The sequence below is a fragment of the Arachis ipaensis genome, chromosome B10 (assembly GCF_059453495.1).
Source record: "Arachis ipaensis isolate K30076 ecotype BB chromosome B10, ASM5945349v1, whole genome shotgun sequence".
Classification (NCBI taxonomy): Eukaryota; Viridiplantae; Streptophyta; class Magnoliopsida; order Fabales; family Fabaceae; genus Arachis; species Arachis ipaensis.
Genome location: NC_142435.1, coordinates 133,673,472 through 133,744,448, shown reverse-complemented (window position 1 = coordinate 133,744,448; position 70,977 = coordinate 133,673,472). Strand labels below are relative to the sequence as shown.

Sequence of the window (70,977 nt, the reverse complement as noted above, 5' to 3'; positions counted from 1 at the left end):
TCTATGCCTGTGTTAGTTATACGATTACCACAATTAGTTACTAGTTACTACCAGTAGTTGTCTCACATAACTTTCTGTGTATAACCAGCAACAAGAAGTTCGCGAGGCAATGCACCGATTTTTATTTTATATTTTTAAGTAAATGTGGTAGAAAGTACAAACTCAAGCAAATAAATTTTGCAATTATCAGCGAGAGAGGCTGTCACTAGTCAAAAGATTTTTTGTCATGCAAATAAGAGCTACACTAGAGTTTCGTATTGTGCTGATAACTTTCATAAATATTTAGCAATTTTTTTTTTCAGTTAACTTTTGGAATTTCATTAAGACTACTCAAATATTTCATGGTATTAAAATTTATTTGTGTTTGTTAGTTGGGTATTATGCAAATATTCTGCAACATACACACTCCAAATAACTATCATAGGTATCAAAAAGTGTATTAAGAAAGATCCATATCTATGGTATTGATAGTTTATAAATATAGGACAATTCTCACCAATTGAGTTAAATCCACTTATCCACTCAATTATATAAGTATCAAAGCCTACCCTCTGGTTTATTGCGAACGAAATAACGAATTGTTGCCATAGGTACAAAAGCACAGCGTGCTTCAATTGGTTAAATCAATTGGAAATTTACATTTATTGTCTAGTTATGCAAAAAATGGTACAAATTTGTAGTACTTAAAACAAGATTGGTAATCCATATATGCCTCTTAATATATTGAATGCGTCAAGTATTGAAAAGGAATCTTTTAGTATTATGTGGGTGAGTGTGTAATGTGGACGTATTGTGATACTTAGAATTGGAGTTTGTCCAATCCATCTGACAGGACAAAAAAAAAAGATTGGTTGCACTCCAAGGCCAGAAGACCTGTTCTAATGGCATCTATGTGCCTTGTGGAAGTGCACCCGAGTACCCAGTTCGAATCTTAGCTGTGACTAGAAAACTCTTATAATAGAATTCATGGAAAGGGGAGGGTTTGTTAAGGGTGTAACTTGACAAAAAAAAATTGATTAAATTTTTTTCTTAAAAAACATGGGATTTCTGATATTTAATTTCTAGAAGTGTTTGTAACACCCCACATTTGATGTCAATTAGGTACATATTTCATTGAGAACTTTTAAAAGATGCAGTGATAAAGATCCAAACAAAGAGGGAGAGAAGTTGGGTTGAGGCCTGAGGGTACAAATACTACAAAACAATATTGTTTATTGCCCGATGCAAAAGTCACTTCGAGAAGCTACTAAGAATGAGTAAGAATGAGTTAACAGTGAACTTGAGTAATATAATTTAAATCCAAAAATATTATTTGTACACCAAAATCAACCAAAAAAATTAGCCACTATATATATAAATATATGTGTTATTTAATTTATTTTCAATGCGTATTTTGTATTTAACATGTATTTTTATACTAGTGGCTCATTTTGTTAGCTGATTTTAGTGTTCACATAGCATGATTGTTTAAATCCTGTGCTCAAACCTCAGTGCCATATAAAGAAATTAGTGTGCATAAATTCTGAGGATCACACGGGGAAAATGGTCATTTACACAAGGGGATGTTATGTACTTTAGAGAGAATGTGTGCTACTGCTTCTTTCATCAGATCTATAAGTGGACACTGGACAGTAATGGCAGCACAAGAAGTTTTCTTTCTAAATCTTCACTGCAATGAGCATGCCTAACCGCAGTGTAACTTCAAGGAGAGAACTTCGAGATCAACTTGTCAACATGGATAATGATATCATCTATTCGTGGACGAACGGTGGCCTGAGGCTGAAGCATCCAAGTCACAAACTGATGCAGCGCCTCTGGATACGGAGGCTTAGGTCCAGCTGGCCATTTCACCTGAGCATTTACAACAGCCAGTTGCAGGCTCCCGCCGGACTCGCCAAGTGCATATTCAAATGGAGATACCCCATACCTGCAAGATATCCCAGCCATTTCATCAAAAAGCCGCAATCAAACTTATAGCACTAGAAAAGAAGATAAAACACAAACCAAGCTAGTGCCATGTTTATAGGGGAGGTCAGGTCAGTGTCACATGTTGCAAAATATATGGATTCCGAGTGTCATGTAACCTATATCTTATGGAGGTTGGTGTATACTTTTATAAACGAAGGGGTGTTCTCCGTGTATAATATTATATAACCTCGTAGTAGAGATTATTTACCATGAACAAAATGACCAAACTAAGGCTATTGCATTGTCACAAATCACAATCTACCTTTATTGAAACGAGGAATGCTAGAGGACCATCAGAATTTATTGTCTTTGGCCATCAATTAGCTATCAATGTTTAAAAGTATGAGATAAAGTATGTTATTGGATTACTAGACTAAAGAAATTGAGTTGATGGCTAAGTGATGGCCAAAAACAATAAATTCTGATGGCCCCTTAGAATTTCTCTATTGAAAATGCACAACATACAAATGAACAGAATCGCCAAAAAAAAAAGGTCTGATCCTCACATAATCGCGTACAGTGTGCATCCAAGTGACCAAATATCAGTCCTCTCGTCAATATCAGCTTGGCTTGGGCAATCCCACAGCTCAGGAGCTCGGTAAGGGGCAGAGCAGTGTTCAGCCGCCCACTCCTACACAGGAAGTAGCAATCAGCAAGACAGAAAGCATGCTAGGACATTAACGTAAAACACAATTAACTTTTGTTGACGGAAAAAAAGGGAAAGAGAAAGAAGCACCTGCAACTGCAAAGCCTCTGATCGGGAGCGAATTTGCTTCCTGGCAGGTCGAGCACTGCCAAAATCCATCAGTATGGCAAGTGGCGGTTGGCCTTTTCTATGTGTTATGAGAACATTGCCTGGTTTGACATCATTATGTGCATATGGAGGATCTAAACCATGCATATGCTTGAGTCCTGCACAAAGCTGTTGGATTGATTTTACAGGGTCAAAAGCATAGTTATTTAACTTGCCCCAGCCATGAAATTGACCAAGGCACTGTGAACCAGTGGGTCACTTGTCAAAGCACTTGAACTAGAGTTAATAAAGTACTCCCTCTGGTCATAATGTCCAGTTATAATTGTGTTCATGCTTGCGGAAATATGATTAGAACATCTTGATTTTAGATAAACTCAACTGATTATACAAAATTAGCTTTATTAACTCTTCTTTAGTACTTATTTTCTCTTTCTACTAATCACACTTTCTCTCTCCTTTCTTTAATAGCATTTGTACCGAAAAGTTATATTAATGTTACCTAGCTTTTATAAATGGACACTTATTTAGACCAAATAAAGTTTTAGAAACAAACAGTTATTTGGGACAGCAGGGAGTAAATATATAAAAATTCAATTTAATAAATACACAAACATAAATAATTGACCCCAACAAAAGAGAAAAAAAAATGGATACTATGCAACAATAACAAGTTTGGCTCAAGTTGTAGTTGTCTATGCCAACTCTGTAAAATGTAATACGTTCAAGTCCACTTAGTGGAACTTCTCAATTTATGCAAAGATTTCTATGGTGCAAGGTTCATGAGTTGCTTCGCTAACTGGTTTAACTTTGACCAGCCGGTTCACACTGGTTTTCACCAGATCTGGCCAAAATTATCCAAGCTGAATGCTTATCTGATCCAAGCCAAGCACCAGACCAGACAAGCCAGAAATTCACTGGTTTCCTGTCCAAACAACTGGTCCAATCCAGGCTTTTTATAAGTGATTAAAAGGATTATAAAGAATTTAAACAGCTGTGGTCAATTAGGAGCAATGATACCTAAAGAACATTAAGAGTAGATATCAAAAGAGGATACAATAGACATCAAACTGAGGCCCCATCTCAGCCATTTAATCACAATATACTCCACAAATCTCCACATCATATTAAAATATAAACAAGTGATCATGAATTGAAAATCTTGGGTTGCAACAAGCAACAATTTATTCACTTAAACTCCACTACTTTCTTTCAGAATAAGGTAATAAGACAATAAAGTGGTTCTCTTTACCTGACTAAATATTTGAAGAACATCTGTGGTAGAATAGAACTCCTTCTTGGCTTTCATTGTATTAGCATTGTCAAACAATGTTCCATCCAAATGAACAGGAAATAGCAAGTAAGCTTCATGGGTCCAAGATGTCTCTTGAGTAGGCTGCCAGCAAAAAGCACATTTACTTAATCCACAACTAAAAGCATAGAGACATGTCAAGGAACAAAATAAACCCAAAAACAGAGAAATGCAGAGAAAAAAGTTACAAATTCCCAAGAAAAGAATATTAATATTAATATTACTATATTTTCTTTTTTACCCAAGCTAGAAAGTATTCTGAAATAATCCCAAAGACTAATATCGTATCTAAATTCCAAAACAATTTCTTCAGGTGGAAACCATGCGATGTGTGATGTGACCTTCACGGGCATCTCTTTACACTCCAAATTTTCGGTCTCTTTTGTAAATCATAATTGCATAAACAATTCACATGTATTGGAAATATCTTCAGCCGACAGAGCACAATTTATACTTGCAGATTGTACATTGACACTAACAAAATTTCATATGTTGGGTTACAACTTATAAGTTACCCAAAAAGTCTTCGTTGGAAAAGCCAGAATCAAGAAATAATACAAGCACATCATTCATCATACGGTCATTCTAGACTTCTAAGGTTACACTCTTGATTCATGTCTCTTAGTGACTTGGAAGTTGGAACCTCTACATTCTTAGCTGATACGCTAAATCTAAATTCTAGGACATGGAAATAAGAGTTAGTAGCAATCACTAGTTACCTTTACTGAAATGACTGCATGGTCAAGAAGTGGAAGCAGATTCGGATGACTGAAAAGAGAAGAAACACGGATCTCTTCCTTCACCAATGCCAATTGCTCACTATTCTGAATAAGAACCTTTTTCATTGCATAAGTTCCATCACCTGTGGAGAAAGAAAGAGCATACATACGATAGAAGATCCTCTTTTCATTATCATCAGAATTAAGATAACATTTCAGATCCAAGCAAGGCAGATAAGCAAAGAGTAAATCGAGTGGGTAAAATTGGAAATCGGCAAACCGGAGAGAAGAGAGGGATTCTTGAGCTTGTTGGCGAGGCCAGTGAGAGAAGAAGAGTCAGCGGGAACTTCTTTGACCAAGTAAACGTAGGCGAATCCACCTTCGCCGAGCTGCCGGACGACGCGGAAGCGATTCTCGTTGATCCAAACGTCGGCTCCGCCGCTAACGGCGTCGTATAAGGCGTTCAGACCAGAGAAGGAGCACCCCATCTCACTCGAATCACTCTTCGCATGCAGTGAGTGTTGTTCTGTTTTTGTTTTAAGATCGTGTTTGGAAGAGGCAAGTGATTTCTGATTCTGATTGCACGTTAATTGAACTCTACGTCTCTACGCAAATCAGAAATCGTGTGTTTGTTAAAACTTAAAACTTAAAAAGGAGAATGGCATTTGTAATAATCTTAAAAGAGTAACGAAAAATTTTCATTTTGTAAGGAAATCGTTTCAGGTATATAAGAATTAAGAATGAAGCCTATTTCAATCTAAGTATTTTGCTACTTGAATTAGAAAACTTTTATCTCCTTCCCTCTCACTTTTTTTATTTGTAAAATATATTGAATATCGTTTTTAACAATTTATTATGATAAAAAAATCTTATTAAATTAAATAAATTTATTATATTTAGTTCAGCTTAACTCATATTTATTAATATATTATTACATGTGAAATGTTGAATTAAGTTTTAAAGTGGTCTCTGAAGTTGCACTTAAACTTTAAAATGATTCTTAAAGTTAATAGTTATTTAATTTTGCCCTTAAACTTGCGCTCCAGGACTCATACTGATTCATAAGGCGCTTTCTGTTCATTGAAACACTAAAAACAACGTCATTTTGTATTTATTAAAAAGAAAAAAGAAAAGAAGAAAAACATGCTCTTCTTCCCCTTCCCCAATTCGAGGTCCTTCCCCTTCTCCTTCTCTTTCTCTAACCTGAGGTCCTTTCCTTTCTCCCTCCCCCTCCTTCTCTCCCTTCCTCTTCCCTTTCTCCTTCTCCAACCTGAGGCCCTTCTCCTTCTCCTTCCCCTTCCCCTCCCCTTCTCTAACCCGAGGCTTCTGCCACCACCTCTCGTCGGCTTCCGTCACGGCGCCACGTTACTCATCCCTTTCCCAATCTAGTCTCTCGTCTCTGTCTTTTCTCTTGTATGGGTTCTTTTTTTTTTCAATTTTTTTTATTGTATGGTTTTTTTCTCTGGCATTTGTTTTTAACCCTATTTTTGTAGTCCCTTTCTTGCTTTACTGGAATCTTTATTTCATTAGTTCACTACATAAAGTCCATGTAATTTGAAAGCATATATAATGTCTCTATGCATTTGTTATTCTGTACGGAGTGTATGAAGAAAAACAAAATAAGGTAATGGAGGAATTAATTTTGGGATTAGGGAGACAGGGGGAGACAGAGAAGAGACGAGAGAAGAAGGAGAGGCAGAAAGAGATAGAGAGGAGACAAGAGTTTAAGAGATTAGGTTGGGAAGGGGGGCATGCGGCGGGCGCGGCGCCGTGACGGAGGCCGGCGAAAAGCGGCAACAGAGAGAAAGGGGAAGAGAAGGGGAAGGGGCTCGGGTTAGGGAAGGAAAAGGGGAGGCTCAGTTTTTTTTTAATAAATATAAAACGACGACGTTTTAATGTTCCGATGAATGGAAAGCACATTAGGGACTAGTATGAGTCTCAGAGTGCAAGTTCAAGGATAAAATTGAGTAACTATTAACTTTAAGGACCACTTTGAGGCTTGAGTACAACTTCAAGGACTAATTTGAGACTTAACTCATGAAATGTCTAATGATACTAAATAATTTTGTTATGTATGTTATTAGTCAATAATACAAAAAATGATAAAAAAAAATTATTACAAATATCTAACAGAATCCGATAATATCTTTTAGAGCTAAGTCTTAAAGTAGTCTCTGAAATTGTACTCGAGGCTCAAAGTGGTTCCTAAAGTTAATAGTTACTTAATTATGTCCTCGAACTTGCACTCCGGGACTCATAGTAATCACTCAGACAGTTTTCGTCAGTTAGGCCCATCAGAAAGCACATATGAGATCGTTGACACGCTTGGGCTATCTGATGTGGAAGAGAAAAGATTTTGGTGGCCATTTGGTCCCTGAATCATTTTGAAAAACTTTAATCTCTAAATTTGGTGAAATTCAGTGACATTGGTCTTTTCTCTTCTCTCCTTCTCTGCCACGATCTGCACCACCATCAAAAACTTCACCTCCACCTCAACCATACGTGCTGCCTTTGGCAAATTTTTCATCCCCAAGTCCCGCATCAGTGCCGCCACCAAAATATTCAATGCATAGTAGATGAAATCTTATAATATGCTTGTTTTCTTGTTGAAGACCAGTATAGCAATTATGTGATTCAGGTTGGTCATGCACTTTAAGGCAATTATAACTTACTCTTGTCCCCTTTAAAATATTTTTTATTTTCTAATTCATCTTTTGATGTTTAATTTATAAAGATAGAACTCTTTCTTTTAATTTTTGGATTAGTTATTTTTCAGCTAATATTGTCTTTCAGCATTGCATTACAGTATGATTTTTTTTCTTCTGTAGCTTATGCTGTATCTGAGGTCTATTACCTTATTAAAATTTTTTCTCATATTTTGGACTCTATATTGTAGACAGGTTTGATTTTTTTTTTTTTTACTCCAATTATGAATCTGTTGATGCACATCTCCAATTTCTGCTTTGATTAGTGTTAGTTATATATTCAAGTCTTGCACCTGAGTGGAGAGATTATTTTTGTTACTAACGCGAGACAATAAATCTCTAGTTATCTGATCCATGTATTCATCCCTTTTGACTTTCTTTTTCTACCTCTATTTAGTGTCTTTCCCTTTTTTTTATTTGAATCAAATGCTTGAATTGAAATTGCAGCATGTTATGGAGAAAGGAACACCACATGAAAGGAGTCAAATTTTAAGTAAGTTTATTGGGAGTATTATGCAACTGGGTAAGCATAAGTATAGATATTAATATTATTGAGAAGTGTTGGGAACATGGTAATGAGATTGAGCGAGATGCTTTGCTTGAAGATTATAGGTTATGTGGCTGAGAATGTTCTAGTCTATTATACGAAGAGATGGGGAGGGGTGAGGAGGAATTTATGGTGTGCAATACTGTAAGCTTGTAAAGTTCCTATGAAGATAGAGAGGACAAGGTTTGCAGAATAGATGCGACGAAAAGAGAAGAGAAGAACTGCATTTATTGAATCAAATTTAGGGATTAGGGTTTTTCAAATTGATTTAGAGACCAAATTGCCTCAAATACCTTTTCTCTTCCACATCAGATAGCCGTTGGGCTTGCCAGTGTGTCAGGACTGATGCCACATGTGCTTTTCGATGGGGCCTAGCTAACGGAAACTGTTCGAGGGATTACTTTGAGTCCCAAAGTGCAAGTTCAAGGATATAATTAAGTAATTATTAATTTCAAAGACCACTTTAAACCTCGAATGCAACTTCAAATACCATTTTGAGGCTTAACTCTACTTTTTATTACAAAGGTATTTTCTAATAGATATTAATTACTTGGTAATTTTTTTGTGTTGAAGTATTTGATAGCATTATTCTTATTTATTTGGCATAGGTATCAACTATGTGATGATGATGATGTAAACTTAGTCAGGAGATGGCATAATTATTTTTCCAGAATTCATGTTTTAGAATTATTTATTTTTTTGGTTGATTTGTGTGAGGAGGATTCTTTAGAAGTTGGTGATGATACCAGTCAGGTGGAACTATGAGAAAGAACATTATAAGATTAATAGTTGATCTAAACATGTCACTTAAGGACAGTAATGATGGGTCAAATCATGAATATCCAAATATATCGCCAAAGGACATATGGCAAGTAGATGTTGAAAGTCACGAGGATCTATAATTAGAAACCCAATTATCGATCCATATCAAGTTAACCCTGTATCCAATTGTTAGAAGGTAGAAACTAAACCAGTTGATATACTTGATGATGATGAGGAGGAGGATGTTGAAATGAACTATTTCACAGACTCACAATTTACACTGATTCAGATTGCTATTTTTCAGCCATATGATCATTCCCATCACTTTACCATGTTGAATCTCGATGCAATAAACTAAGATTTGTCTATTGGTTAGGGAGGCCCCGATGATCCGACCAATGAGTTCATAGTTTGGCAACCGTTTGAGAACAAGGAAGAAGTTCTTATGACAATAAAGACGTATATCATCAGGAGATCCATAGAGTATAAATTATTAGAGAGTTACCATTTGAAATATTTAATTTAGTGCACTCAATTTAAAGTGGGTTGTCAATTGTTCATATGCATTTTCTACTATCAAAGACCCGAAAAATAGGAGTTGAGGAGATATAATAGTCCTCATTCTTGTATACAAACATTAATAGGGTAGGTCATCGAAGGTTGGACTCGAAGGTGATAGCTCAAGCGATCTTTACAATAGTAAAAGCCAATTTGACCATTAGCATAAGGGTTATGCAAGGATCTGTTGAGACCCACTTTGACTACAAAGCATCATATAGAAAGGTTTGACTTGCAAAGCAGAGGATAATTGCTAAAATATACGGAGATTGAAGAAAATCGTACAATAAACTTCTTAGGTAGCTATTTGCAATGCATATGTACTTACCAGATATTTGTCAAGACATTGTCTTTAGTTATATATGCAGTATTAAACAAATTTTTGTTCTAACAGTTGTTATGGTGTAAGCACATGATGTTGCCTTATGTTCTAATAGTTATATATGCCCCGTTTCTCCCCTCGAAGTTGCACATGAGGTAGGTGGTCATCCTCTAGCTTATGCAACTGAGGAGAATCTAGATGATATACAGGAAAATCATGTGGTATATCGGCAATAACTTGATCTTGCGGATCTCCCTCACCAACGAACACTAAATGTGCCCACTAGTAATACCACAGCAAATACTCCTAGAACGGGTGCAAATCGAAGTTGTGATGCAAATGTAATCGATGGTCACCTTGAGCATGCTACATGTCATACTAGCCCTGTAAAAACTCTGGATACCACTCACCTCTTCTCAATGACCATTATGACCGAGCATCTCATCAATGTTCAATGTTGCTGTAGGGATATGCTGATCAGCACCAAACTGCTTGACCACACAGTCCACTTGATGCTACTCGATGATTGGAAAGCATAGTAGAGAGCACACAACATTCTACATACTCTCGCCCTGTAGTATGCTTTCCGGAATGATGTGCTGGAAGAGCGGATCATCATACGGAATCCATTCAACCTGCAAAGAATCCACGTTAGAAAATACATAATAATGCAATTATTCATGAACACTTTTGTACTTAAACACAAATATATGGATTTCATACATCGGTCATCCTAATACTGTTAAGAACTCGTCTCCAAATCCTCAGCCTAGTCTCCTCACGGTCCCTAGTAGACTCGTATCCCAACCACCTACAAATCCCATTAGTTCTCATAAATTAACATTCTTATTAAAAATCTTTGAGAACAATGAAACAAATAAAAAATACCTTTGAGCCAAGAAAAACCTCTTCTCATTAAATCATTTGGGTCAACAAGGAATGATGCGATGATACGCCCAAGATAGGAGTAAACCTCTGCATCCACCCAAGTTTTGCTGCCTGCTATGTGTGGCTCGACACATCTGATGGTAGAAAAAGGCCAACACAACCATATCCCAAGACATCTGTCTATACCAATCAAGATCTTCTAAAAGTGGCAACCACCTCATGTGGACTTGAGAGTCTAATGCATCCGAAAATAGGATACCTCCTATAATCTGCATGATCCCTCCCTCTGGTGCATGTTCCTCTGTGGAGTCTTCATCTAAACCCTGACATACTCTCTTCTGGAACCACGATAGATTCACGACCCACTTACTATGATCCTGTCTGTTAGTGGGCTACGGTACGACTCTTAGCAGCTGTTGTCATAACTCCTCCATGCTACGTCCACCACAGAACAGCTCCCACCTTATCATGCAACCACGAACAGGATCTCTTTCTGTCCGAAGACCCAATTGATAAGCCACGTCCTGCAAAGTGATTGTCATCTCCCAATAGGACAAATGAAAAGTGTGTGACTACAAATGACGCCTCTCAATGAATGCAAACACTAGTGCCCAATCATGGTCCCACTCAAACATGTAAGCTACATGTTCGAAGTTGACTCGTGTGAGGAATGGTCTGGCTAACTCGCTATGTCATGTTAATATATGTCTTCTAGTACATAAGATCTTACCACCCTAAAAAAAATAAAATTATATAAAACTTCGACTGCAAAAATATAAATTTTATATACATTGAATACAATAATTTAAATTTTATATTATGTGCCAAAGTCATTCGATAATATAATCATCCCCATCTAGTCTATACAGGTTTTACTCATATCCTCTTAGCAAATTCTGCTTCATTCGTACGGTCTATATAAAAGTTCAAAAATATAAAAATAATAAGGACAAATTAAAGCTAAAATAAAATTCACATAAAAATTAAATCATATTATACTAATAATAAAGAATATCAACGTACTCTTACTTGGTTTATAATTTATTTCTATATATTTTAATCTAATATGCTACAATCTGTCCTTTCTTCAGCTAATCTAAGTTAGGTGATCGAATCTGTTTATTACAAAGCTAATGTTGATCCAGAACCAAAATTAGGTTATCCTAATAACCACCTCCCCTCCTTTTCGCAGGGTAATTTATTACTATACATAATTAATAATTTATTATCATATTTCACTAATAATAAAGAACACATAATACTAATGCTAATAATATAACTATACTACTCTAAATACACTTTAAATTTAAATTAAAATTATAAACAAATCTATTATAAATATTTATCTTTATATATTGTAATCTACTTTAAAATATTTATTTCTACAATAATTAAAAATTACATTATATATTACTATTATGGAACGCTCTAGGAGGCTTCCAACTACTATCATCGGCTCTAAGTGCGGCCTTGATCACTTGGGATCTATCAGATATAATCAAAAGCCTTTCTTGTGATGTCACATATTGTCTCATCTTGGTAAAGAAGAACAACCACAAATCCATAGTCTTAGACTCGACAATTACAAATACCACAGGAAGGATGTTACTGTTACCGTCTTGTGCCAGTGCAATTAGCAACACACCACCATATTTGTCATGTAGATGCGTACTATTAACGGAGACGAAGGGCTTGCAATGCTTGAAATCCTCCGCACAGGGAGGAAAAGCCTAGAACACCTTATCAAATTAGTTGCAGTCGCGTACCACCAAGTGCCCATCAAGTACGGTACCGCCCTGAAATCACATATTGTTCCGGGACAACAACTCTGCAATGCTTGAAACAACCTCGGAACCTTATTATATGACTCCTCCCAATCACCATATATCTGCACAATTGCCTTTTGCTTTGGCATCTAGACCTTTCTGCATGAGGTTTGAAGTGATAGCTTTGCTTGACTGCACTTTAATTTGTAGAACAGGGATAATAACTGATGGGCTGGACTGTATGAAGGGCAAGATGACGTTACATATTAGGTTGCACTCCAACTATCTATGGTCCTGAGACATGGTGGGGGCTAAACAGGTGTGCAGAATACTAAATTTACGCACCTCCCTGACGAATAAAAATATAATCGGTAGGCATTCAAAACCAAAATAATCATGATAAATAAGAATATACACTACAATATAAAGTAAGGCTTACCAATATTCGAGATTCTGTTGGAGGACAATACAGAGACTTCATGGACATCCTGCTACAAATTTCTTGTAACGCACATGATGGTACTTTAATCGATCCAACTTAACAACTTGGTACTCAGCACTTCTCCGAATGCTGTAATTTTTTACACCTTGCATGATTGCCTTTCTGCTTTTGAATCTTGACCAATGCGAAACTCCACACCACCGCTATGTTGTAATCGTCCCCATCCATATTGGAAAATGGAGTTTTCTCGTGCATCAAGTCCAGATCCAATGTATGATAGTGACTAGGTATAATTGATAACTCCAGAATTGGTTGCGAGACAGGCAAAATATACCAAACTAAAGCACTGACCAGAGTCTCTAGTATTAACTCCTCCTCGTCATCATCCTCAGAAGAACTACTGTCGTTGCTATCGGCAACATACTCCTCATCAGACTCCTCATCATCCATGTCCATGTCTACTACTGGCCTAGCACAGTGTAGCCATGGTGATGCAAGAGGTGGGTCATCCTGGACATAATTCAAGTGGCCAGAACCACCACCACTAATATTACCAGCTTTCGCAGAAAGCTCTATTAGTTGTTTCGCCATGATTCTCCCATGGATATCAATCATGAGGTGCACATGCTCATCACCATCGAGCCAAACTAGACGAAACCGAAATACTCCATTGCTCATCGGTAATAGCAACCTATACCCAACTCTTTCAACCTCTTTTGTCCCGTTAGCACCTAGGTTCATCAATATTAGACTCTTTAGCTCAAACAAAGAGTTTACTCTCCGAGTGCGTAACGAAATAGGATTATTGATAAACCCCTATTTTATGATGTATTTTGTGGTCAATTGAGTGTTTTTATCAATTCTTCACCCACTTATTCATGTAAATTGCATGATTTTACTATTCCTTCCTTATTTTATGATATATGTGAAAACATATTTCCTATGCTTTAAAAATATTAATTTTTATTATCATTTACTACCATTCGATGCCGTGATCTGTGTGTTAAGTAATTTCAAGCTTTATAGGGCGGGAATGGCTTAAAGGACAGAAAGGAAATATACAAAAATGGAAGGAAAGCACAAAAATGAAGTTTTGAAGAAAAGGCAGCGACACGCACGCGTGAACGACGCGGACGCGTGCCTAGTGCAAAATGGCAGCGACGCATACGCGTGGACGACGCGGACGCGTGCTTTGAGCAGAACGCAAGTGACGCGTACGCGTGACCCACGCGCACGCGTGGCGGACGCTACGTGCAGAAATCTGCAGAAAATGCCCTTAGCAATTTCTGGGCCCTTTTTTGGCCCAGATCCAAGCCAAGAAACACAAAATAGAAGCCAGAGAATGGGAGAATCAACAACAACAATTCAGATACAACATTCATTCACATAATTTTAGGTTTAGATGTAGCTTTTAGAGAGAGAGGCTCTCTCCTCTCTCTTAGGATTAGGATTTAGGACTTCTATTATGATTAGGCTACTTCTCTTCAATCACAGGTTCAATGTTCCTTTAATTTATGTTTCTCTATACTTTTATTCTAATGCTTTTACTTGTATTTGACTTATGTTGCTAAATTGGCTTATGAACCTTCTCATATTAGATTTGAATATTCTATTTAATGCATATTGAGGTATTTCAGATTTAAGATTGCTTTCTTCAAATTTATGTTATTAATGCTTTTAATTTAATTTAGATTCATCCCCCTTTGCTTTGGTTAAGTAATTGGTGACACTTGAGTTGTCAAACTCAGCTGTTGATTGAAAATTGGAATTCTTGCTGGTTGATTTAGATCCTTCTAAAGCTAGTCTTTCCATAGGAGTTGACTAGGACTTGAGGAATCAAGTTGATTAGTCCACTTGACTTTCATTTATTTAGTAAGGGTTAACTAAGTGGGAGCAAAAGCCAATTCTCATCACACCTGATAAGGATAACTGGGATAGGGTTTCCAGTTCTTATACCTTGCCAAGAGATTTTATAATTATTAATTTATTTTTCTTGCCATTTAAATTACTTGTTCCCTATTTCAAAAACCCAAAATTCTACCTTTTTCATAACCAATAATAAATGCACTTCCCTGCAATTCCTTGAGAATACAACCCGAGGTTTAAATACTTCGGTTATAAATTTTATTGGGTTTTGTTACTTGTGACAGCCAAACTTTTGTACGAAATGATTCTCTGTTGGTTTAGAAACTATACTTACAACGTGATTCTTCTTATAAAATTCTTTACTAGCAAGAATCAGTTCGTCAAAATGGCGCCGTTGCCGAGGAATTGCAACTGTGTGCCTTATTATTGGTTATTGTAAATATTTTCTTTTACCTGTTTATTTGTTTTTATTTTCGTTTTTTAATTTTTATTAGCTATTATGAGTTCTCACACCCATCGCTTTGAGTTTGGTTCTAATATTGTTGAAAGGAATGGAAGCTATAACAGGAACATGCATCAAGGTCAAAACAATCAGAGATGGACGGAGCCACGATGATCTGATCAACCCTTTAGGCAACAACACCTTCCAAAGTACCATGGACGACGACCATTCAACAATGCATGTCGAGACAATAGTTATGGTGGACCCCTTCATGACAACCATCACTCACCAAATTACTATGGTCAAAAGCCATTCCGAGGTGCGTACCAAGATAATAGATATGGTGGACCCCCTTATGATTACCAACAAGCCCCATCATATACCTATGAACCACCTCCTCAACATAGCTATGAACCACCACACTCACAAGCCCCCTACCACGATTCACATCCATATGACCCTAACTTATATCCACCCCAATTCCAATCCAATTACTCCCAAGAACCACCACTTCCCTATGCACCATGTCCATATCCATCGACCCAAGAATCACAGGAGCGTCTCAAGGAAACAGTGGAAAATTTTCATGCAACCCTTCACCAACTGGAGCAAGCGATCAATCGATTACCTTCCAGACATTCGGACACTCAAGGAACCCCCATGGCTTTATGTGGACAATCTAATGAAGAACGTAGCATGAAGGAGATACTAGAAACTCTGATGGACAGTAAGGAGCATGACTTTGTACTGGAACAAGTGGAAGAAGCCAAAATTATCGAAGAAGAAGAATTGGTTGAAGAAGTAGAGCTTGCAAAACCACTGGAAACACCTATTCCAAGGCCATTACCACCCAATACAAATTTCAAGTAGGTAAAATCCTTAGCCCTTATCTTTACTTTTCCACTTGAATATGGTTTGCTTGAAACAGATGGCCAGCTTCGAGCTCTTTGCAGCTTTAAGAGTAAAAGAGAGATGGTTCATACTCAGAGCTGGTATGCAAGATTCAATGAGGTTCCACGCTTCAATTTGAGGTACAAGGATTGGTCTCGAGTTCAATTGCATGGGTCTCAGAAGATGTTTGGTCATCTTAGTGAGAATACAAATTTCATACCGCCCGGCTGGACCAATGTAAATCGAAACAAAGGCGGATACAAAAATAAGGTTTGGGATCCTGGAATCTATTCTGACATTCAGTACCCCGGGAGCCTGAAAACATGTTTGAACTTACTCAAAGGCTTTACGTGCCTTGTTTGGGACCCCGGAGGCTGTTGGCATTCCAAATGTTGGTGGAGATTTCTGGACGAGTTCAAACACAAGCCACCATAACAATGAGCTCATCAAACGTCCAACTTAAGGACTTTAACTAAAAGTGCTAGGTGGGAGACAACCCACCATGGTATGATCGTTCCTTTTTCAATTTTAATTTTATTTCGTTTTGTTTGTTTTCAAATTTTATTTTATTGAACCTGGAATTATTCATAACATCCATATTAGCACTGCATCTGGCATATTGCATACTGTATATTGCATAAAAAAATGCACCCCACGCGTGCGCATGGGCCACGCATGGGCGTCGAGTCGAAATCGACGTAACAATCCAACACCCAGAAAGTTGGGCTGGAATCGTGCGGCTGGTATGCGTTAGGCACAAATTAGGCCACGCGATCGTGTTGGTGACGCGAACGCGTCACTTTCACTTCACACACACCACGCGACAGTGTGGGCAACGCGTACGCGTCGCATGAATATTATTGCCTCCTAAAATGGAAACAGAGAGTTGCGCCAAAACGACGCTGGAATTGTGCGTTTAGCACAATTCTGAGCGACGCGTACGCGTGCTCCACACGTACGCGTCACTTGCATTTCCATCCATCACGCGATCGTGTCAATGACTCGTTCGCGTCATTACCTTTCTGCCCTAACCACGCGTCCGCGTGGATTTAATTACACTAACCCCCTTCGACGTGGAACCCTAACCATTTCGCGTCCCCAAAACCCCCCTTCCCCTCTGCACTCTCCCTCTTCCCTTCTGCCACCACCACCCCGCCCCACCTCGCCGCACCCCACCACCGCGCCGCCCTCGCAGAACCCTCCTCCTCCCTTCTCTTCTTCTTCCCTCTTTCTCCTCTTTCTCCCCATCTTCCCCTCCACTCCACTGCCTCCCAGCCCCACCACCGAACTACCATCACCGTCGCCGCGCCCCCTACCGGCCACCATGCCCCCAACCCTCCCCTCCTCACCCCTTCTTCTCCTTTCCTCCCCCATAACCCCCTTTCATCCCCAACCACCAAACCGCCACCCTGCCTCCACCGAACCGCCGCCGCGACTGCCTCCCAGCGCCGCCGTGTCACCACCACCACCAACTCTCTGAATCCAAATTCTATACTTCCGCACACCAGGTTCCGCCAAACGCCGATTCTGTTCCCAGTTTTTAGTTAATTCTGCATATTTTCTTTTCGAATTATGTTCAAATTATGATAGTTAGAGATGCATGATCGTAGTGGATTTTAGGTGGTTAGGTAGCTAGGATGTGGTTAGTGAATTTAGGCCTGATAATTGCGCCATTCTTGTTAATTGTTTTATCTGTTTCGTAATTCTGAATTTGCTGTGATGATAATGCTGTTCATATGTTGTTCTTTACTATTCCTTAATACAGATTGAGTTTGTTTATTCTGAATTCATGAGAATTACTATTTGCACTACCTTATTATCATATGAACTGTTTCTGCTGCTGTTTATTACCCGGGAATGTCCAATTTTTAGACAAAATGCTGTCCAATTTTTTTCAGCAAATTGTTTCACTCAACTCCCATTCATGAATTAGTTTTGGAAATTTCAAATTTTGCACTAAATGGTTTTAACCAAGGCAATTCATGAATGCACGGGCTAGCTTTCCTATACTTTCTTATTCCCGTATTCATTAAATAACATTATTGATGATTCTACTTTAATTTTGTAATTTTTTTCTATGATTAATCATAAATAATCTGCAATATTTACTTGACTATGAGTTACTTGTCATTTAAGTTTGTGCAATTTTAGTTAATTGGAAACCACAACACCATGCCACTGACTTTAACTTCATTTTAAATTCTTAACCACTTTTAACTTTCTAACTTTTTAGCTTTCAACTAACCATTTTAAAACCACTTCAAGGCATGATTACTGTTTTTCCTGATTAACAAGAATTCTGCATATCATAGATTTTGGATTGTGATTTTCATTCTCAAACTTTTAACTTGAATATAATCCAAAATTTTACATCCATTTAACTCAATTCATGCTTATATTGCTCTTTTATTCTTCTTTTGCCACTCTATGCTTATATTCATAAAATCCTATTTGCTTACTTATTTTCCTGCTTTAGTTCTTAAACTGTATCCTGAAATTTCTGTTTTTCAGGATGTCTGACCCTAAAAGCAAAGAAAAGGGCAAGGCAACCACAGGAAAAAGAAAAATAGGAGAATCCTCTACTTCTATATTGGATATCCTCCATGATGATTCCTGGTGGGAAAAGAACTTTACCCCACAGGAAAAGGCTGATCAATTGGTGCCTGCCACAGACCCAGTAAAATTTGCCAACAGATACTGTGAGCTAAAGTATCCGGTCTTTGCATCTTTTAGGAACCTATACTTGGAAAAGACCCTGAAAATTCCAGAAGAACTCAAACAATACACCTCAGAACAAATTAAACAGAGAGGCTGGTTCTTCCTGGAAAGGAACTTGACTGAAGTCAACTCATCCTAGGTCAGGAAATTCTACCGCAACTACTTCAAAACGTCCCTGGATGCAGTACAGCTTAGAGGCAAACAGATTCTGGTTACTGAAGAAGTAATTGAAGAAATCCTCCAGCTCCTACCTAAATCAGATAAGCCAGATGGTTACCAGAAGGCTGAAGAGGATATGAGATTCATGAGGTTTGACTGGGACGCAGTGAAGCAGAGAATAGCTATTGATCCCACTGTCCCTGGGTCATGGGTAAGACAATAACAAACCCAAAGGACATAAAGCTTATCTACCTGAACGATGAGGCTCGGCTTTAGCAGCAGATTCTGAGTAACTACGTGATGCCGAGCACTCATGAGACTGAGGTGCCAGCTGCCACGATTACCCTCATCTGGTGTGTGATGGAGGGAAAGGACTTATATCTTCCCCGCTTTATCCGATATTACATGGTCAGAGTCCATGTCAGAGGCACCCTCCCTTTCCTATATTTGATCATTCAGTTGGGCCGTCGAGCTGAGGTGCCCTGGGAGCTCGCAGATGAGAAGCCAACCGCCGCTGACTGCAAGAAGATCATCCCTCATAGCAGGAAGTTTCAGGCTTTGGGCTACAGACCTCTATTTCTCACTGCCTCTGCTAAGGCAGCCACATCTTCTGCTGCCCCTTCAGCACCTACTGGGCCAGCCACCACCACTGCACCCTCCCCTGCTCCCGAGCCCATTTATCACCTCGTACACCGACTCTTCGCACGCCTGGATTGTATGGAGCGTCACAATAAGCGACGCTATGAGTACTTAAAGTTGATGATCCGATCCGACAGTGACATCCCCTCTGAGCCTGACACACCATCGGAGCCATCTGATGCGGAGACAGACGATCATGAGGAGGAGGCAAGTGCAGAGGCTGAGCAGGCAGGACTTGAGCAGGCTGTACCACGTCATGAGGAGCCCCATCAGATACAGCCAGTAGATCCAGAGGTCCCTCTACAGACAGAGCCTCCGCTTCAGCAGGCAAACCCTCCGACACTCATAGAGACTGCAGACCCTCAGGCCACCACCGAGATACCAGCAGCACATCCTTCCAGAGACGACACTTCTTCACACACAGCTTGATTGAGCATCGAGGACGATGCTATTATTTAAGTGTGGGGAGGTCGCCATCTCTAGCGAATCTTTTTGGTGAACCACTTTCAAACTCTTTTTATCCTATTTTGCTTATTTTCTGTATTTTATTTTTATCTTATTTATCCTTCAATACTTGCACATTTTCCTTTTACTGTATTTCTGTTTACTTTATTTTACACTTTGGTTTGTATATATCTTAGATATTTAGTTTAGTTTGCACTTTTAGCTTATTAAGTTGTGATATAGAAAATATGGATTAATTAGCTTAGTTTGCCCTTTTAGCATACGATAACTGTGTTTAATTAAAAATAAAAGAGTAAACTAGAAAGTTTAGTTTAACAGAATCACAACAATCCACACATTAATATATATAGCAATAAATGTTAGTTAATTTGACAATATTTTTTCAAGAAAAATACCTATTTTTATAAAAGCCATTCCAAGATTCACAATGAGTTAAATGAAAACTCTTGATTTCTACTTGCATGACATACATAACTGATATATGGTTTTTGAGCCAAAGAACACACAACCCGTGAGTTTTTGAGCTTAATTGCATGGTTACATTTAACCATAAATTTCATTCCTGTGTGTTTCGCACTTCTTTTCTATGATTGCAATCTTTACTTTGTTTCAATCTATATGTCCAATATAAAATGTAGATACATACCTGCATGTGATTGAGGCCATTAATTATTTTTGCTCACTTATCCCAAATAAGCCTACCCTTTTATGTTACCCTTGTTTGCCCCCTTGAACTTTTTAACCCCCTTTTTTTGTTATATAACCACATCACTAGCCTTAAGCAGAAAAACAAATAAAAAAAATCCCAAATTGAATCTTTGGTTAGCTTAAGATAGAGATTATGCATCAGCTAAGTGTGGGGAAATTTATGGAAACATGGGATGATAGGAAAAGGGTATTAAGTTAATAAAATAATCAGAAATTTGGAAGCATGCTCATGTGAAACCAAAATAATTAAAATACCATGTGCATTGAAAATATTGTGTTTATGTTTCAGATTTAAAAAAATTTCTTTTAATTAAATAAATAAATAAAGGGACAAAATCACCCGAATAATAAGTTTAGTAAAGGAATCAATGCATATGGAGGTAAAATCAAAATAAACTTGGTACATGAGTATGTGACACAAAAGTGGGAAAATTATGGGAAGATTAGGATAATTTTAATAGAGTATGTATATGTTAGTTGAGATCTTAGACTAATCAAGGATTCAATTTATAGCTCACTTAGCCTTATATATATCCTCACCTTTACCTTGGCCCCATTACAACCTTGAAAAAGACCTCATGATATTTTGTATGCATACATTGTATATTTGTTTATTGGTTAGATGAAGAACAAAGTTTTAGAAAGCATGAATAAAAAAGAATATAGTGATTAACCCCAAATACTGAGTGACTAGAGAGTAAACACAAAATCCAGTGAGGGTTCAATAGCTCATCTCCATATATCCAAATTTAATTATTAATTGTCTTGCAAGTTTGTGAATTCCTTTAACTCAACTCAATTGTGAAAGAGCTTTAACATGATTTAGGCTTGGCTATGCATATATGATTCCTTGAAAATATGAATCAAATTAACCACATGTAAGCTCTATATATATAGGTGGACAGTAATTAGAATTGCATGATTCATTTAGGTAGCTTGCATTTAGAATAGATTGCATTGCATAAGATTCCACCATTCTACCTTCATTCTTTTCTCTTGGATTTAGCATGAGGACATGCTATTGTTTAAGTGTGGGGAGGTTGATAAATCCCTATTTTATGATGTATTTTGTGGTCAATTGAGTGTTTTTATCAATTCTTCACCCACTTATTCATGTAAATTGCATGGTTTTACTATTCCTTCCTTATTTTATGATATATGTGAAAACATGTTTCTTATGCTTTAAAAATAATAATTTTTATTATCCTTTATTACCATTCGATACCGTGATCTGTGAGTTAAGTAATTTCAGGCTTTATAGGGCATGAATGGCTTAAAGGACAGAAAGGAAACATACAAAAATAGAAGGAAAGCACAAAATGGAGTTTTGAAGAAAAGGCAGCGACGCGCACGCGTGAACGACGCGGATGCGTGCCTAGCGCAAAATGGCAGCGATGCGTACGTGTGACAAGGAAAAAACTCCAAATCACGCAAACGCGTGACCCACGCGCACGCGTGGCAGACGCTACGTGCAGAAATCTGCAGAAAACACCCTTAGCAATTTCTGGGCCCTTTTTCGGCCCAAATCCAAGCCCAGAAACACAGAATAGAAGCCAGAGAATGGGAAAATCAACAACAACAATTCAGATACAACATTCATTCACATAATTTTAGGTTTAGATGTAGCTTTTAGAGAGAGAGGCTCTCTCCTCTCTCTTAGGATTAGGATTTAGGATTTCTATTGTGATTAGGCTACTTCTCTTCAATCACAGGTTCAATGTTCCTTTAATTTATGTTTCTCTTCTACTTTTATTCTAATGCTTTTACTTGTATTTGACTTATGTTGCCAAATTGGCTTATGAACCTTCTCATGTTAGATTTGAATATTCTATTTAATGCATATTGAGGTATTTCAGATTTAAGATTGCTTTCTTCAAATTTATGTTATTAATGCTTTTAATTTAATTTAGATTTATCCCCCTTTGTTTTGGTTAAGTAATTGGTGACACTTGAGTTGTTAAACTCAGCTGTTGATTGAAAATTAGAATTCTTGCTGGTTGATTTGGATCCCTTTAAAGCTAGTTTTTCCATAGGAGTTGACTAGGACTTGAGGAATCAAGTTGATTAGTCCACTTGACTTTCCTTTATTTAGTAAGGGTTAACTAAGTGGGAGCAAAAGCCAATTCTCATCACACCTGATAAGGATAACTGGGATAGGATTTTCAGTTCTTATACCTTGCCAAGAGATTTTATTATTATTAATTTATTTTTCTTGCCATTTAAATTACTTGTTCCCTATTTCAAAAACCCAAAATTCTACCTTTTTCATAACCAATAATAAATACACTTCCCTGCAATTCCTTGAGAAGACGACCCGATATTTAAATACTTCGGTTATAAATTTTATTGGGTTTTGTTACTTGTGACAACCAAACTTTTGTACGAAAGGATTCTCTGTTGGTTTAGAAACTATACTTACAACGTGATTATTCTTATAAAATTCTTTACTAGCAAGAATTAGTTCGTCAATTATCACACTCAAATATAATTTCAATGTCACTATTTTTCCTATGACAATTGAGATACACATTTACAACAACATATCTACGCACTAAAGATTTTTACTAAATTTATTGAAGAAAGAGAGGAGAAGAATAAGTGAAATATTTGTGGAGAATACAAATGGTTGCAGATATTTTTATAGCTGCTCGAAATTTGTCGTACTTTATCTTGCAGATATGTGTTGATCACTCTACTTCACATAACACGTGTGCACACGTGATACGTGCAATAGAAAACGTGTCTTATCTCCTTTACAATGTAAACGAGATATACACAAACTTATTTCATTTACATTGTAAACGAGGTAAGTTAAGCAACGCAAATCGGTAAATACGCTATAAATTACCTATATTCGTAAATAAATTTTTAATTTATTTAATTAAAAAATCCAAATTTAAAAAATAATAAAATTTGTAGAGAAATCTGAGGGTCAGATTTCATAGTGGACAATAATTTTTTACATTGTGAAGTAAATCAGAAGGTTCGATTTATATATTTAAATTTTTTAATATTAAAATACAAATATGAGGGTCAGAATTGCATGGTTAAAATAAAAAATAAATAAATCTGACCCTCAGATTTGCATGTTTAAAGAAAATTGATAGTCACAAATCTGATCCTCAAATTTGTAATCTTCACATAAAAAAAAGAAGAAGAGTAAACTACCATTTCTACCCACGAAAGTTGAAAACGCTGACAGATCTACCCATAAAAAAAGGAATTATCATTTGTACCCATAAAATGAGTTTTATACAACAAAATTATCCAAACACTAAAAAATCACATAAAAACCCCAAATTACCCTTATCATCATCGTTTTCAACCTTTTATTGAACTCAAAACAGAGTGCTACCACCTAATGCCTCTGCAACAAATCAATTGCCAAACTCAAACAGGCCATGTGGGGATTGAACAAATTGAGCAATCCTCACCGGAGCCAAACTTTGAGAGGCAGGGGTGAGCTTATTCTGTTTCAGCTCTGTTTAGGTGAGAGAAACGCTAGCTACAGCAGTTGCTCTGAAGGTTCGGCGACTGAGAAGCTTATGATGATGGTGACGTGGCTGGCAGCTCGTTGGAGTAGAAGAGAGAGTGAGAACAGGAGCTGAGTTAGGGTTCGGTGGAGGAGGTGCGAGACTGGTGAGTGACTCGCTAGCAGTGGTCTAGATCGAGAGAAAGAACGACTGGGACGGTGACGGTGGCTCGGGTTCGTCGCAGATAGTGGAGATGACGGTGGTTCGCGGCAGTTCTAGTGGCTGAAAATGCGGACGGCGATGATGGCAGGGCTGTGATGGTGATTTGAAGGTCTCTGGTTCTTGAAGAGGAAAGAAGAAGGGGAAGAAGAGGAGAAGGAGAAGTGAATTAAGGTTCGGTGGTTTAAAACAAATGGTGAAAGAGACAAAAAGAGAGAGAGCTCGTCGTGGTTTTGTTTCGCAAAGGGGACCACGGTGGTGGCAGCTAGCGCAGTGGCCCGTCAGCGGCACTGGTTCGGTAATGAAGAGAAGGTAGCCACGGTAGGTGAGGGTGGTCGGTGTTGAAGAGAGGAGAGGCAGGGAACTACGGCTTTAGGGTTGTTGGTGGCGGCGAAGCAGGGGCTGGTGCAAAGGTCCTCTGGTCGGCGAGGGCGAGATAGGAAAGGAGAGAAGGAGGGGTGGCCACGTGGAAGAAGGACGACGGCAGTGGTTGCTAACGCTGGAAGCTATAGGAACGAAAACAGAGGCCACGATATTTGTCACGGAGGAGGAGAGGTGGTTCGCGGCTAAAAAGATTGCTGCTAGGGTTGTTTGAAAATTAATTGAGTATTGGTGAGAGATAGAGGATGGGGTTAGTGGTGGTGGTGGTGGTAAGGTGATGAGCAGATGAGGATGATGGAGTGGTTAGTAGGGAGGAGAAAGATGATGCGGATGATGATAAGGGTAATTTGGGGTTTTTATGTAATTTTTTAGTGTTTGGATAATTTTGTTGTATGGAACTCATATTTTATAAATACAAATGGTAATTTTTTTTATGGTTAGATCTGTCAGCGTTTTCAACTTTCGTGGATAGAAATGGTAGTTTACTCAAAAAAGAAAGAGAAAGTCTAGCGAACCAACTAAGGTACTAACCAACTCTACCAACTACAATTGGGCCGCATCAAAAGGTCCAATAACAAAAAAATCCAATAACATTACCTAAACTTAACTCGAATTTAATTTCTCACTATTACTCACTGTGAAAATAAAAAAAATAATCGCACACCTCACGTTCCCTTCCACTCACGCCATTCACGCTACCGTCTTCCTACTGTGATGCCGCTGCGCCACCGTACCCACCGCGTCGTGCAATCTTCCGTTGCACCAAAGAGTCGTTGCATCTAGCGTCGAAACAAGCACAACCTCCTCTCCTTCCTCTCTCCACTCCCAGCGCCGTTCTTCATCCACTCCTAGCCACCGTCACACCGCTGCGCCGCCATACCCACCGCGCCGTTCAATCTCCCACATCAAGGAGTCATCGTGCCTAGCGTTCAAAATGTCGTTTGCAGCCTTCATGAAGGGAGCTTTAGAGAGAACCTCGAGCAGATGTTCACCGACCACGACCCCTGCGACTTGTGCGCTGTGACAGACACGCAAAACCCCACTCACTGCTGATCACAAAGGGTTCCAGACGCAGCACTAAGTACAGCATCTTTTGTTGCGCGATCGGACCCTCCAAACTTGTCTCCTTGCAAATGGATAACCTTAGAAAGTAAATGTGAGATGTGTCTTTAGTTAAAATTCAGATGTTTCTTTTATTAAACTAACTTTGAAATGTTTCTTTCTATTTAATTTGAGATATTTTTTATTAAATTTGGAATTTTTTTGTTACACTTGGGATGTTTCTTTTGTAAAATTTAGAATGTTTTCTTTTATTAAACTAACCGTAAGATGTTTCTTTTTGTTTAACTTGTAATGTTTCTTTTATTAATTTTGAGATTTTATTTGTTATACTTGAAATGTTTTTTTTTTTAACTTTAGATGTTTTTTTTCATTAACTTGGGATGTTTCTTTTGTTCGATAGAGGTTGGTTTCGCATGACGCACAAAAGAGTTGCGACGGAAGGTACAACGACAACGCGACGAACGGTTGAGAACGAGATACGACGACATGATGAAAGGAGATGAAATGGAGTTTTACATTGATGAAGAAGTTACAAATTTAAAATCTTATTTTTTAAAAATTTAAAAATTTATATTTAAATAATTTTAAAAGTTATTTAAATTGACTGATCCTAGTTAATTACCTACCAAAATAATAAAAAAAAACTATTGTGATAAGGATCACTACATGGATGTAATGAATTTAATAAAGTTGAAAATGTTACCTTCTGTACGCATATAAATAGGAGGCTAAGTCTCAGGCAAAAACATACAGCAATAACAAAAAATTTTTTTCTCTCTCTATACATTACAATAATATAAATTCTCTCTTTTCCTTATATCTCCGTGGGTTTTAAGTTTACAATATATAATATTAGTAAATATATTAATCATCTTTATTATATTGAGATAGTAATTGTGGTGAATATTACTATTAGAATTATCTAATTATACTTTTTTATTACCTCTTCCTTATTTATTTATTTATTTATTTCACAACATGTTATCAGCACGAGACTATAATCAAATTTTAGGAAGACTCGGGTAACAAATTTTTATTATGTCGAAGCTCTCTCATCTTGAATTTAATGCTCTTGATATATCTGGAATACAACTACTTATCATGGATACTAGATGATGAAATTCATCTTGATTCAATGGATCTTAGAGATACTATTAAGGCTGAAAATAATGCATCCCAAAAGGATAAAGCCAAAGTCATGATCTTCCTTCATTGTTATCTTGACAAAGGATTGAACAACCAATATCTCACATTAAAAGATCCTGCAGATCTGTGGAAAAACCTTGAAAAAAGGTATAATCATCAAAAGACAATGATACTTCCTCAAGCTCGATATGAATGGACGCACTTACGTCTACATGATTTTAAATCCATAAGTGAATATAATTCAGTAATGTTTCGAATAATCTCACGAATAAAATTATGTGAGGAAAAGATAACTGATAATGATATGTTAGAGAAAATTTTCTCGACCTTCCATGCGTCGAATGTGCTCCTATAGCAGCAGTATCGAGAAAAAGGATTTAAAAAATATTTTGAGTTAATTTCTTATCTTCTTGTTGCTGAACGCAACAATGACTTGCTTTTAAAAAATCATGAAACGTGCCCAGCTAGCGCCGCCCCATTTCCTGAAGTAAATGCGGCAAATCATAACCCCAGAAGAGGTAAATGGCAAGGTTTTGGCAACAAGAAAAATTATGGAAGGAAGAAAAATTATGTTCATAAGAAAGGATCTCATTAGAAGTGGGATAAAGAAAGAAACAATGGGCAAAATAAACTTTTTGTTGTGGTGAAAAGGGCCAATGGTCGCGTACCTGTCGTACCCCAAGGCACCTAGTCGATCTTTATCAAGTATCTTTGAAAAGGGACGAAGAAGGAAAGGAGACGAATTTGTTTCAAATGATGCTGAAAATTACACCACTCAGTATGAAGTATCTGATTTTTTTTAGGATCTTGAAGAAAATATTGGTCATTTGATCAATGATTGAATATTTTAATATGTGGATTTGTTAAGTACTCATGTAAATAAATAATGTAAGAAACTTTTTGTTAAGTTTTATTTTTTATGCATTTGAATTTCAAGTACAATGTATATAAATACTGTTTAATAAAATATTTATGAATTTCAAAATTACTGAATTTGCCAAGATGATAATAATAAAATTTTTAGTATATACTATGCTTTTTAGAAAAATATTTTTAATCAAGAAAATAATTTTACTGCGCAAATATTTCTACTCATTTTATTATTATTTGTCTTTGAAAAAATGGCAAGGACATATAGTAAAGATGTTTGCCTTGCGGATAGTGCAAGTTCACACACCATTCTCAAAAGTAATATATATTTTACTCGTCTTGTGCCAAAAGAAGAATATATTAATACTATTATTGGCTCGGGCAATCTGATAGAAGGTTCCGGAAGAGCTATAATTTTGTTTTCTGGAGGAACAAAATTCATAATAAATAATGCACTATTGTCTACTAAGTCTCTAAGGAACTGATTGAGTTTTAAAGATATTTGCCGAAATAGATATCATATTAAACAATGAATGAGAAAAATCATGAGTACTTGTATATCACAACTCATGATTCAAATAAAAAGGTTATATTAGAAAAGTTACCCTCACTTTCATCTAGGTTATATTATACTAAAATTAGTGCAATTGAATCACATGTCATTGTAAACCAGAAGTTTACTAGCCCAAATGAATTCATAACTTGGCATGATCGATTGGGTCATCTGGGAACAACCATGATGCAGAGAATTATTGAAAAATCTCATGGATATTCACTAAAAAATCAGAAGATTCTTAAATCTAGTGAATTTTGTTGTGCTGCATGTTCTCAAGGAAAGCTAATTTTAAGGCTATCACCAGTAAAGTTTGGATTTGAGTCTCCTGAATTCCTAGAAAGGATTCAAGGTGATATATGTGGACCTATTCATCCACCATGTGGATATTTTAGATATTTTATGATCCTAATAAACACATCTTCGAGATGGTCAAATGTTTGCTTGTTGTCTTCTCGCAACCTGGCGTTTGCGAGATTACTTGCTCAAATTATTCGATTAAAAACACAGTTTACAGAAAATCTAATCAAAGCAATTCGTCTTGATAACGCTGGTGAATTCACTTCTCAAGCCTTTGATGCTTATTGTGTAGCTAACGGAATAAGCGTTGAATATCCAGTAGCTCATGTTCACACACAAAATGGGTTAGTAGAATCACTTATTAAACGTCTCCAATTAATTGCTAGACATTTACTTATGAGAATAAATCTCCCAACCTCGGCTTGGGGCATGTTATTTTACATGCCGCAGCACTTATTCGTTTGAGGCCAACAAGTAACCATCAGTTCTCTCCTATGCAATTAGCTTTTGGCCAGTAGTCAAATGTTTTCCATTTAAGAATATTCGTGTGTGTGATATATGTTCCCATTGCACCACCTTCTCACACCAAAATGGGACCCCAAAGAAAATTGGGGATATATGTTGGATATGATTGTCCCTCTATAGTGAGGTATATTGGGATACAAACTGGAGATGTATTTAAAACCCGGTTCGTAAATTGTCATTTTGATGTATCAAAATTTCCAACGTTAGGAGGGAGAGAATAAGCTTCCTGAAAAGGAACTTAATTGAAATGCATCATCCTTAATGCATTTAGATTCTTAATCAGGGCAATGTGAACTAGAAGTTCAACAGATTATACATTTGCAAAGAATAGCAAATGAATTGTGTGATGCTGCATTTTCTGATACAAAAAGGATAACTAAATCCTATATACCAGCTGAAAATGCTCCAATTCGAATTGATGTCCCAATCGGACAAATAGCCACCGAAACAAATTCACGTCAGAAGCGTGGTAGGCTTGTCAGTTCCAAAGACAAAAATTCTCGAGAAAGAAAAGAGGTAAATACATCCTGTTGAAAAAGATATAGAAAAGACACCTGTAGTTGTCCAAAATTCTGATATAGTTTTAATGCCAGAAGATGTTCAAGTACCTGAAAATTGTGAAAATGATGAGATCTCAATAAATTATGTCTTTACAGGAGAAAAATGGGACCGAAATAAGACAATTGTCAATGAAATATTTGCATATAATGTGGCATTAAATATCATGCATGAAAGTAAGGATGTTGAGCCAAGAACAGTCAAAGAATGTCGACAAAGGAATGATTGGCCGAAATGGGAAGAAGCTATGAGGGCTGAGTTAGACTCACTTACAAAACGCGAAGTCTTTGGACCTATAGTCCATACACAAGAAGATATAAAACATGTTGGATACATGTGGGTATTTGTGAGAAAACGAAATGAGAAAAATGAAGTTGTACACTACAAGGCTCTACTTGTGGCACAAGATTTTTCACAAAGACCCGGTATAGATTATGAAGAAACATATTCTCCTGTGGATGCAATAACATTGCATTATTTATTTGGTCAGTTTATCCGCATACCATAAATTGCATATGCATTTAATGGATGTGGTAACAACCTATTTATACGGATCATTAGATTGTGATATCTATATGAAAGTCCCTGAATGACTAAAGATGTCTAAACCATCCAATGAGTATTCGCAGGGGTTATACTTAGTTAAATTGCAAAAATCTTTATATGGTTTAAAGCAATCTATAATCGTCTTACTGAGTATCTGGCCAAAAACGGATTCAAGAATGATGATGTCTGCCCACGTGTTTTCATAAAAAAATCTGCATCTGGATTCATTATAATTGCTGTGTACGTTGATGATTTAAATATCGTTGGAATCCCTGAAGAGATTCCAACAATTATAAGAAGCTCTAAAAGAAGAGTTTGAGATGAAAGATCTTGGAAAGACTAAATTTTGTCTCGGCCTGCAGATCAAGCATACAAAAAATGGGATCTTTATTCATCAAACAACATACACAGAAAATATCTTCAAGAGATTTTATATGGATAAGTCACATCCATTAAGTACCCCAATGATCCTATGGTCTTTGGATGTGGAAAATGATCAATTCCGTCCTAAAGAAGAAAATGAAGATATCGTTGGTCCTGAAGTACCATATCTTAGTGCCATTGGAGCGCTAATGTATCTTGCTAATAATACACGACCCGATCCAACTAGAAGACATTGGAATGGAATCAAACAAATCTTTCGATATCTTTATGGAACAGTTGATATGGGATTGTTTTATCCATATGGATCCAAGTCACAACTAGTTGGGTATGCAGATGCAGGATACTTGTCTGATTCACATAAAAGGAGATCTCAAACAAGATACATGTTTACATATGGTGGTACAGCTATATTTCCAACAAATCCGCTCAAGCAATAATCTGGCAGATTTATTTACAAAGTCACTTCCAAAATTCTCCTTTGAAAGATCGGTACATTAGATTGGGATGTGCCGATTTCGAGATATTAAATAATGATGACAAGAGGGGGAGGCTGTGCTCTTTTTTTCTTGATTATGTTTTTTTTTTTTTCATTGAATTTTTCTTGACAATGTTTTTAATGAGGTATTTCCTATCACAAAAGATTTTGTACTCTTTTTCCTTCACTAAAGTTTTTTCCCATTGAATTTTTCTTTAGTAAAGTTTTAACGAAACATAATCCTAAATGGACATTTAAAAAAAAGTGTTGTGATAAGGATCACTACGTAGATGTCCATTCTGAAGAAAGAATGAATTTAATAAAATTAAAAATATTACATATAAATAAGAGGCTAAGCCTCAGAAAAAAATACACCATAATAATAAAATATTTTTTCTCTCTATAAATTATAATAATATAAATTCTCTCTTTTTCCTAACTCTATGTAAATTTAAATTTACAATATATATAATATTAATAAATATATTAATTATCTTTATTATATTAAAATAATAATTATAATAAATATTATTACAAAGTTATCTAATTATACTTTTTTTTTATTACCTCTTATTTATTTATTTATATATTTCACAACAAACACATCAAATCTCATCGTTGTTCGAAAACACACCACCAAAATTAAATAAGCGGCAAAAATCAGAATGCTCTTTGGCTTGGTAAACGAATTTCTGGATCTGCACCACACACATTACTTATTTCCAATAAAAAAAAAAAAAAAAGAAGAATTGTGAGAAATTACAGAAAATAGTATCCGATAAGAATAGAAAAATTGTGCAAAGAAAGAAGGAAGGATATGGTCTTCTCGTTATTCCGCAGATACTTGAGCATGGGCCGCCATAGCCACACCTCAAACAAGGTTCAGGCTCTCTACGACCACTGCAACGCCATTTTCTCCCCTTCCTCAACGCCACCACCTTCTTCGCAAGCTTTGCACAAGCTCTCTTCAATTCTCGGTTTATTTTTTTTTTCTTTCTTTGCCCCCTTATTTGTTTATTTCATTGTGTTTAGGTTATGGTTTGTAGAGTGAATAATGTAAGTTTAATCTGTTTATGCTCCAATCATTCTTTGAATATTGCATGCAACTGAGGAATGAGGATCAATTAAATGTTATCACATGGATAAAAGTAATTTCTTTTTGAAAGAGTGTGGGTGAACTGTGAAGTTTAGTTTTGTGATAGTGTTTTAGAATGTTGTTATTCATTGAAATCAAACTGTTTTTACTTCTATAAAATAAAATTATAAATTATATGTGTTTATTATCAACTTGTAGAGGCATGTTCAGTTGGTCAAATTAGGTTTTATGGGTTGCTTATTTATTTATGTGAATGCTGTGAGTTGCTTGTTGATTTCAGTGAGTTTCTTGCTGGTTGGCTGTTTTGTGGCTAGGTTGAAGTGTTGGTTGTTTTTTTGGTTTTGTGATGATTTTCTTTTTCTATCTGCATTGCAATGCATTAAGTTCTTTAGATTTAGTTATTAATGAAGGCATTGAAACTATCAAGGCTGCATATTTGAACTGTAAAACTAAAAAGGATATTATGAAGAGGTGATGTTGTGGGTAATGTATGGGATCTTTTAGACAAAACACAATCACCTTGAATTTGTTTTTTATGTGTAGTGCAAGCAAGAGGAGTAGTTTTATACAAGAGTGGGAGGATTAACTCTGGAACGTTCAATATTGCTTGCATGGTCAACATTAAAACAAAAGGGCACGTAGCCTTTTAACATTTTTTATTCTAATACTAACTATCCGCAGATGATTATACAGCTCGGATTTGTGTATGTGTGGGTGCACACGAGCGACTGTGCATGCGTGAGTTCGTGCGTGTGTGTGGAGAATTAGTCTTGCTGCATCAATATGAGCAATTTATTCAACAAACATACTATATGATATTTGTTAAAATGTTGGCAAGTTTGACTTGTTTAGGAATATGAAGTAATGAACAATAACACTACTGATATATCTGTCCACAGTAATATGGCAGTTATTCCGTGCCTGCTGTTCATAAATAGTCTATTCTTATTTCTAGCATTTTCCAATCAAATTAGAAACCATTTTATTTTATCATATATATTTGAACTCTGAAATGCAGATGTTACATTGTCTTTGGCAATGAGTTACTGATCTTTTGTTATTGTTCTTGACTTGGTAGATACTGTCCAACCATCAGATGTTGGGCTTTCGGAGGAAAGTACAGATGATGATCGAGGGCATGGGTTTTTTGGAATTAATCAACTGAATAGGGCAGCTCGATGGGCTCAACCAATAACTTATATTGACATTCACGAGTCCGATAGTTTTACGGTGAGCTTACCTTTCTAGCATGTACATTAATAAGTTGGCTGCTTAAAATTAGTACAGTGACAATATTGTCAAATTATTGGCGATGGCTGTTACAATCACAGTATATGTCCTGCTAAATTGCATTGTGCTAAAAAGATACAGAAAAAAAGATTACTGAATCCTTAGGCCCTGTATGTTTGAAAATTTGCTAGTCATTGTATTATAATGGGAATCAGGTCAAAGTCAGATTCGGCTTATATGTTGAATGTTTGAATATATAGAGACTAAGATGGTATAAGAACATCTTGGCTTGTTTAAACCTCGAATTTTTATTTTAGTCAGGCATACTTTAATCATATATATAGCTAGCTCTCATTGTCTCTTTCTTCAACCATACCGATGTTGGACTGATGCAAACTTCAGGCTTTGCCTATGCATGCATATTTGTATATACAGTTTTTTCAATATTTCTGTGAGTTTCTTATTATCAAAGATATTCTCAGTTTTGTTATATGTTGTGTTGTTATATTTCGGATATACAAATGAGTTGATTGTGAGTTGATTGTATATAGTGATTTTTTAGTGAAAATTTCAGTTTGTGTGAAATGAGATTTGGACTTAAAGTAAGCAGTGTTATTTGGTGCAGATGTGTATATTCTGTTTTCCCACTTCTTCGGTTATACCACTGCATGACCATCCTGGCATGACTGTATTTAGCAAAATTCTCTACGGCTCTTTGCATGTGAAAGCTTATGATTGGGTTGAACCTCCCTGCACTGTAGAAAGCAAGGGACCAGGACATCCTCAAGGTCTGGCTTTTAGGATGCGTTTGTTTCTTGGGACTGGGACTGAGTATTGTGTTTGGTGATTAGAGACTGAAACTAAAATTTCAGTCTTGGGACACAAAATTTCAGTCCCTTCAGTACTTCCAGAAAATAGTGTCATAGGAGACTGAAATTTTTAGGGATGGAAACGAAAACTTTTACAACATTTCTTTCCAAAAATATACTCATTTAACTTTTCAAATTTCAAATCTACCATTTAATCTCCATATTTATCTTAAACCAAACATGATATTGAGACATAACTCAGTCCAATACATTTTACACCAAACACAATACAGAGACTTAATTTAATTTCTGTCTCTCAGTCTCAGTCTCTCTTCTAAATGTAGCCTTATATTGCATTTTCTTATGATTGGACATTTTTCTTGTTTTTATCGGGCAAGTAAACTCTCAAAATAATCCTCAAAAAAGATATGAGACATGAAATTTACTTCTGTTTGGTACTTTATAGTATAAAATAACTGTCAAATTAAGGATTAAATTGATGCCTATATATGTAGTATTAGATTGCGAAGAGAAATAAATAAAGTATTATATTTTTGAAAGGTTTAGTATTTACAGTTTTTCATATAAGGTGATATCGCTTTTGTTAATTTGTCGCTGGAACACATTTTTGTCTTGTCCCACACTCATATACGAGAGCATGTAAATATAAAAAGCACTGAGTAATGATACATCTTCATGATATGTACTCCTAATAATCCTTCTAATATTAAATTAAAAAAAAGTATTAAGTGAAAAAGTAAAGGTATTCAATGCTTTGTAAACATAAAAAAGCATTCAAGATTTGCTAAATCTATTAGTTAGGGGGAATTATTAGTAAGAGTATTAGGGGATTAATCATTTTCCTATAGAATTTCCTATGGCTAATTGCTACTACTGTTGAGGGCTTACATTTACATAATTGTATATCTCATCCAGGAGATCTCTTTATCAACATTATTAAACAATATGATATCATATTTAGTGGCTTATAAAACTTGCTATTCTGCATCCATGTTTTAAAATGTTTTTGTTGTAATTTTTCTTTGTTGTAGTTAGACTGGCCAAGTTAGCTGTTGATAAGGTCATGACTGCACCATGCGAGACATCGGTTTTATATCCAAAGCATGGTGGAAATCTGCACTGTTTCACAGCAGTAACACCTTGTGCTGTGCTAGACATTCTTTCACCTCCTTATAGAGAAGATGAAGGAAGGAAGTGTACTTACTATCATGATTATCCATATTCAACATTCTGTAAGTAACTCTTCGAACTATTACTTATATTCCATGCACCATAGGATATAGCGTTGGTATTCGGTAGTAGGAATGATCTTAGAAGTTCTATAAAACTCAGTTTGCTCCCTTTCTTGAGTTTTGAAGCCTTCGATTGAGGATTTATAAGTTCAGTTAGATTTTCAGCTTTTCCCCCTTTGAAAGTTATTACCCTTTTCAAAACTTGCAAATCACTTGAGGGAATGGAAAAGCATTATCTGATCAGCATCTCAGTTATATATTTTTTTAATGCTTGTTGCACTACAGCAATACAAAATGGCCCTAAGATATGTGACGGCGAAGAGGAATATGCTTGGCTTGTAGAGATAGGAACGCCTGCGGATCTTTATATGCGCTCAAGAGAGTACACTGGTCCGGCTATCCAGCTTTAGGTCTTTTGCTCAGATTTAAAAGTGATTATATGCTTCCTATTGTGAATGACGAGCGATGACGTTAATGCCTGAAAATTATTCATCTCCCATTCTGCACCTGATGGCGAGCGAAGAGGATCTAAATTTGTTTACAACACGACATGTGAAGGTTGATTTATGCCTCCTTTTGCTGGAAGCATATTTGGAGCATAAGATTTTGATACATAAAATCTGTGACAGTCCTCATGTTTTGACAAGCAAAACTATTTCTGTAATATTCCTTGTATAGTGGATGCGGTGGATTGTAGTATCAGTGAAATGGCAATACTTTCTTATCATTTGCAATATCTACTATTAGTATTTGCTAAAGAGGTGCAAATACGTGGCCATGGGAAAAATGATCTCGATATATCTCCTACTAAGTTAATCCCTATTTTGGACATTTTGACCTTATATTTGTATTTTCATGATGAACAATTTTTACCGATTTATAAATAATTATATTAAGGATCAATATATACTAAAATGAGTAAAATCGTTTCAAAATGTTATGAAAGAACTAACTTGTGTGACATCTGAAATTTACATAATGAGTCCCCCCGACACAAAATAAAAAAACAATTTATAGTGTTTTAACTTGGTGAACAATTGTCAATACTCCAAAAAGAGTGAACAATATGGCTTTCCTAAAAAGGGAACAATGGTGACTATGAATTTAAGTTACTCAATTCATTAAAGTGGTTTAAGTTCATCCAAAACAACACATTCGAATTAACTCATCACGTAGATTTGTTTGAAAGTTACACCATAGTCCCTGCATGAAGTTACATTAAGCTAGTTCACATCATAATAGCAGCTTCACCAAGATCAAGTTTCTTATTTCTGGAGTAATTATTTCAGTTCAAAACTAACACATTTGAAGGCTAAACCCATCAATTGCAGCTCTCAAAACTCTGGATTTACCTTGGTCATGTTTGTTTTCTTAACTTAATCGATAATGATAATGACTCTTGCAGAAATATTTCAAGACTACATATTTGAGATCAGCCCTGATTCGCTCTAAGGGGCTCTGAAGGCTTCACCAGCATATCGCACGCTTCCAAGTTCCTCTTCAATGCGAAGAAGCTGAAAAGATATTGAACAATGTTTTGAAGGGAAAAGTTCTTTAGATCATTCCATCAAACAATAACTAATGATCACACAGTATACTATATAACAATTCAAAGAAGCAATCAAAAAATTTTTTTTCAAGGACAACGATGGTTTTCTATTTTCTATCAAAATTCAAGTTTTAAAACTAAGAACTAAAACAGCATTATTGCACATTCGTTATTTATTCTAAGTCAGCATAATGATCAATTTCTTTAGTTAAACCAATCTCTGCCATGCCAGCTCAAGATAAAAATTGTCAGCCTCAGAGTCAAAGAAGAGTATATAGTGAAATTTGAATGAAACAAGTTATGATAGTTTAGTCCTAAGGATTTCTGAGTTATTCTAAAATACTAATGCTATAGCCTATAGTCTATGCTAAAATCTTGAAGCTAAGAGGAGGAAGTTAGCACAAAATGCCAATTACCTGATTATACTTTGCCAATCGCTCACTTCGGCACGGAGCACCAGTCTTAATCTAGATGACAAAAGCTCGTATCATCAACACAAGCCATAACATGGTATAATTTACAATAGAAAAATATTAAATACACCAAACAAATATATTAAGGAAATATAACCTGTCCACTGGCCAAGCCGACAGAGAGATCAGCAATGAAGTTATCTTCAGTCTCACCACTCCGATGACTAACCATGACACCCCAGCCTGCTGCTTTTGAGTCAAGTGCAGCCTGAATAGATTCGGTCACTGTGCCAATCTGGTTAACCTGCAGTGGTTGGATAACAGATAAAACAACTGAAGCATTAATTGGCATGTCTCCCCTACAAATTCTGACAATATGCAATATCTCAAATTACTATTTGATTAGATGTCTAGAAAGAAAAACTTGTCTCAAAGCAAAATGTCAAAAAGAATTCATAGAAGAATTAATCTGAAGCAAAAAGTACTATATGAATGATAACATCAAATAATAAAAAATTGTTTGAGAATAGCCACCTTTAGAAGCAAACCATTGCAAGCCTTCTTCTGGATGGCTTCAGCTATTCTCTTCGGGTTTGTAACAAGTAAATCATCTCCTACAAGTTGAATATCAACTGAAGACTGTAGTGAAGCCCATGAACCCCAGTCATCTTGATCAAATGGATCCTCAATTGACACAATGGGAAATTCCTTCACAAAGTCTTTATAAAGATTGCAAAGACTCTGGGCAGAGAGAACATGAGCTCCATCATTTGGCTGTTTCTTGAAGTTCAAATCATATTTTCCATCCTTAGTGTAAAACTCTGAAGCTGCAACATCCATACCTATTTTAATCTGCACCATTGTTTTTTAAATTTTGATCAATAAGAAGGATATTCAAATCACGCAAAGGCATAAAACTAGTCATATCAATGCCTACCTTGCCAGCGTAACCAGCCTTCTCAATAGCATCAATGAGTAAAACTAGCCCCTCCCTGTTATCCTGAACATTGGGAGCAAATCCTCCTTCGTCTCCAACGTTACATGCATCTTGTCCATATTTTTCCTTGATAATACCCTTCAATACATGATAAACTGTTCATGGAAATAGTTAAGTTGACTGGTTGTCAGTATGAATACATCAAGATTGAAAAATTCATGCAATGTATGCCGAATAATATGAACTTATGGAGTCAAGATAATTTGAGCGTAGAATTAATCATCAAATCAAATTATATGTCACAGAATCCTATAGGTCTAACTAACCTCACAAATCATATCAATTCACATACACCACAATAATTGAACGGAAAGGAAGGCATTATTAAGTTCAATACCAAAATGAGAAAATAAACACACGCATATGCTAAGTTGCAGCCAGAAGTAAAAGAATTTCACAAGCATACTTCTTCAATGTGGTTACATTTATAAAGCACTAGATTTCTAACCTTCACTACCCATGCGGAGTGCCTCAGAAAACGAAGTAGCTCCAACCGGTAGTATCATAAATTCTTGCATGGCCAGATTATTTCCAGCATGACTACCCCCATTTATAACATTAAAAGCTGGAACTGGCATTACAAGTTCTTTTGTTCCAGAAATTTCCTGGATATGTTTGTATAGAGGCACTCCTCTTGCTCCTGCACCAGCTCTACACACGCTCAGCGAAACTCCCAATATTGCATTAGCCCCTAGCTTTGACTTGTTAGGAGTTCCATCTATTTCCAGCATGATAGCATCCACATCTGCTTGATTCCTTGTGAAACACAAAAACAAATATTCAGCAGCACAACACTCAATTAAAAGACAATGAGCATATTTAGATGTTTCAAAAATAAATTCAGCCACATCAGCTTATCTACTATATATAATTGGGACTGGAAAAGGGTTTGGTGTACTCATTTTTTTCCCTTAAGGTATCCTTAATTATGTATAAGAATTCAATTTTATACGTGCATCCAATTACGTAGCGCCATAAATAAATGATCATAAATGAAAATAACTACCGTTTAGATTGACGGCATGAACAAAATTAAAAAAGTCTATTTATAAATAATACTTTATGCTATTTCTAAGATTCAAATCCAACATCAATTAAATAAAGTCTAAGGTATTTACTATCTTAATTAATCATACACATTTAACGATAAAAACATGAATTAAAAGGCACAATAAAACACGTAGGTTTCATAAAAAAGAATTGAAACAAAAAGGTTCAACCTTCCTACTATACAAATACAACACAATAACCATTTACTCAGAAATTTTAAACCTAGGCACAGCTACTCAAAAGTGCAACAAACAAAGTCCAACACACAACAGAATCTCAGAACCGTTGTTTTGGTTTACCTAACATCAACGCCAAGAAGCTTAGGAGCCAAGACCTCATTGATGTTCCTAACAGCATTAAGCACTCCTTTTCCTCCATAAACGCTCTTATCACCATCCCTCAGCTCCAGCGCCTCGTAGATCCCCGTGGAGGCGCCACTCGGCACCGCCGATCGGTACAGCTGGTCGGTCACCAGATCCACCTCCACCGTCGGGTTTCCCCTGCTATCCACGATCTGCCTCGCCTTCAGCGACTTCACAGAACACTCCCGCGCCGCCGTTACCGCCGCTGCAGACGGAGACGCCACAGAGGCCGAGGCACGCACCGCGATTGATCGTCGCGAATTGCGAAAGGGCACAGACTTCGGCGGCGCTACCGGCCTGGAGGCAATAAAGGAAGGTGTTTGGGAAACGGTTTTGGTGGTTTGGGGCGTGAAACTCAAAGCCATTGTTTAGGAACCAAAAAAAGAAAAAGAAAGTTTTCTCTTATTCTTGTTATTATTATTATTTTTAATTCTTTTTAAAATATTGATTTTTTGTGTGACGAGTGATGAAGAGTGAAGAGAAAAAGGGATGCGTGAAGTTTTATAGGGTGGCGTTTTAAGAGTTGGGGTTTGTGGAAGAGTCCGCCAAGAGCGATGAAAGAAAGAAAGTGAAGTGAAGTAATAATAAACAACGTGTTTTGAGTTTTGGAGGTTGGTGGGAAGGACATGACTGACTATAAGACCGAAGAGGGAGACGGGTTGGGTAGGTGAGTTGGTAAGCACTAGCTACTAAGCTCCATGCATGTTTTGTTTTGTTTGTTCTCGGTTTTTTTTTTTTTTTTTTGTAATTTGATTTTAAAACGTGGGATATAGAAAGAATTAAATTAAAAGAAAAAAATAATACATTTTTTTTATTTTTTCAGTTACCTCTTTTTTTTTCAATTTGAGGAAATTAATATTAATATCTAAGAGTTTAATTTTGATATACTGACATTGTAAATTATTTTACACAGTTATTCAATTATGTTTATTTTTTTAGATTATAGATGAAAATAATTATTTTTACTATAAGGTTTTAAGAACTAGATCGGTTATCAAACTGCTCTAGTCACTGGCTCATTAGTTTATTGGTCTAATTGGTCTAATTGATGGTTTAATCGGAAGAACGATTTTAGAATAGAATAATAAATAAATTATAAATAAATAGCATAAAATATAATTATAATCTAATATAAATCTTAAAATATCTTTAAAATTTAAAACACTACATAAAATATCATCAACCAAATCCGTCTGATCTTATCAAAATACAAACTCAAAAGTTAAATAGTAAAAAAACGGGCCTGCTACACATACAAGTATCCAAGCTTCCAAGTTGGCCCAACCCAAATCGAAGACACGCGCATAAGGAAGCATAACATGGCGCGTCAAAATCACGCGCTCAACACAAACAGTTACGTATGGCAGACTCTTCCACTTCCTCCACTTCTTCCACTTCTCAAAACGCTTCGAAACCAAGGAAACGCTCCCAATTTCGAGCAAAAATCAAAGTTCAAAATATACAAATCGTTGTTCGAAACCTCCATCAAAACAACATCAAACTCTCCGTGAAGAATCTGAAGAGAAAACGAAGCAAATACACTCAACGTAAGTTCATCAAGAAAACCTCCCAATTTTAGTTTTCTTCTACGTCGTTCTTCTCTAGGGTTTACTGTGCTATTATTCTTGCTTCTTTGTCACACTGTTTTAAGTTCTACGTCATTCTTCTAAGTTTTACGTCGTTCTACATTCTTGTTCTAAGTTCTCTTGCTACTGTTGTTGATTTTTGGGGCTTTATTCCGTAGATTGGGGGTTGTATACTGTTTGAACTTGTAATGTGACTTGATATTGATGCATGTTTGAGTGATATCTCACTGATATATATGAATGTATCTGAATAATTTCAATGGGTGTATCTCACTGTTATCAATGGGTGTATCTGATTCTTACATATGGGTGTATCTTACTGTTATCAATGGGTGTATCTGACTCATATATGCGTGTATCTTACTGATATCTGAATTAATTTGATATTGAAGCATGTTTGAGTGATAACTGACTGATATATATGGATTTATATGAATAATATCTATGGGTGTATCTCCCTGTTAACAATGAGTGTATCGGATTCTTACATATGGGTGTATCTTACTGTTATTAGACCTTGTAATGTTGCTTGATATTGAAACATGTTTGACTGATATCTGACTGATATATATGAATGTATCTGAATAATTTCAATGGGTGTATCTCACTGTTATCAATGGGTGTATCTGATTCTTACATATGGGTGTATCTTACTGTTACTAATGGGAATATATTTGTGTGTATTTTTTGTTTCAGACAAAATGGCAGCAAGAAACCAAACGAAAGACCTTAAGTGTGCCACACATCTCCTGAGTGATAAGTTCAGAAACATGGCTGAGGAGAAGAAGGCAATTGTCAGGGATCTCGGATTTGGTGGGTTGATGCATGTCCCACCTCTAAGGGTGGATCACCAACTCTTAAGGGAACTGGCAAACAACTTCAAACTTGGGGAGAACAAACTGAAGACAGGATATGGTTCTTTCCAAATAACACCAAAGACAATAGGTGATGCGCTTGGCATCAATGCAACAGGTAACTAGCTCAAAATTATAGGTGTATATTAAGTTCATGCTTGGGTGTATTTAAGGTTGATGCTTGGGTGTTTTTGAACCGATTTTGATACTTTGTTGTTTTCTTTTTTGTAGGAAATCTGTTTCCTGAGAAAGTTGAGTATAAGCAACTTTATAAGCAACTTTCTGATGATGACAAAATAATTTATAGAAGATTCCAGGGTAAGACCCTCAAAAGTCTTACCGATGAAATGATGGAAATCGGCGTTGGCAGCGAAGAGGAACGCCTGATGTTCAAGAGGATATTCATCCTCTACATACAGATGGCGTTCCTTTTGCCAACGACGATAAACAAAATATCGCCCGTGCACCTCGCCCCAATTTTTAAGATGGACGGCATATCGGAGAGAAACTGGGGGGCGCATGTTTTGACGTTCTTGATCAAAGGCATCACAGACTACCAGGATAAGAAGAAGAAGGCAATTGATGGCTGCCTCTTTGCCCTCATGATAATATACTTTCATCTTTCTGAAAACAAAGGCAAGAAGAGGGCCGAAAGACCACCAAAGCCTTGGATTGCCAACTGGACTAAGGAGAAGTTGGTGGAAAGAATGACTGCAGAAAAAGAAGAAATTTTGGTAAGTAAACATAATATGTTGCTTGTATTTTATTTACCTGAATGCTGCTAGCTAAAATATCTCATGTTTCAGGGAATTGTGAAGATGGCGGAGACAAGAGCAAGAGAAAAAATGAAAGAAAAAGAAAAAAAAGAAAAAAAACAAGAAATCAAAAAAAACAAAAAAAAGGAAGGCGAGTCCAACATCGTCTTCGGAGACAGAAACAGCTACTGACAGTGACACTTCTACCTCTGAGTCTAAGACTCAACAAGACTCGGAGGATTCAGCAAGAAAACAACCCATCAAAAAGGGGAAAAAGTAAGTACCATACTTGGGTGTAATTTCTTTTTCGAGTTGGGTGTATCTTGTTGATCACGTTGGGTGTATTTTAATATGTTCTAAATAATCACTGTTTGCCTTCCAGAATGGACTCCAGAAAAAGAAAGCAGAGGCAAGAGGAGCCAGATTCTGATTCAGAATCTGAATCTGAACAAAGTGATGAGTAATGTCCTGAAATTATTACTCCTTTCTTTTGGCTTCATTATAAAGATTTTGTGTATTAACTGAAGTGTCTGTTATTAACTTATAGGAGTGAAGAATCATCACCTGCAGAGAAGGAGAAGGAGAAGAAAAAAACAAAAACAACACCAAAAAAGTAAGCACTTCTTTGCATAATATTCTGTGATAAAATTAATTTTTTATTTCTGATTGGTACTCTTTTTTTTCCACCCAGAACACAACCAAAAAAGAAAAAAGTTCTCGTGGAGGATTCACCTCCTAAAGAAGACCAATACTTTGACGGGTACAGTACCTCGTAAGCTATATTACCGTCTATCGTCGTAATTATTTTTGTTAACATCTTCCTTTATGAATGTAGTGAGACATATGAAATATCAAGTGATGAACTGGATGAATGGCTAGGGCAAAACGTTGATAAATCTGCTGCAGAGGGGTATGTCTTGATGGGCTGTCTATTTCATATTTTGTTGTGTTTTGCATGCTAATAATTGTTTCTTGTTTTGCAGGGAGAACCAACCTGACCTGCGATCGACAGAAGGTCGCTATGTGTCGTCTGAAACGTAAGAAGCTTTATTATTTAATAAAATCTTGTTATCATGAATTGGGTGTGTCTTGTGGTACCATTTGGGTGTATTGAGTGGATCAAGTTGGGTGTATGTTGTCTAATAAGTTGGAATATTAACTTTGTTGTGTTGCTTGGATCAAATCTGTCTTAGAATACCGGCTGTGAACTTGGGAACTGATGCTCCTTCCTCTCAAGGAAACACAGAACAGAGTAGTGTAAACCAGCCGTCACAGAGCATGTAATTTCTCTTTCAAATAACCGTTACTTTTGTTCTTCTATTACCCTTCTACTTCTAATTCTGTATATATTTTTTTTTAGAAAAAAAAGCCCTTTATTATTTTATTCAAGAAAAAAAAGGCAGGAAAAAAAAGCAAAAACTGCAAGTATGTAAGTTCTCAAAAAAACAAAGCCTGTCTTCTTTTTGAATTGTTCGGGTGTATTTCTTGAATTTCTTTGGGTGTATTTTAGGTTGAGTCCGTCTGATTCGAATATGATGGTTGTGAGGGAACAGAGACCGTCCGAAGCGCTTGCAATGTGAGTTTTACAATAATATTCAACCTTATAACCTTATTATTTTCAAAGGCGTTGTTAACCTTTCATTTTTCTTCTTGTTTAGAGTCCCGATTCAGGTTTTTGTGCCGGCATCCCAAACAACCACAGAGACAGATTTTGAACCAACCCCTATGCTACAGATTGAAGGGACTATAGAAACGTAAGAAATAGTATTGAGTGTATATTTGTTTGGAGTTGGGTGTATATTAGCTAACAGTTTGGGTGTATATTGTTCCTGATTAGTTTCTTTTACGCCGTGATTAATTTTTTGTAACTGTGCAGCACTCCTGAAACCCCCAAACAACTTCAAGAGACCACACCCACGGTTCCCCCAGCTCCAACTAAAGTGTAAGTTCATCAGACTAAAATCAATCTTTGCTTATCATCTGTATATTCTTATTCTTATTCTTATTCTTATACATGATGACGCAGTCATCCAGACGCAGAAGACGCTGCTGCCCTGTTGATGATGGCACGGACAGCTTCCTATGTTCCTAAAACAGATCCAGGGGTGCCATCATTCAGCCTTGGATTGACTGATTCAAGCCAGGAGGGGGCGTCAACGCAGGAGACAGAAAGGGAAAAATCTCCAGAAGCTGCGAATTTGATAGAACAATTGGACAGTTTGGTCCAAAGAATAGCAAGCAGCGCGACGAAGGGAAAAAACACAAGTCCACAAATTCAGAGGGAGACTGGGGGAGAAAGTTCTGCAAAGTTTGAAACTCCTCGGGGATTATATCAGATTACGGATGATATGAAACAAAAGTGCTACATCTGGGGGACGAGACTGAAGGAAGATGCAGATGGCAATACTAACGAGTATGAGGAGATGTGCACTCTGATTGGCCAAGGAGAATACATTTTGATGAGAATGCACCTTGCTTCCCTCCAGGCAAAAAGTGATATAGAATCTCAGGTAATATTAGAATAAGATTACTGTTTTTACACCAAAGTCAATTACAATGCTTATTAATGTAAAATTGATTTCGGCATATATTTCTAGATTGTATCTGCCGTCTGCCTCATCCTCAACAACAAAAATGAAAAGAGATTTCAAGAACAAATATACTGTCTCCCCCCCGATATTGTGGTAAGTGTTACTTCTACGAACTTCGGGTGTATTTTCTGTATTGATTTGGGTGTATTTGTCACGTTCCATTGGGTGTAAGTTTAGTATTTCATTTCTCGTTTCCCATTCTTGCAGTGCATGGCGCTTTCGGATCACCCAAACGGGGAATTCGTATCACCAAAAACGAAAAAGGAATTCAGGGTGGAAGCCTACCCGAGTTTCATTCCCTTCATAGATAGAAAAAAATTGACTTCGCACCCATATGTAAGTTTTCGTTTGCTAAATTTGTTACTACGCTTATTTACTTATTTGCAAAATAAAATAACACACTGTTCATGTGTGGGAATCCTTCAGATTTTTGCCCCTGTCTGCTACGCCGGGCATTGGTGGTTATGGCTGATAAATACAAGAAAGCGGAAATGTCAAATACTTGACCCGCTACACAAAATAGCTCCCACTGATGAGAGAAAGACCATTAATAAATTCACTGTAAGTTGCCTCTGTCTTCTTTACTTTAATAGATAGGTCTATTTCGTTAGTTGTGATGGGTGTATATTGTCCATTCAGTTGGGTGTATCTTGTCCATTCATTCGGGTGTATTACTGATTTGTTTTCGTATTTAAGGGATACGTATTTTCAAGATTGATAACATATGCCGGCGGGGGACCTCTTCAGAAAGGAGAGAGGGAGAAGGAAATTAAATCACCATATGTTAAAATATCAGGCCAAAAAACAAGGTATAAATTTGTGAGTCTGAACATTAAACTTTTGTAAATGAGATTTGTAATTTATTTTCTTTGTTTTCAGCTATGACTGCGCTGTGTACGTTATGAAGTGGATGGAGATAATTGAGCCGGAAAACATCAAAAAGGGGAAGTATCAATGGGATAATTGGCCACAGGTAACTGTCTTTAAAACCATATAACTCTGTATTACTTTACTGAATTAATATTGCTGTTTAAACAGAATATACTTTTTTATTGTAGGAGGAGGTGGACCACTATAGAGTGGAGTACGCATCCCGGATACTATTCAGTGAGATGAATACACAGAGAGATCAGGCAATTAGAGAGAGTAGTGCTATAAGGCTGTCGAAGCCATCCTCTATATTATTAAGTCCGTTTTGTCAGATTAATTCTGCTGATATAGAAACTGGGTAATCCAACTTTGTAAATTGAACAAATGATGTAAATATTTGCCATTTATCAACAACTTCTATTCCATGTATATTTTTTCCCATAGTTAAACTATCTGTGCTGGTAAACTGTCTGTGATGTATTCAAAAGCTGTATTACAGGTGGTAAAATATGAAGGAAAAAACACAAATAATAAATTGCTACACCCAACGCAAGTCTAATAATACACCCAAGGTTGTATTAAATATACACCCAAACTGTCTGCGCTGTATTCAAAATGTATGAATTACATGTACTAAAATATGAAGAAAAACATCAAATCAAATATAAACCCATAACCTGAGAATTTTTACAGCTTTTGTTTTATATATATCTATATATGTGTCTATATCTAATTTGTGAATTAACGAAAATACACCCAAAATAACGGTGCTTTTACACCCATATTCTGTAAAACTATACACCCAACGAGTTATCCCCTGCTGCTGGTACCCTGAACTGATAACTCATAACGTGTCCTTGATATTGGCTGCAATTTGAATGCGCCGCTGATGCAGCATCAAACAGGTTTATCTGAAAATATAACACACACACATTACCTAAACTATTAACGAGAAAAATAAACTCAATCGCCACAAATTTAAAGAACATTACTTTTACCTCGCTTAAAACTTTCGTCTTCTTCTTCTTTGTGGCATTTGCGATCTGTTTCTCCAGCTTTGAACCTAGCCTGTTTTTTGGACGTCCTCTTGTTCGAATCCTTGGCGGGCTTTGAAGCTCGTTAACGGATTCCAAGTTGGCGTCTTCGTGGGATAAAGAAGATGTCCCCTTCCTTTTGGCTTTTAATGCTTCCATCTCGGCCATGATGTTATCGTACGCACGGTGCAGAATTGCAGTCAGCTCCTCCGATTCGGAGGCAAATTCGCATATATTTTGCGAACGAAAAACCAATTGGTCGAACCTCTTGCTTCTTGGCTCCATTAGTGGCTCGTCGTGGCTGCTCTTGATGTGTGTGTGTCGCCTCTTTACCTTCTTGCTCCATCGTTCCAGTATGTATCTCGGTGACACTTGGCTTACTTGTTCGAAGCTTAACACGCTTAGTGCGTGACGGCACAGTATCCCTCTCGACTCGAATAATAAGCAATGGCATTTTACCTCGGCTGCAACCGAGTCGTAAGTAACCACGAACTTGTTGAATATTGAGCTGGAAACTTGTTCTCCGACTTCGTATACTGAATAGCCTAGAGCGGAATTCTTCAGTCTGGTGATGCAATTCGCCTTTCCTCTGAATTGCGCTTGGACTTCCCTAAACTTTGCGTGAGTGTACGCATCTTGAAACTGAGCTTCAATGCAGGATTTCGTTGCACACGGTATGACCGTATGAAAATCTGCAGCATCTGATTCTCTCTCTGCTTGCTCCCTGCTTCCGAGGCAATTATCGTATTGTTTGACAAACTGAATAAGCGAGCTGTTCCGGGTGATATACTTGTTAAAAAATGAATGCATGCTCTCGCTCCTTTGTGTGCTTCTCATCCCTGCCCAGAAATGGTGATCCAGATAGATAGGAACCCATATGTGACGGTCTTCGTACAGATCTGCATAATACACCCAAAGACAGTCTATAAATACACCCGAAAAAACATGCAATTTACACCTCTGATGCAGATTTTAAAAAGACATTACCTGAAAGCCACTTGTTGTCCACAAGACCAAAATTCAGCAGAAAATCGTTCCAATTCCTATCGAATGAGTCTTTGCTATGAGAGTTCCAAACAACTTGGCTCATTTCTTGTTCGATATCGGCATGTCCCTTGTACCCGTTTAATTTGCTTGGAATCTTCTTCATGATGTGCCAAATGCACCAGCGGTGAACTGTTGTTGGCATACAGGCCTCTAAAGCCCTTTTCATGGATGCGCACTGATCGGTGAGAAACCCTTTCGGAGCGTTTCCTCCCATGCAACGAAGCCAGCTTTGAAATAACCATTTGAATGATTCAATTTCTTCGTTCTTCATCAAAGAGCATCCGAGAAGTGTTGATTGACCGTGGTGATTCACCCCGACAAAAGAACCACAGACCAAATTATACCTGAAACAAATTACCATGGTCCAGAATGCAAAATCATTAGCTACACCCTAACAAATGCTTCGCATACACCCAATGAAACAGCCAATATACACCTCTACTGCGGATTCGTAAAAAATAAATTAATTTGGCATCATAAACAGGGACAGTTTGTTACCTGTTTGTGTTGTAGGTGGTGTCGAATGAAATGACGTCTCCGAAATACTCAAAGGCGGCTCTGCTTCTTGCATCGGCCCAAAAAGCCAGCTTAATCGATTGATCATCTTCGAGTTGGAGCTCAAAAAAGAAATTCGGATTCTTCTCTTTCATTCTTAAGAAATATTTCCCGAATTCCTTTGCATCTTCTTGTTCGGAAACATTCCGCACTTCCCTGGTAATGTAATTCCTCACGTCCTTTTCGATAAAATTTAACTCGCGGTGACCCCCGGCAGCCGCAACAAATGATTGGTAGGTTTTGCTTGGTCTGATACCGGCCTCCTCGTTATTCTCTATCGTACGACGAATGGACATGCTTAGTTCCCTGTGCTGTTTGAGCATCTCTGCTTTGCTTGGACAGCAGGGGTGTAAATGATCCAGCACAACCTTTGAAATGATCCAAGCACCGACATCCTTCAATGTGTGTATATAAATTCTTGCAGGACAGTTTAGACCGGCTGTCGGATTGGTCTTCTCGGTCGGAGATATTTTAGATTTCCATTTTCCCTCTCTGCTACATGTAATCAGTTGGTTCTTAATCTCGTTTCCCTTCCTATTTGTGCACCGAACTCTTGTAGAGAAACCTGCAGCCTTGGCGTAGTTCCTGTAAAATTTTCCAGCATCTTCAAGGGTGGTAAAGGTCATTCCGACCTTTGGAACAAGCTCGTCATCAACAACTGAGAGAGGCTGCAAAATACACCGTGTCAGAACTGTAAATACACCCATAGATATGATTCAAATACACCCAATCATGTCTAATACGATACACCCTAACCGCAACAACTCAACTACAGAATGACTTTTAAAGCCATAAACTGTAAATACACAGCATGCAGATATAATACAGTTCTAAAAACACACCTAATCATGTCTGTTATAATACAGCTGAACAACAACAAGTAAATTAAAATAACAAAAAACCAGTAAAGTGTAGATACACCCACACTTCTAGCTAAAATACACCCAAACAAGAATTGATCTACACCCGAGCGTCTGCTACAAATTCCAGGTAATTAATCACAACTAATACATTGAATCGACAGATTCACGTAAACGTGTTACTTTCACAGTAATGTTCAGCAATTTTTCAACTACACAATGCTATACAAATTACTGAAAGAAATTTCATACTAATCCTATGTAAATCAAACCTCAGGGACTTCGTTAGATTCTGACTCATAATCCACTTCGCCTGCATTCAGATGACAATCTGAGGTTGAATGATCCATTATCTTCAAAACGAGATCAAACTTTGATTTCGAAAAACAACAAATCAAAAATAGAAAACGAAGATGGATTTGCAGAGAGAGACAAAGGTAACCTAAACGAAGAAGATGCTAGTGAGAAAAGGAGAAGAAAAGAACAATGGAGAAGAAGGAGGGTAAACGCGGGAGAAGAAGAAGAACGAAATCTCAAAATAACGAAAACGAAAAGGGAAAGAAATATTTTAAATCTGGTAGTTAGATATACGCGCGATGTTATATAGCGCGTGTAATCAACGTACCTGAAGCAGCGCGTATTTTGTTCTTATTGTTTAATGAACTTGTATGGCGTACAAGCCATTAGGGCTTGTATGCAGAGCTTTTCCGGTAAAAAAAATCTAAATATTAAATGTCAACATAAAAATTTATCAATCATCAAAATTCGTAAGAATTTGTTGTAAATTTGCTTCGGTGGGATCATCTTCTCCTTCATTTCCATCCTCTTGAGCAGAAGAATCAAGAAATGCAACATAAAGACCACTATTACTAATGCCACTTTGATATAAATCAGCATCAATATCATCTAGCTAATAAAATACACATATTGTCATTATATTATAATCTAACAACATTCTAATAAATCATTAGAAAATAAACTATAATACTCACGTACTAAGTCATCTACATTATTAGGAAGATTAGGCTTTTTCTTTACAACCTCTTCCGTCACCAAAAAATCAACTAAATTGATGCTTTCTTAATCAATTGGATCATATTGTCTTTTGCTTTCTTTTTTCTTTTTCCTTCCTAAAACGTTAAATACAATAAATGAAGAATTAATAATTTACAAATTTGTTACTATAAAGATTACATATGAAATAATATGATTTGCATGAAACATATATTACCTGGATTTAAGGCGCAAATTATAAGTAACATAAACAATATCATTCAGTTTATTATGCTCCAATCTATTTCTTCTTTTTGTATGAATCTAGTAAAAAGATTCCAATTCCTCTCACACCCAAAGGAAGCAGGTACTTGAATAAGAATGCAAACAGCTATCCTTTGTAAACATGGAGCAAAACTACCGAATAATAACCTACACGGCTACACCATTCATCTACCAATTATAAAATCATAACATATTAGTAGTTATCAATTAAGAAAATAAAAGCATAAAACAAGTTACTATTAAATAAATATTCTTACCATGCTTAAGTTTAGATGCAGCTCGAATAGCTTTTGGTATATCAAAACTACTTTCCTTCTGATCTCTATATAAATATATTTCTTTCATCGTCTCAACTGAATCCAAATTATTACACTTGTAATACAAAATAATAAGATCAAGTCATCAGATGTTTTTTTAAGCTGCAGCATGAATATCTTTCTTCAAATGCTTGTCCCATCTGGAGTTGATAATATCTGTGTATGGGTAATATGCAGTTTTGTTTTACTTAAATATCTTTTGTCCTTAGCATTCTTTCATAAACATATTCCAAAAATGGCTTATCATCAGCATCAACAAGCTTCAGCAATTTAATCAAAAGGCCCACAAGTTTACATGCAGTAAAGCAATCATCTCAAAATTTATTATCCAAAATAATAGTATTCATAACTCTACCATTAGCACTCCTTTCTAATTTGTGACCAATAAAAAATGAATCTACAATCAATGCTTGCAAATCCGCTTTATGATCAAAGATGCTTTTCAATGTGATAAACACAATTGTAAAACGGATTGCACCAGGATGTACAATTTCTTTTCAATTAGGTCTTTTTCTAAGCCAAGATAAGAAAACTATATGATTATATACAAATATTGTGATCTTTGAAACATGTAATGTAAGGTTAAAAATATGCACCATACTGCTTATATCTTTTAAAATAAAATTAAGACAATGAACAAAACATAATGACCAATAAATACTATCATATTTCTTATAGATAAGCCTACCAGCAGCAACATAATTGGCTGCAGTCACAACATTATCAATTAACCCCAACGCATCAAATGAATTTCCGAACAACAAATTTGAATCATCTCTCATGTCAACCAAAATTCTTCGCACTACCTCATTTCCCAACCTAGCAGTGATTACTAACAGTTCATCATCTTCCGATAACCTCGTGTTTGTAATCATCAGTTGAGAATATGACCTCGAAAATTGGAGTTTTTATCTAAAACTCTAATGTCAAAATTCTCAAATCCTTCTTTATTGTTGTTGCTGCCCGTGGAAGACCGATTTTCCTACCACCACATTAACAATAACCAATGTTGTATAATTATGTGACGGTAGGGATCTGTTGGTTCTGGAATTTAGCCCTTCTCGTTCTTCATCATCGCCTTGTTGCCTTCTAGGAGACCAGGCATGCTGACCAAACTCATTTAGCTTACCAGTTACCATCCCTAACTGCTTGTTCAATGGCATCCTTTACATCAAAGCAATATTTTTTGTACGATGGCCATGCGCCTTGTGATATATGCAAAAGATACTTTGATTAAGAGTAGGTCTTGGATTGATTGCCCGAGCTTTCGGTATGCTTCCCTTTTGAGAAATCTATGGATAAGCCTCTGCCATGATGCATTCAGGGAGTATAATTGTTGAATTTCTCAACCCTTGGAACTTGAGCTCGGAGAGTGGAAGATGATGGCCCTCCAATTTTTGGTGGTTAGATAGCATTCTTTCTCGAGGAATGCTTGGGGCAGCAACTTTTGTGATTTGTAGCCATCAAATAGTCATCAATGATGGTTTTAATGGTGTGAGATTAGTGTGAGATTTCATCCAAATAGCCATCAAATCTTTGCTGGTTACATGTTAGCCAGAATTTAACAAAGTTGCTGGCCCATAGACTTTTCCTTAAAAGCGACTATCCAACTAACGTCTTCATCTCTTACGTATTCCAATGCCACTTGCTGAATTTCCTCCATTGAAGTCAAATCCTTAGAAGTTAGATGCCTTCTAAAGTCTCTTTCCTAAGCGGGGTGAATTGGAGATCGTTCTAGACCGTCTCACGGAATCACGATCTCTAGGTGGTGTACGTTCACGCCTACCAGTAGCACTACGTGTTTGGGGATTCTCGCGTAGTTGGGACACTAGCCTGAGGTGGTCCAGCTTGTTTCATGTTATTCTCGAAATTGTCGTGACCAGCTCCGTGCAGACCAGAGTTTGCGGGGGCACTTGTAGATGCTCAGGTATTCGCATCAACTGCTGCCTGCGACATGATTCAACAGGTCCCCATAGACAGCACCAAATGTTCCAAGGAATCGTAATTTCATCCACAGGCAGGGTTTGTACATACAATGACACTCCAATACCTCAATGAGTTACCAATCAATCACGATATTAGAATATCTTAGAAAGAAAAGCATACCCCCTTAATTGAGTCGTTGAGTAACACTTGCACAACGTTTTGTTGCTTTCATGAGTCATTCAATATATATCATAATGTTATAATGTTATATCATTTATCCATAATCTCGTATATTAACATTAACATCTCAAGAAGATCCCTTTCGAATGATTTTGAATCTTCATTTAGCTATAATTTCGATTTATGGGCTTGGACCTGTTATAGAACTAGTTCTAAATTAAATTTGAATTCTAAACCTAGACAAGCTAAACAACCAAAGACTCAGTTCTAAATTAAATTTGAATTCTAAATCCAGACAAGCTAAACAAGCAAAGACCTAACCCTTCAACAGTTCAAATGGCTCCTCAAGGGTATCAACAAGTACAAAGCACAAACGAGGCAACATGTTCTCTCTTCTTTCTTTTTTTTTTTTTTTCATGAAACATCAATTACCACATTTTTTTGTCGGATGGATACTAGACATCATATCACACACTCACACACACCACATACTCATACACACATTTAAAGGTTCTATCTACTACTTGGTTATCACAACCCGGATACAACATATTAAGAAATAAGTTGCAATTACCACATTTATTACTAATACTCCAAGTGATGATTCAAAAAACAAAATATTAAATGGTACAAAGAAACAGACCATCATGTTCTCCAAAGCATAAAATAGGACCAATCTTACATCTACCAGATTTTATGATTTTTGATCATATAGCAACAATAGTTATTTTTGTTTTTGGCATTTATATAGAAACAATAGTTGTAGGACGTAGTTCGTTTTTTTCTTGCCTCTTACTGCCCTTAAGGCCTCTTGATTACAAAAAAATATATATATATATATACTCTCGTCTAGTTTGAGTAAGCCACATTTGAATTTCATAAAATCCACGAGACCACGACATTTGCCACCACAGCTGTATCAACACCGAAAAAGTCGTTCTTGTCTTGCCCACAAGTTAAGACATACAACAACAATAATAGCTTTGCCATGTTGACAAGGAAAAATGTCATATTGATATCAAGGAGGAAACTAAAAAGGATTGGGGGGTGGTAACAATGATAATAATAATATACATGCCTAACCAGTAATCGTTTTGACGAATGTTTGATTATGACAACCTAGCAGTGGCACAATAAATCAAATTGAATATTGGAGAAGCTAGATAGAGTATATAACAGGAGCTAATTACAATGAGAAATTGATTGATATTTTACTTCCTTTTCCCCCTACCTTAACCCCACCATATTAACACGAATTAGATATGCATATATTTATATAAGATAGGTAGACATGATGGTGATGGTGATGGTGGAGTGGTGGAGATGATGGCGGTGATAACAAGCAGCAAAACTCTCCATTGGTCAGATCCAATTTGTAAAGTATAATGGAGATTGACATTCCCAGCAATTTCATTTTAGGCACTCAATGCTTCAGTTTTCTGCTGGAAAAACCTGATTCATAGCACCAAAGTTGTTCACAGGCTTGGGCCTCCATTCAGTCCTACCCCTCACAATCTCACCACCATCTTCAAGCCTAAGCAAGTGTTTGCACTCGAGAGATCCGCCGCCAGCTAAGTTCCCGATATCAGCACCAGAGACATCAGTTAGGGAATCCAGCACACTGTCCTTGCCACATTCCCTCCTGTACTCCAGAGTCATGGCCCGCAGCTCATGACTCTCCAAGATTGCCTGTGGAGCACTCTGCAGCAATCAAAGCACAATTCTTCTGTTAAGTCACTTGATCAATTTAATTTAATACATGACAAATGTATATTTGTTTGCATTTAATTTAATCTGTATTCACTGTCAATGTAAACATAGTTTACACAAACATCTGATCTTATGTTAGCCACCAGCTAAAGCGGTTGACTTAGCCATAGTCTTAAAAGCCATGTAAGTGCAAACATATACATGATTAAATGATAGTGCAAAACTCTCACACTACTAATGCATAACAACCACGTATGTCAACTTCCTTTTCTTAATAAAAAATCATCAAGGACAAATTAAGATTGTGGAAGATGTGAGTGATCTGTTGAATCTTCTATGGTTTTCAATGAATTATAGCAAATTCCTACTCAATCATATAATAATTCCAAAGTGTCAAGCAACTTCCAACTGGTCTGGTTCAATTAGTTCTAACATTAGCAATCATGGACTGAAGTGGAAAAAAGGTACAAGAACATAAAAATACCTCCAGAAGCCAGCCAATGTACTTCACATTGTTAACATGCTGATTAACATCTAGATCACTCCATCTAGGCTGAAAACAAGATACGGCCAAAAAAAAGAAGGCATGAATAAAAAGATATAATGCAATATAGGAGGAACGAAAAGATTAATGATAACATTTACAACAAGAGTTGACATACACTTAGACCACGACGAATATGATCTGCAGTATCATCAAGTTTAGACAGTTTTCTGTTATCCTCTTCGACAACTGGAGGAGAATCCACAAAATACGACGCAATCTCTTGCCTGACTTCTTCTGGAATTTTGGATAGTCTCCTTGTCACTTTATTCATCATGACCCAAATACTGAAGTATACCAAAACCAAAAATTCAAAAAGCTGCTCACTAATTTCTAGCTTCATTGTGTTAGAGAGAGAGAGAGAGAGAGAGAGAGAGAGAGAGAGAGAGAGAGAGAGAGAGAGAGAGATCAACATGCTAAAATACAACCATTTTAAATATTCATCCTAATATAAATTAGATCTTTCCATTTTAGAAGGGTAAAAACACAAAATTTATTATTTTCAACAAAACTCATCCAAAGAAATTATTAAACTAAGATGTCAATTTTTTGTACGTAGAGTCGGATACTTTCAGGTGCAAGAACTTATACATCCAAACCAGTAACTCACATGTGTTTATCAAGATCTCCAAAAGCATGAGCAGACTCGATATTTCAAATTAAAATTGAAACAAATTTTTGTACAACAAAACCTTCATAAAAGCTTGCACCATCAAAACAATGCCATTGATCAGACATTTAAGTTCTCCATAAACACTATGAAACATATTTGTCAGAAGCAGAAGAAAGTCACTAAAATTGATTTCTACCTGGAGGCTCTTGTCAAGATTTCACCCGTATTGGCATCACGTATGATCCAATCACGACGCATACCATTTTTCCCTGATGCAGAAACCCAAGTGTCAACTTGAACTACATCTCCCCTGAAGCAAATTACAGGTTAGCTTAACAATATGAAAACAGATTTAGAATACTTGATATTAAGCCTAACTGGTAGTTTTCATCTAGCCATCAGCTAGAACATATTTCTAACTACTGAACAAAGCAATATGCAAAGTACACATTGTTCAAGTTCTACCTATGTACTCAACTTTTTATCAAAATAAAAGCCAGGTTAATCCATCAAACCTACGATCCCAAAATAATTTCATACATACAAGAACTTTCCTAGCTAAAGCATTATTATCATACCTATTCTTTGAAGCTATAAACAATTTATTACTAGATGTTATAGAATCATGAATTACAGCAAAGAACATAGGCACTGCCGAACATGAACACCTGGGCAATTAAGTTACACAAGGGAAAATATGACCAAATTACCATGTTGGGTAACGATCAACTTCAACTTGCATCCGAGTCACAACCCATATCAGGTTCTTCTTACACATTTCCGGCGTCGAACCAAAGCCATCACCAAGAAGCCCAGCAGTCTTAACATGATTAAGTGCAGTTTCCTGTTTTTTAGACAAAAAACAAGATAACCCAATTATTATTTCTGTCTTATTTATCAAAACACAAAATCCTCACAATTCTGTTCCCTGTACAAGATTCTAATCCTACACATATCATGAACCATCTCTCCTTAAGCTATCACATAAATAGTTCTATATCTAACAGGTCTTTTTATTCAATAGCATCTTTGAGCTTGAAGTGCAGACAATACATAGGTCCATTTTTTGTGTTGTAATGAAATTATATTTTTTATTTAGAAAAATGGGTTAAAAATCAAGGATGGAATCAAGTTTAAAGTGTAAAATAAACTAACTTTATACTTCCTCTCCAAAATCAAAACTCTCTCGCACAATTTTGTAGCTAACATATAACTAACATAAGAAAACAAAGGAAGCTAAGTAATCAAGTATGCTTTATCTCCTTTTGTGAAAGAGGAAAAAGAGAAAACAGAATTGTTAGTTACATGTTGAGTAAAAAATTGTTGGTTAGCTAGACTTTCTCTTTCCAAATTCTCAACGTAAGATTACCAAGAATGTGTGTGCAAACCACACGCTTCCACAATACTATCCAACAATAACCATTTCAAGTCAGAAAATAACAACAACCAAGTCATATTCATATCCCACTAAGCATAGAAATTCTTCTTGGTATCAGCACACAAACCTGCAAATGATTCATTAGCGTCTCTATAGACGCGGTCTTATCGGCGCCTATCTCGTAAGATGGAATGGAGAAATTTTGCCTGAAAGCAAGCCCATCCTGCACAATCCTCCCAATACCAAATGGATCAGATAGCACATCGGATCGCTTCGGCTTCCAATCGATCATCATCCACTGCTTCTCCGCCGCAAGGAAGGCTGTCGTGATGGCGGCCAGCAGCATGCTCCAATCCGGAATCTGGTTAATGAAAGTCCTCGGCGCATTAGCCCCCGTCGTCGACGAGGATTCCAGCTTCATGCTCTCCATGGATTTTGGAACCTTTGTGGCGGTTCCGTTGATCTTTGAAGGAGCATGCGCATTGGCCTTAACACTTGAAGACCTGTGATTTTGTTTGAGCCCTCCGCCGAGGCTGGCAGGGATTCCTCCTCCTCCTTCTCCACCGGTTCGTGACGTCACAGGGAAAAACGACGACGTAGCAGCAGTAGCAACCATAATTGAATTCTTCACCTGCATGTGCATAGTTTTAGTTGATTAGAAAACAATCTTTCTCCTCAAGCTTCCAATTTCGAACAAAATTAAAATAAATATTCAACACGAATGAGATTTTACATCAACACATCAATAATTAATCGAGAAATTAATGTTAAAACCGCTGCGCAACTGCGCGCAGATCTGGCATTGGCTTAACAAAAATTCGCATAAAAAATATAGAGCCAGATCAGACGAGGGAGAACAACAAATTAAAAAAGAAACGAAGAAAACACTACGGTACCTGAAGAAGAAGGAGAAGAAGAAGAAGAGAAAGAGAGAGGTGAAATTGAAAATATAAGTGGAAGGTTATTCAGGAGAGGCTACGACGTCGTTTAATTGATAGTGTTACAGAAATGATGGCTCCCTGTGGGTGGTGAACCCAGAGAAGAAGAAAGGGTGGTTGGTTTTGAATTTGAAAAGTAAAAGGAAAATGGGAGGAATAATGAATATATATAGATTATGAGTTGTAAAATATTTAGGGCCAGCGGAGGAGGAAAGTGAGTGGCACGCACCGAATTGTGAAGCAGGAAAGTTAGTTATTTATTTAGTAGAACTACAATCCACCTGTCCCTTCCTCCCGCTTCTCTTTTCAAAACACACGAGTGCTTCTCTACTCTTCTATTTTCCCCTTTTTACCATTTTACCCCTCCACTCTCATGTCTTCTTTTCTAGCCGCGTCTTTACCGTTTTACCAAGAAAGAACCATCAACAAATATTAAGATGCTTAAACACGTAATTTTACATTTATAATAATATTACAATAGTTTAATGAGAAGAAATATATAAACTAAATTAAAATATGATTTAGAAAATATCTTAATTTTTTTTTTTTACCAAAGATAGGATACTTGAACCCGCAACCTCTTAATTGAGTATGAGAAGACTATGTCATTTGAGCTATTATTCATTGGCGAAAATATCCTAATTTAAAAATACTCTATTTTAAAATATGTATACACTAAAAATTAATTATTAAATTAAATATTTATATAAAATATATATTAAAAATTAGTTAAATATATGGCCTTTTAAACGCTAGGTGCTCCATTTCAAAAATAGGTAACGTTGAGTTTGAAACGAAAATAGTAAATTATAAAAAATAGTATATATTAACTATTATTTTTTTTTTATAAAATTAACTATAATATTTTGTCCTTTAAAAGTATATGTATTATATTAATTTAAGAGCTATGCTATATATCTAAGTATTTTTTTATCCAAATTTTATTCAAGTACGTCTAACACCAACAAAAATTACTCTCATTAAAAGAGCATCATTACACGCACTTTATCTTCTTCTCCTCCCCGCGCTTCTTCTTTTTCTCTGCACTTTTTCTTTTTCTTCTTCTTTTAAATACACGCATACGTCATCTTCTTCTTCTTTCAAATTCATGTATACATCTTCCTCTTCCTCCTCCTTCTTCTTCGTGCACGCAAATTCTTCTTCTGCTTCTCCTCCTCCTCATTCTCTTCTTCTTTTCCTCTTTCGTTATTGGCATTACCAACAACATCAACATTTTGCTAATAGAATATTTTTTCAATCGAATTGAATGAAATGCAATTGCTAAATTGAATTAAATTGAATTGAATGGATGCAGGTGTTCTGAATCTGAATTAAATTGGATTGAATTGAATTGATAATCTCTAAATTGTAAACAGAGGTGTTTCGAATTTGATTATATAATGGATTATATTTCGTTCATTCAATACTATACAATTGTTTCACCATAAGCACGTGTTCGGTTTATTATGCAGAAAGCTCTTTGAATTTGATTTTATATAATGGATTATGTTTCATTCATTCAATACTATACAATTGTTTCACCATGAGTACATGTTTCAGTTCATTATGCAGAAAGCTGTTTGAATTTGATTTTATATAATAGATTATGTTTCGTTCAGTCAGTACTATACAATTCGGTTCATTATGCAAAAAACTGTTCGAATTTGAATTTCTATAATGGATAATGTTCCATTTATTTAGTACTATACAATTGTTTCACTATAATAACATGTTCGGTTCATTTCTGTTTTGCACAGTTCAAAACTCTTCCTTCTCACCTTCTATTGCTTCTTTACCAGGGAGAGAAGGAGGAAAAGACAAAAAAAATACAACAGCAATAACAACAAAAGAATGACAATAAGAAAAAATAGGTAAAGAAAAATGAACGCGAAAAAGAAGGAGAAGAATGAGGAGGAAGAAGAAGCGGGTGACCTAAAATTGCTTGGATGAACTTGGATGCCAAAATTGTTTGGATGTGGAGAATACCTCTTAATTTAATTGATAGAAAAATATCATTTAAATTAAAAGTGTGCCAATAAATTATAATTCAAATGACATTGTCTCTTCATACTTACTTAGAAATCGTAAGTTCAAATTTCACTTCTAATTTTAGGTAAAAAAAAAATTAAAAATGTAATTAAATTATTAAATTCGATATTACTAGTTATATGGTAAAACTTAGTAACGTTTACCTAAAGAATGACATTAGTTTTAGCATTCTCCTTAAATCATTATTTGAAAAATATTTAATTATATATGGAATTAAGTTCATGAGATATATTCCCTTACAGGAAAATGTTAATTGGAAAATTATAGCGTACAGATTTGTTTATACAGATTAATGGATTATGTGACAAGTGTCAAGTGACACTATGATGTTTGAAAAGAAATAGGCTTGGCAGCACTTGCAAGGAGAGCCACGACTTAGAGAAAAATAACCAGCTGCTTGCAAAGGAGGTGACCCATTATTTTAATATTTGGTCATAAACCGTTTTTTGTGGTTATAAAATTTCTTCTTTTTGTTTTATTTATTTTTTATTTTGTTTTTTTGGTCATATAGTGAGTGCTTAATTAGATAAACTTTTTTCTTGATTTTTTTTATTTGGTTAGATTGAACTTTATTTAAAAAAAAATATTATATTAAATATGTATTTAATTTTTTGTTATTTTTTATGAAATTCTAAGAATGCATATAAATATTTAAAATGAAATGATAACAAATTATTTTATTTTAAATTAAGAATGCTAAGCTTAAGAAATTAAAGAGGCTTTAACGAATTTATATATATATATATATATATATATATATATATATATATTATATTATATTAGATATTCAATACAAAATAAGTATTTTTATAAAAAATAAACCAATGCCAATTAATTTTATGTTGAATAAATAATTTTTACTGAAGTAAAATATCTTAAAATATTGACTAATTGACTAGTTATTTATGTATATTTTATTTTGATTTAATAATGATAATAATAATATCAATAATAATAACAATAAAAAACAGATAGTAATAGTGTTAAGAAACAAAAAATAATAAGATAGTAAAATTATATTTTTGGAAGAGCATAAATGAAAGAGTAATAAATTATTTTAGAAAAAATAATACAATTAAACTCTTATGTCGTCTCATTCAAAGGAACAAATGTAATCGAATAACTGGATGAAAATATTTTATACTGTTAGTATATTGAAATTAAACTATAATTTGTATCTTAAAATATAAGATAAAATACATATTAAACCAAATTTAATAAAAAAAATTTTGAAACATTATTATAAAATAATAAACTTATTTAGTTGAAGTTTATATGAATGAGTTTTTTGGTTCAAATTTATTATTATTATGCTTTCTCTAATTATAGTTTGAGGTATAAATTATCATCGTCGTCTTTCTTTGTATCGGAGAAAGTGTAACTACAGATCTTTTCTAAATTCTTTGAATCAGACTCCTCCTTTCTACCACTAATCAAAACTAAAGTCCATATTCAATAATACAGCAGCTCATTCACCTGCCACGGTACAAAGAAAGCAAATCAATATGATACACCACTAAATGAACTCAATTGCAGGCACGATTCCAAAATTCAGATCACAGCATCAACGATGACACACCAGATTACAGTACATCACACCACAAGCGACCACACCTACTCAACAATCATATCATACACTACCCTTTTTTTATCATTCTTTATACATGTATAACTATTATTATCTCACAATCAGTCCGTCATTATTATGTTGCATTGTTTTATTCCCTTTCCTTGTTTTTTTTTATCTATTCACCTTAACCGCAATTAATTATCACCATACTATTATTATTCTTTTAGACTTTTTAATTTTTATTTTTATTATTCTTTTTCTTATTATTCTCTGTATACATATTTATCATTGTCTCACGACCATTGTTATATTGACTTCTTCTTTCTTCCTTTTTCATTTTCTTATTCTTTTTCCACCTTCTCTTTTTCGATCCCAACTAATTACCACCATGTATTAGTTTATAATTATTACACTAAAAAATGAATACTACTTTAAAAATAAATTAAAAATATCACAACTCTTATGTGAATCATCTACGCTCCTATAAATGTAATGAAAGAGTAAATTTAATTTCTTCTACTATGAGTATTTTTTGTTTTACATTTATCTTTATAATAATATAAATGGGGAGCTCTTATCCTGACGTGGTGCTCATACATTGAGTTTGGGACTTTATTTGTTTAGGTGTTGTCATTATAAATTTTTAGGATTTTATTTATAAATTATAAATTATTATTTGCTTAGGTGGTTTTTTTTTTAATTTTAAATTATGTTTTTTTAGGTTGTTAGGTATTTAGTTTTTAATATTGTTGAACTAATTATTTGCTTAGGTGTCGTCACTAGAAATTTTTAAAAATTATAAATTTTATTTGCTTTAAGTTGCTATTTTCAAAATTTTGAAGTTATTTGCTTAGTTGTTACTTTTTAATTTTAATTTATTTGCATATTACTCTTTTGAATTTTTAAAATTTTATTTATAAATTATAAATTATTATTTGCTTAGATTGTAACTTTTTAAATTTAAGTTATTTGCTTAGGTTGTTATTTTTTAAATTTTAAGTTATTTTGCTTAGGTGATTATTATTTCAATTATTATCACATGTAGGGCTTTATTTGTCAAAATCAGTGTTCACCCTTACGTTGTTTTGTCAAGAGTTAAGAGTCGTAGTGGTCTCAAGGTTCTAATTCTGGACGAAGACGACAAATTAAAATATAAGTATGTGCATCGCACGGGTTTAACACTAGTAGTAATACAAATAAAAAGTTCTTTTGGTGACATAGCGCTCATATATTGAGTTTGGGGATTATTTTCTTAGGTGTTGTCGTTAGAAATTTTTGAAACTTTATTTACAAATTAATAAAAAATAAATTATTTGGTTAGGTTGTTAGATATTAATAAAGATTTAGTTTTTGAATTTATTAGCAAACTTGTTAAAAATTTAATTTTTATTTTTAATATTATTGAATTAATTTAAAATGCTGACATGACGCTCATATATTGAGTTTGGGAATTATTTACTTAGATTTCATTATCATAATATTTTAAACTTTATTTATAAATTAATAAATTATTTGATTAGATTAATAGATATTAACAAGAATTTAGTTTTTGAATTTAGTCGGAAGATAGTTAAATATTTAATTTTTAATATTATTAAACTAATTAAAAAAATATTTATAAATTATTAATAAATTAGTACCATTAGTGAACCTTAAAGTATTGATTAATAAAAATAATTTTTAATACGTTTAATTTAATAAATCATTGTGTGCATTTCTTCTATAACAATAGAAACTAAAATCTTCTATGTTTTAGCAAAAGCTTAAAATTAATTGAACTAATTTAAAAAATAAATTATTTAATTGAACTGGAATACCTTCTATAAAGATGGATTTAACTTTTTTTTGTTCATATTAACAAAATCAAAATCACTTCAAGTTCATTTTTGTTTTTTTGGATACCCAATTCGGTGATCTATTGCTGTTAAAGTCCATTTTACAAGTTAGTAGCTACCATTTTCATTTATCAGGCTTGGCTTAGCCACAGCCATTATCCAAGCCCTGCCAAGACTTATATCTATCAATGCCATGTGTTGATATGTTATTAAAGCAGATGGAATATCTGTAAATCTATACCAAATAGCATCTGTACCATAGTGCGACCCATGTTAATTTCGTTGCATTATCGCTCTGAGATTCGCAAAGTAGCTAGAATATAGAATTATAGATCAACAACCACCTAGTTTTTTTTTTTTTTTTTTTTTTTTTTTTTTATATATCAAAGATAGGAGACTCAAATCCGCAACCTTTTAATTGAATATGGAAAGACTATGTCATTTGAGTTATAACTCAATATCAACAACCATCTTAGTTTTGTTTGGTCTAAATTCGGATTATGGAACTTTATTTGTTCCATATGCATTGGTAGACTTATTATTGCATTTGCACTGTTAAAAGGTTTTTATCGCGTGAGTTTTCTAAGTATAAACTATAGGAAAACTTTTAAAGTAATATTAAGGTGATAAAAAAAATAATTAGAATTTGTCTTATTTAATTATTTAATATTTATAAATTATTATAATAATTAATAAATATTAAATAAAATAAATTTTGATTTGTTTATTAATATTTTTTTGTTGTCAAATATTTTTAAATTTTTAAAATATTGATATTTTAATTATTTTAAATTTTAATTAATATATTATATATTTTTATGATTAAAATTATTAAAATACTGATATTTTATAATTCCATAAATATTTGAAATTCTTCCTCAATTATATATATAATTCTATAAAGTACACGTACTAACAACGTTTAAACTTAACAGAACCACCAAAGTATGGTTTTGGATTCATTCACTACAAAGTACAAACAAATATGTTTATATATTAACCCCTAATTGATAAAATGAATCTACGGATTAAATCTAAGCCACATACAGCACGCATTTACGGGAAAAAGGTTTATTACTTAAATAAACTAAATTATTAACATTTAAATCTTTTGGAAATTAGATAGACAAACTCTTTTGATTTTCTTTTTCGTAAAAAGATTTGAAAATGAACTTTATGTTTTAACCAATTTTCAGCGAGCCTTAATCTTCTTTAATCTCTCCCTCTCCCTTTTTCTATTTTCTCTTATTGGCTAAAAAAATTATGTTTAAATCTTGTATATATTACCGACTTGTTAATTGATAAAAGTTAATTAGTTTAATCGTTATTTAATTGACAGTTTTAAAATTTTTTAAAAATTTTACATGTATATAAAAATTAATTATATATATGTTATACGTATTTTTTTTATATAATATATATGTATTCCGATATATATTGTATTTTAGATTGGGAGTTGATTTAATAGCTAATGAAGCATATAAGAAAATTTTTACATGATTATTCATTAATCACCACATACTACAGTAAAAAACTCACCCTCACTATTCTTTGAATTTGATGAGCCACTGAATAAACATTAACGTGTATATATATATATATATAATTTTACCATCAAAATATATTATATGTCATTTTTTATTATAATTAAAAATATTTTTTTAATTAAAAAATTCTTTATAAAGAACATTATAATTCGATTATAAGTTTATAACTCCGATCCCAATTTTTATAGCTTATCTGAAACTGATCAATAGTTATATTTTGACAACATTTACAACGTAATATTTTTAGAAGAAGATGTGTGTCTTAAATTTAATTTAATTTTACACAAAATTTATTTGAATGTCAAAATATTTTTTTGTAGATACTCACTAGGGATGTCAATGGAGCGGGGCGGGGATGCTTCCCTGCTCCCCATCCCCGCCTCCAGAATTAATCCCCATTTCCGTCCCGATTCCTGCCATGGGAGGATAATTGTCCCCATTTCCATTCTCCGCGTTTCCCATATTTCTCGCGGATCCCATTTCTCATCCTCTTATATTTAACATTCATATGAAGATTATAGTAAAAAATATCAAAAAAATAAAAAACAAACTACAAAATATTATTACAAACACACACACATATCTTATCCAAGATTATAAGTCCAGAAATACAACATAGCAAATTATAATCCATAAAATAAAATCTTAAAATACAACTTCCATTCTAAAAAAAAAGCAATAAGATATAGTCTTTAACATCAAGTATTCTTTGATGGTCAGCATACTCAGCAAGAGAAATTATAATTGCTTTAGATACATAGAAGGAGAGAAAATCAAGCAACTATTTCAAAATCAAACCCTAACTATTTCAAAATTATAAACCCTATATGTCTAATTACTTTAGATACATAAAAGGAGAGAAATCAAAATTATACAACACAGTGAGTAGGGAAGATTGAATAATAGGGTTAGGGTTTTTAATTGGTAAAATTACTAAAAAATCCACCTATGTTAGAAATAAAGTAAGGTTATTTAAAAAATTTCAAACATTCGGAGAATTATCGGGGATGGGGCGGGGATCCCCGCTCGGGTCCCCGCGCCTGTCTCGGGGGAATTTTGCTCCCCATTCCCATCCCCACGGAAAAAATTCCCCACCAACGGAACCCCATTCGAGGCGGTTCCTGCGGGGATCCCCGCCTTCTGGGGATTTTTGACACCCCTAATACTCACGTTCACTGACGAACTCAGAAAATTTTAAAAGTAGGACAAAAATATATATACTAAATAAATTTTGTTAAATATTATTAATTATATGGAGATATAAAAATTAAAAAAAGTTAGTGAACACTTTCATTCTTAAAATACTATTCATTATATATAATTTATAAAAAAATATTTTTTTATTTCAAAAACTTGAACTTAAAATATTTTAATTAAATTATAAATACTTTATTATCCTAACTAATTTTTTATACACATTTAATAATAAAAGACTGAATTACTTGGCATATTAGTACCTGATGATATACTAGTATTTATAATTTAAAATTAGAATTATATATAAATACTAGAAAAATTAAATCTGTATATGAAAAGTATATTTATATAAAATAACAGAAACATAATTCACAATTTTTTCTTTCCCTTTTTTTAAAATAATTAAATTTATTATATATTTTTTAATTTAATTTTGATATAATGTTAGATGAAATATTTTATGCATCTGTTTAATTATGTATTGTAATTAAAATATTTTTTATTACTATTTTTAAAAATAAAAAACATATTCTAAATTAGTAAATTAATCAATTCATTTTAAAATTTTATGCGCAACATAGATACATATAATAGAACAAAAAATAAAAAATAAGTAATAAAAATGAATAAATCAAGAATAAAATAAAATATATAAAATCACGAAGAAAATAAAATATTAGATTAATACCTATACTATAATTGTTTGAATTAAAATTTGCAATTGAAAATATCAAAAAGAGAAACAATGAAATTGGAAGATACATAGAGTCATGGAGAGCTATATAAAAAAATAAAAAATTTAAAATGTATTTTTTGATGAAGAGAAGATAAGAAATAAAAAAAAGTTGAAAATATAAAAATAAAAAGAGGGTTTAAGGGAATAAAGGAGTGACGACACAAGAATTAAATTTGATTAAGTTAAATAATATTCAAAATGATAAAAAAAATAAAAAAATGAATTTAAAAACTTTAGCTAATTGAGTTTAATTTATTTGTAGTGGGGTTATTTAAAATTTAAAGTGGAAGCATATTATATATAACTATATTTAAAAAAAAATTAAAAACACTGTGGAGGCAAGTGCCCCTTCATTGTTGCTACTGGGTCTGTCCCTGCTCACATTTTATGTTTTTTCTTAATTGATGTATACCTTATCCAACCAGAAGAATATGAGTTCATTTAAGATAAACGAGCTATACAAAAAATTGTTTAACTGAACAAAAATATTTAGCGCCCATCATGAGATAAAAATTAAAGTTTTTTATTTTGTTTCAACTATACTTTATTTATTGGGTAAAAAACACAAATAAACTAATGGAGGATAGTTATTACATGAATAAGCCAAATTGAAGATTGATTCACGAATGAGACAAAGCATACTTATATGTAATTCGAATCTATTTGGTTCGAACTCCAATTGCATATAAATCGAACCTATTTGGTTCGAACTAGACACACATAATTCGAACTTAATTGGTTCGAATTACACACGAATTGGGCTATCACATAACTAAGGAATAAGTGTGAGATTGTAATTGAAATGAAACAAATTTAAAATGTTGTATAACTGAAAATTGGAATTAAATTAAAAATACACTTTATATATGCAACTTGAGGTTATTTAATTTTATTCTTAAATTTTATTTTATTTAACTTTATTTAATTTTAATTTTATTTTATTAGGATTTAATTTTCTTTAATTAAATTGAAATAAGGATAAAATTAACACAAAATAAAATGTTGAAAGTAAATCTAAACGAAATAAAATTTAACATTAAAAAATTAAGACAATTAAAGATATAAAGTATATTTTTCTCTTACAAAATTTGTAAACCAATTATTAAAAAAAAGTTAAAAAGGATTTGATTTTAGAAACATTTTTTAACAACGCAGAAAATTAAAACTAAACAGAGACTAATATATTTAAAAAAAAGTCTAATTTTTTATTACAATAAGTGATAAGTAAAGTACAAGTTATATTAGAAATCAGAAGAGTACACTAACTATAATTTAAAGAAGTTTAGAATTGATCTTAAAGATATTTTTTATAAACTTTATATAATAAATAATTTTTTCGTATATATTACACTATTTTAAATTTGTTCCATTTCAATGAATATATAATTTATTACAAATATTTTTTAATGTCAATAAAAAATTTAATTTTTATCTTTTACGTGTATATTTCTTTAGCTCATCGCTGTTTCTAGAGATTATATAGTTAAATATTGGACTTAAATTAAAAATACACTTTATATATGCAATTTGAAGATTATTTTAATTTTATTCTTAAATTTTATTTTATTTAATTTTATTTAATTTTAATTTTATTTTATTAGGATTTAATGTTCTTTAATTAAATTGAAGTAAGGATAAAATTAACACAAAATAAAATGTAAAAGCAAATTGAAACGAAATGAAATTTAAGATTAAAAAACTAAGACAATTAAAGATATAAAGTATATTTTTTTTCTTAAAAAATTTGTAATCAAATTATTAAAAAAAAATAAAAAGGATTTGATTTTAGAAGCATTTTTTAACGAGGCATACAATTAAACCCAAGCAGATACTAATATATTAAAAAAAACTTATTTTTTTACAATAAATAATAAGTAAAATATAAGTAATCTTAGAAATTAAAAGAGTACATTAATTATAATTTAAAAAGTTTAAAATTAATTTTAAAGATATTTTTTATAAACTTTATATAATAAATAATTTTTCTGTATATGTTACAACATTTTAAATTTGTTTCATTTCAATTACAATCCCATGCACGTAACATATTCACACTTATTCCTTAGTAATTCGAACCAATTAGGTTCGAATTATGTGATAGCCCAATTCGTGTGTAATTCGATCCAATTAGGTTCGAATTATGTGTGTCTAGTTCGAACCAAATAGGTTCGATTTATATGCAATTGGAGTTCGAACCAAATACGTTCGAATTACATATAAGTATGCTTTGGCTCATTCGTGAATCAATCTTCAATTTGGCTTATTCATGTAATAACTATCATTCATTGATTTATTTGTGTTTTTTACCCTTATTTATTTGTAATGACTGATGAATAATCTCCACCTACTCAAGCCGAGTTAATGACATTGTTGACACAAATACGTTCGAATTACATATAAGTATGCTTTGGCTCATTCGTGAATCAATCTTCAATTTGGCTTATTCATGTAATAACTATCATTCATTGATTTATTTGTGTTTTTTACCCTTATTTATTTGTAATGACTGATGAATAATCTCCACCTACTCAAGCCGAGTTAATGACATTGTTGACACAATTACAAACAGATAAGTAGAGAATAGCTCAATAGCTGATCGAACTTCACAATGTTTGGACAAAACACAATGGGGTGGAGGAAGGATGATTCTGATCGTATTTATATGTCTGAAACCACAAAGTCTGAAACATATCACTCTAAAGCTTGTTCTAACGGTCTTAGGTCGATGGGCCTTTTACTTTAGATATTACGGATTTTTAATTACCTAAAAATTTCACTTTATTGTACCCTGACGTTGGTTACGCACTTGGTTTGTTAATATCCGAACCTACGTGGCAACAAAATCACTCCAAACCTATCTACGTGTAACCCAATTTTTTTTTGGTTAAGAATAACAAAAAAAAAAAAAATCCTTACACTCCCTTTGTGCCCTAGTAGAACTCCGTTGTTGTCACCACTGCCATTTCAAATCGAAGAAGAAGACCAGAGCACCTCCATTCTGCAACAGAGACATTTCTCTAGTTTAATCAAGTCGTTGCTTCACTATCCGCAGGCCACCATTGTCTGCATCTCGCCGTTCACACTACCCATAGCCCACCATTGTTGTATGCATATTTTCAGTTGTTATG

At 34.7% G+C, this 70,977-nt stretch overlaps 7 protein-coding genes across 9 annotated transcripts; 4 read left to right on the top strand and 3 right to left on the bottom strand.

Annotated features, from left to right (window-relative positions):
* Positions 1-1,193: 1,193 nt before the first annotated feature.
* Positions 1,194-5,509, bottom strand: LOC107623513 (uncharacterized). The gene is made up of 6 exons (XM_016325820.3): positions 5,031-5,509; positions 4,751-4,893; positions 3,972-4,115; positions 2,705-2,890; positions 2,475-2,599; positions 1,194-1,927 (listed from the first exon to the last, which is right to left on the bottom strand). The coding sequence occupies exons 1-6, from the start codon at positions 5,236-5,238 to the stop codon at positions 1,702-1,704; spliced, it is 1,032 nt and encodes a 343-aa protein (XP_016181306.1). The 5' UTR covers positions 5,239-5,509; the 3' UTR covers positions 1,194-1,701.
* A 26,220-nt stretch (positions 5,510-31,729) lies between these two features.
* LOC107623954 (2-aminoethanethiol dioxygenase, putative (DUF1637)) lies at positions 31,730-36,235 on the top strand. 2 transcript variants are annotated; one of them, XM_088483431.1, is made up of 7 exons: positions 31,799-32,097; positions 32,754-32,857; positions 32,942-32,954; positions 33,295-33,446; positions 34,072-34,234; positions 35,308-35,508; positions 35,794-36,235. In XM_088483431.1, exons 1-7 carry the CDS (start codon positions 31,938-31,940, stop codon positions 35,916-35,918), a joined length of 918 nt encoding a protein of 305 aa, XP_088339557.1. In that variant the 5' UTR covers positions 31,799-31,937; the 3' UTR covers positions 35,919-36,235. The 2 variants fall into 2 exon arrangements, with proteins under 2 accessions (XP_020969679.1, XP_088339557.1); XM_021114020.2 differs by lacking the exons at positions 32,754-32,857; positions 32,942-32,954 and having other exon boundaries at positions 31,730-32,097.
* Positions 36,236-36,662: 427 nt separating this feature from the next.
* Positions 36,663-40,517, bottom strand: ENO1 (enolase 1). Its single transcript, XM_016325360.3, has 7 exons — positions 39,817-40,517; positions 38,916-39,223; positions 38,408-38,562; positions 38,005-38,322; positions 37,628-37,774; positions 37,474-37,524; positions 36,663-37,022 (listed from the first exon to the last, which is right to left on the bottom strand). Exons 1-7 carry the CDS (start codon positions 40,242-40,244, stop codon positions 36,957-36,959), a joined length of 1,473 nt encoding a protein of 490 aa, XP_016180846.1. The 5' UTR covers positions 40,245-40,517; the 3' UTR covers positions 36,663-36,956.
* Positions 40,518-41,169: 652 nt separating this feature from the next.
* Positions 41,170-43,285, top strand: LOC148581783 (uncharacterized). The gene is made up of 4 exons (XM_088494127.1): positions 41,170-41,426; positions 42,162-42,437; positions 42,551-43,053; positions 43,126-43,285. The coding sequence occupies exons 1-4, from the start codon at positions 41,240-41,242 to the stop codon at positions 43,264-43,266; spliced, it is 1,107 nt and encodes a 368-aa protein (XP_088350253.1). The 5' UTR covers positions 41,170-41,239; the 3' UTR covers positions 43,267-43,285.
* Positions 43,286-43,337: 52 nt separating this feature from the next.
* LOC148581782 (uncharacterized) lies at positions 43,338-44,654 on the top strand. The gene is made up of 7 exons (XM_088493712.1): positions 43,338-43,534; positions 43,622-43,687; positions 43,766-43,834; positions 43,910-43,984; positions 44,058-44,111; positions 44,268-44,354; positions 44,585-44,654. Exons 1-7 carry the CDS (start codon positions 43,458-43,460, stop codon positions 44,652-44,654), a joined length of 498 nt encoding a protein of 165 aa, XP_088349838.1. The 5' UTR covers positions 43,338-43,457.
* A 233-nt stretch (positions 44,655-44,887) lies between these two features.
* LOC148581781 (uncharacterized) lies at positions 44,888-46,355 on the top strand. 2 transcript variants are annotated; one of them, XM_088494077.1, is made up of 5 exons: positions 44,888-45,016; positions 45,101-45,584; positions 45,672-45,758; positions 45,873-46,001; positions 46,092-46,355. In XM_088494077.1, exons 2-5 carry the CDS (start codon positions 45,135-45,137, stop codon positions 46,260-46,262), a joined length of 837 nt encoding a protein of 278 aa, XP_088350203.1. In that variant the 5' UTR covers positions 44,888-45,016; positions 45,101-45,134; the 3' UTR covers positions 46,263-46,355. The 2 variants fall into 2 exon arrangements, with proteins under 2 accessions (XP_088350203.1, XP_088350177.1); XM_088494051.1 differs by having other exon boundaries at positions 44,888-45,584.
* An 8,366-nt stretch (positions 46,356-54,721) lies between these two features.
* On the bottom strand, positions 54,722-59,150 carry LOC107623121 (palmitoyl-acyl carrier protein thioesterase, chloroplastic). Its single transcript, XM_016325279.3, has 7 exons — positions 58,874-59,150; positions 58,105-58,608; positions 57,310-57,443; positions 56,796-56,909; positions 56,105-56,273; positions 55,927-55,995; positions 54,722-55,433 (listed from the first exon to the last, which is right to left on the bottom strand). The coding sequence occupies exons 2-7, from the start codon at positions 58,591-58,593 to the stop codon at positions 55,164-55,166; spliced, it is 1,245 nt and encodes a 414-aa protein (XP_016180765.2). The 5' UTR covers positions 58,594-58,608; positions 58,874-59,150; the 3' UTR covers positions 54,722-55,163.
* Positions 59,151-70,977: the final 11,827 nt, after the last annotated feature.

What these genes read in the sequence shown, in the direction of transcription:
- LOC107623513 (XM_016325820.3), bottom strand. Translation starts at nt 5,238, where the DNA reads ATGGGGTGCTCCTTCTCTGGTCTGAACGCCTTATACGACGCCGTTAGC. An exon ending in TTCTTCAAATATTTAGTCAG is followed by an intron (nt 2,891 to 3,971) that starts GTAAAGAGAACC and finishes TCAATCCAACAG; the next exon opens with CTTTGTGCAGGACTCAAGCA. An exon ending in CAGAGGCTTTGCAGTTGCAG is followed by an intron (nt 2,600 to 2,704) that starts GTGCTTCTTTCT and finishes CTTCCTGTGTAG; the next exon opens with GAGTGGGCGGCTGAACACTG.
- LOC107623954 (XM_088483431.1), top strand. Translation starts at nt 31,938, where the DNA reads ATGGTCTTCTCGTTATTCCGCAGATACTTGAGCATGGGCCGCCATAGC. An exon ending in ACGAGTCCGATAGTTTTACG is followed by an intron (nt 33,447 to 34,071) that starts GTGAGCTTACCT and finishes TATTTGGTGCAG; the next exon opens with ATGTGTATATTCTGTTTTCC. An exon ending in TTATCCATATTCAACATTCT is followed by an intron (nt 35,509 to 35,793) that starts GTAAGTAACTCT and finishes GTTGCACTACAG; the next exon opens with CAATACAAAATGGCCCTAAG.
- ENO1 (XM_016325360.3), bottom strand. Translation starts at nt 40,244, where the DNA reads ATGGCTTTGAGTTTCACGCCCCAAACCACCAAAACCGTTTCCCAAACA. An exon ending in CTTCTTGGCGTTGATGTTAG is followed by an intron (nt 39,224 to 39,816) that starts GTAAACCAAAAC and finishes GTGTTTCACAAG; the next exon opens with GAATCAAGCAGATGTGGATG. An exon ending in TCGGCTTGGCCAGTGGACAG is followed by an intron (nt 37,525 to 37,627) that starts GTTATATTTCCT and finishes TTTGTCATCTAG; the next exon opens with ATTAAGACTGGTGCTCCGTG.
- LOC148581783 (XM_088494127.1), top strand. Translation starts at nt 41,240, where the DNA reads ATGGCAGACTCTTCCACTTCCTCCACTTCTTCCACTTCTCAAAACGCT. An exon ending in ACGAAGCAAATACACTCAAC is followed by an intron (nt 41,427 to 42,161) that starts GTAAGTTCATCA and finishes TTTTTGTTTCAG; the next exon opens with ACAAAATGGCAGCAAGAAAC. An exon ending in CAGAAAAAGAAGAAATTTTG is followed by an intron (nt 43,054 to 43,125) that starts GTAAGTAAACAT and finishes CTCATGTTTCAG; the next exon opens with GGAATTGTGAAGATGGCGGA.
- LOC148581782 (XM_088493712.1), top strand. Translation starts at nt 43,458, where the DNA reads ATGGACTCCAGAAAAAGAAAGCAGAGGCAAGAGGAGCCAGATTCTGAT. An exon ending in GAATCTGAACAAAGTGATGA is followed by an intron (nt 43,535 to 43,621) that starts GTAATGTCCTGA and finishes ATTAACTTATAG; the next exon opens with GAGTGAAGAATCATCACCTG. An exon ending in CGCTATGTGTCGTCTGAAAC is followed by an intron (nt 44,112 to 44,267) that starts GTAAGAAGCTTT and finishes AATCTGTCTTAG; the next exon opens with AATACCGGCTGTGAACTTGG.
- LOC148581781 (XM_088494077.1), top strand. Translation starts at nt 45,135, where the DNA reads ATGATGGCACGGACAGCTTCCTATGTTCCTAAAACAGATCCAGGGGTG. An exon ending in GTCTCCCCCCCGATATTGTG is followed by an intron (nt 45,759 to 45,872) that starts GTAAGTGTTACT and finishes CCATTCTTGCAG; the next exon opens with TGCATGGCGCTTTCGGATCA. An exon ending in AATTGACTTCGCACCCATAT is followed by an intron (nt 46,002 to 46,091) that starts GTAAGTTTTCGT and finishes GGAATCCTTCAG; the next exon opens with ATTTTTGCCCCTGTCTGCTA.
- LOC107623121 (XM_016325279.3), bottom strand. Translation starts at nt 58,593, where the DNA reads ATGGTTGCTACTGCTGCTACGTCGTCGTTTTTCCCTGTGACGTCACGA. An exon ending in CGCTAATGAATCATTTGCAG is followed by an intron (nt 57,444 to 58,104) that starts GTTTGTGTGCTG and finishes TCTAAAAAACAG; the next exon opens with GAAACTGCACTTAATCATGT. An exon ending in ACATTGGCTGGCTTCTGGAG is followed by an intron (nt 55,434 to 55,926) that starts GTATTTTTATGT and finishes TGATTGCTGCAG; the next exon opens with AGTGCTCCACAGGCAATCTT.